The 64,294-nt window shown below is 38.8% G+C and overlaps 4 protein-coding genes across 5 annotated transcripts; 1 reads left to right on the top strand and 3 right to left on the bottom strand.

Moving 5' to 3' along the window:
• Positions 1–7,611: 7,611 nt before the first annotated feature.
• On the bottom strand, positions 7,612–8,368 carry LOC145076520 (autophagy-related protein 8C-like). Its single transcript, XM_079022364.1, has 4 exons — positions 8,284–8,368; positions 8,039–8,094; positions 7,907–7,956; positions 7,612–7,705 (listed from the first exon to the last, which is right to left on the bottom strand). Exons 1-4 carry the CDS (start codon positions 8,366–8,368, stop codon positions 7,612–7,614), a joined length of 285 nt encoding a protein of 94 aa, XP_078878490.1.
• Positions 8,369–10,157: 1,789 nt separating this feature from the next.
• Positions 10,158–12,595, bottom strand: PNT1 (mannosyltransferase family protein). 2 transcript variants are annotated; one of them, XM_079021628.1, is made up of 6 exons: positions 12,413–12,595; positions 12,107–12,317; positions 11,724–12,006; positions 11,435–11,617; positions 10,833–11,350; positions 10,158–10,748 (listed from the first exon to the last, which is right to left on the bottom strand). In XM_079021628.1, the coding sequence occupies exons 2-6, from the start codon at positions 12,107–12,109 to the stop codon at positions 10,458–10,460; spliced, it is 1,278 nt and encodes a 425-aa protein (XP_078877754.1). In that variant the 5' UTR covers positions 12,110–12,317; positions 12,413–12,595; the 3' UTR covers positions 10,158–10,457. The 2 variants fall into 2 exon arrangements, with proteins under 2 accessions (XP_078877754.1, XP_078877755.1); XM_079021629.1 differs by lacking the exon at positions 12,107–12,317.
• A 125-nt stretch (positions 12,596–12,720) lies between these two features.
• Positions 12,721–14,328, top strand: LOC145075353 (putative plastid-lipid-associated protein 4, chloroplastic). Its single transcript, XM_079021630.1, has 6 exons — positions 12,721–13,092; positions 13,265–13,378; positions 13,484–13,582; positions 13,659–13,733; positions 13,875–13,942; positions 14,090–14,328. The coding sequence occupies exons 1-6, from the start codon at positions 12,757–12,759 to the stop codon at positions 14,160–14,162; spliced, it is 765 nt and encodes a 254-aa protein (XP_078877756.1). The 5' UTR covers positions 12,721–12,756; the 3' UTR covers positions 14,163–14,328.
• Positions 14,329–14,535: 207 nt separating this feature from the next.
• Positions 14,536–16,671, bottom strand: LOC145075354 (putative plastid-lipid-associated protein 4, chloroplastic). The gene is made up of 6 exons (XM_079021631.1): positions 16,252–16,671; positions 15,567–15,680; positions 15,265–15,360; positions 15,082–15,156; positions 14,891–14,958; positions 14,536–14,813 (listed from the first exon to the last, which is right to left on the bottom strand). Exons 1-6 carry the CDS (start codon positions 16,543–16,545, stop codon positions 14,741–14,743), a joined length of 720 nt encoding a protein of 239 aa, XP_078877757.1. The 5' UTR covers positions 16,546–16,671; the 3' UTR covers positions 14,536–14,740.
• Positions 16,672–64,294: the final 47,623 nt, after the last annotated feature.

Genomic DNA, 64,294 nt, shown 5'->3' on the forward strand with positions numbered 1-64,294 from the left:
GGTTTCAGGTACTTCCGCCAGCAGAGGAAAGAGCTCGGGTTGATGGCATCGCACACACCACAGCTTCAGTTTTTATCCTGGGAGTTGATTTAGTTCTTGAATTTTTATATAACATGGATATGATACAGTTTCCCGTTCAGTGTTTTATTATTATTCGAGATATGGCATGTATGGTTTTACGATATGACACTCAGGTTATGGTTTTTGGTTATGTTGAAAAATGAAATTTTTGGGTCGTATTTTTGGGTCGTTTCAATATAATTGGTGTTTTGATTGTATTAAAAATGAAATTTTTACCTCTTAATTTTTGGGACGTTACAACATGTGTACAATCCCGCTGAACTCTTCTGACAAACAACCTACAAAACATTTTATCCATAACTGTAAACATAAAGCTTAGTGAGTTCCTCAGTATACCACATATTCCACCATATATATAATGCATACAAAGCAAGGTCCTTGACTCTAGCGCCGAATAACCAAATATCCTATCCACATACATATATCATACATGCCAATACATATCATGTGAATATTGTAGCCCCGCCATAGTCTTATAATCACTTTCATTGTTACAACCTCCATTGTAGTCTTTCTTGACATGGTTCCTACCATGGTCTTTCATACGGTTTCCATAGTTCCCGCCATGGGCTTTCCCTGCAATGCCAAGGGCCAAATCTTGGTCTTACATACAAGTTTCATGGGCCAAATTCTAGTATTTCATACAATACATAAAGTCATAAGTAGTCAATGATCAGATAGATAGTCCACCCGAAAGTAATAAATCAAACAAGAACCGTGCAATAAAGTTTTAGATGAAGAGTTCTCAGGTTATCTAACTTAACAATCTACAACCAATACTAACATTACCAACCACCACCACCTCCTCCACCACCCGCCACCACCATATCCATGTATAAATACCCAGTTCCGCTATACTTGTTCATATATGAATATACGTATTCATATATGAATATGACTTGTTCCGTCGACCCGGTACGCTAAAGCGCTTAAGCGATAGATTCGAAATGAGTGGCCCTGATTTATTCTCTCATTCTCAAATGAGAACAACTAAAGGTTAAGAACCCTAAGAACTATTGGTTTTAACTAATAGTTAAGGTTGTTTGTACTTTTTCTAGTGTTTGATTCTTTTTTTTTTTTTAAGTTTTTGTAAATGATAAAAACCAATAAGGACAAAACGGTCTTTTTGAGAAAACATATTCCATATGTTAGATCTGATATCATTTCCTCATTATTCTCCAAAAACAAAACAAGTATCCTTTCATCTCCTTTAACCATCTCTGATGAACATCACTACATCCACCATCGGCAATTAAACCTTCTCCTGTCGTCGGAATTTTAGATCTGGTGTAACACCCGATTCCTAGTACGTATTTAAATTCAAGAAATGTTGCAATTTACTTTGGGACTCGACGAGTTGGAGGCCCGACTTGTCGAGTAGACTCATCATTTATCGGGAGTTTAAGTGGCCTACTCGACGAGTCGGGAGACCGACTCGACGAGTAGGAGTTGTCTGGACAAAACCCTAATATTTAGGGTTTGCACCCTATTTAAACAACTTAACTTGTCCCAAACTAGCCTCCATCACTCTCCCAAATCAGAGAACCCCTGGATTGAAACCCTAAACCCCTATTGTGTGTTCTTAAGCATTTGGTGACCTTTTTGAGTGTATTTGAAATGGAAGAAGAAGAAGGAAGCTTGGGGATTCAAGGGGAAATTAGTAGATCCAGGAAGTGAGGTGCATTTCCAGCTTGTTTGAGGTAAAAAGCTCCTACCTTGACTTCTTACTTGTTAGATCTATTTTAGGACTTGAATCTTGTCATTTTTGGGGCATTTCCAAGTTACCTTCAGGTTTGGGTCATTATGTAGAGAAATAGTTTCAGATCTGGAACCTAGGAGGGTTCTCATGGCATAAAGGTGCCAACTTTACTGCCATGAGAGCCCCATGCACCTTGAAGACTTCATTTTAGGTCCTTTTGAGCTAAATGACTAATGCATGAACGTAAAGTTTGTAACTTTACGTGTATTATGGACCCTAGGAGGTCAGATCTATGTTCTGAATTTGTTAAGACCCATTATGATCGATTGTATAGTTTTGGACACAGAGGGACTTGGCAATTCGTTCTTGGGGCTCGGCGAGTCGGGGTGCATTTTCCACCAAATCCTTCTGTTTTTGGAACAGTTGTTAAGATCGAAGGTTTCCCCAGTTGTTTAGGTTCACTAGGAACTTGGAAATCATAGGACTCGGCGAGTGGATGAACAGACTCGGCGAGTTCAAGGCAATGTCCCAGCCACATGAAGACAGACTCAGCGAGTTCAAAGGGAACTCGGCGAGTCATAGACTGAACATCTTCTTATGGATGAAGATGAACTCGGCGATTTCAAGGGCAAACTCGGCGAGTCGATTGAAGATTGTCCGATGTGTTGTTGAAGGCGAACTCGTCGAGCTCTTGCTAGACTCGACGAGTAGGGACAAGATTATGGCATTTTGTGTATATGGGGACTCGACGAGTTGACAGGTTCACTCGGCGATTCAAGTCAACTACATTTTAACTTTGACCATGGATTTGACTTTGGCTTTGACTTGGACTGAGTGACCCTTGTAAGGGTTACGAGTATGAGTTGATAACTTAGAAGAGTTGTCGTGTAGGAATTGAGGAGGCGGGGAGAGTCGATTTCCACACCGAGATCAGTGCAGACACTACACGACTTCGAGGTGAGTTTCCTCCTAGTAGGGGTGTCGGCCCACAAGTGAGAGTGTTGGATAGATGATTGCCTTTGTGATAATTATCTATGTTTTTATGTGATATGCTTACTGTGATTGATAGGATTAACGTGCTTGATATGATTACTGTGCTTAATGTGTGTTAGCAGTAGTAGGGGTGAAATAGTCTTCGGCTACCGGTTGAAAGATACCGAAGGAGAGGTTAGCTCCCAGATACCAATTGAAAGATATCGAAGGGGAGGTTAGTTCCCAGTTACCAGTTGAAAGATACCAAGGGGGAGTCCAGCTCCCGGCTATGCCTAACGATTACCGGTTGAAAGATACCGAGGATTAGGCATTATTTGGTATGGGTATGATGGGGGAGCTCACTAAGCTTCATGCTTACGATTTTTAGTTTTGGTTTCAGGTACCTCTTCATCTAAGGGGAAGGAGACGGTGGTGTAGCAGCGCATCACACATTGCACATGATTCCGCATTTGAGAAGCCTGGGATTTGTACTATGATATTATATTATTCGTTGGAATGTTTTTGAAACTTATGATTTATGATTTTGTGGTAAAAGGAATTGTAATGCTGTTTTCAATAAATATTTAAGTAATATATTTTCAAACAAAATTTTTTGGGTCCCGAGTTTGGGGTGTTACATCTGGAACTACTGATGTGATGCCTTTTCCGCTATTTTGGTGAACCACCACCGTTTTTTCTTCTTCTACTGTCAAAAATCGAAATCAGACACCACTAAATGACCTTCCTTGTTTCAGATATGCTCCGACAAGCACTAACATAACCGCTGGATTCACTTAGATCTGTTTAGATGTGGTTTGGATCTATTTAAATATGGCTTAGATCTATTCAGATTTGGTTCAGATCTAGTCTACCACCAACCTACGACGACTTTCCACCAACTCCATCACCAACCTCTAATGCATCAGATCTATTACACGATCATCGATGTTACACCACCGCCTCAGCTTCAGTTTTCTCACCAATTGACCGGAAAATGTTAAATCTGGATCTAAATCACCGGAATATCTCAAATCTAAAGATAAATTGACAAAAAACGACCACTAGACACCGGAATAGCTCAGATCTGAAACCTTAGTGTAGCTACTGGCGTGAACCGACAAATCTACGAGCTCCGACAACTGACAAGGCCATATCTCAAAGCTTCGATGACCGCCGACGATTCACCACAACCCCCTCCATCTATTTCTTTCTCTCTGATTACTGGTGAAACACATAAGTTATGTCGATTTTATTGTTTTTCCTTCTATTAAACTGTGAATGTTCTATTAAAATGTAAATTTAATATTTTAATCTCTATTTTTGTTTATTTTTGTTAATCTTAGTTTTAAATGTTGTTACGTTGTGAATCTAAGTTTATTTTCTTACTTGTTGTAATATTTGTACAAAATTGTTATTCACATTTATGTTTTATGGTATTTATGTTGTAGATTGAATTTAGAATGTATGTTATTATGTTAATGTTTTGTCAAATAATGTTATTTTAAGTTTTATAAGTTGTGGATTTTGGTCTTTTAATGTTTTAGATATTGTTTGAATGAGTTAATTAATATGTTTTTAAGTTGTGAATACTATGAATGAGAGTCCAAAACTGTTATATTAAACTATGAATGAGAGTCTTGAAATGTTCCATTAAACTGTGAATTTATGTGGTGCACACAATGTGTTTGATGAAATGCTTCCACAAAATCATGTATGTTTTTTAGTTGTAAATATTGTGAATGAGAATCTTAAACTGATTTATTAAATTGTGAATTCAAGTCTTGAAATGTAAGTTTTAAGTTATACGGTCATGAATGTATAATTTTTTTGTATTAAACTTTGAATTTATTATATTAAGTTATGAATTTTGTGTATTAAACTACAAATTGATTGTATTAAGATGTGAATTGATTGTATTAATCTATGGATTAACTGTATTAATCTGTGAATTGACTATATTAATCTGTGAATTTAATATGATTTTTTTTCTAAAATATAAGATGAAAGTTGTATTATACACATATCTTATTTTATAATTTTGAATATGTAAAGATTAAACTGTGAATATTTGTGTAAATAAACTTTTAAATAAGTACTAACTTATCCATCTAAAGATATAAATGTAAGTTTGAAATCAATAATTGGTTATGAATGTATAGTTTGCATGTACTAAACAATGAATTTATTATATTAATATCTAAATTTTGCATATTAATTATGAATTGATTGTGCTAAGTTGTGAATTGACTCTATTAAACTGTGAATTTTTAGTTAATTTTGTGTTAAAATATGAAAGATTTATTTATTAATGTTTGTATTAATTTATATATATATATATATATATATATATATATATATATATATATATATATATATATATATATATATATGGCTAGGTTATAATATGGATGGTAAGTATTGTGTGGATGTAGGATTGAATATGAACCAAGAGTTTAAAATACATATTCTAATAGAATATGTATTATGATTGAATACAAATTCTGACAGAATACATATTCTAATTGAATGAACATTTTGAAGAATAACAATTTTTTGAACCATGAGTTGAAGAATAACAACATTCTTAAAGAATAATCATATATTATTAACATTATTAAAGAATCTAAGGTCCAAAAATAAACGAAAAAATAATTTTTACTGTCACATTCTATAAAAATACAATGTTATTTTTTGAATTTTTGCCACATTCTATTAGAATACAAGCTTCACAGTGAGTCCTTCTTGAAAAAATCTTCATTCTATAAGAGTACAGTGTCTGTAACGACCTCAAAAATCACGACTAAAAATTTCTTTAAAAACATTACTAAAATCATATTTATAAAAATTGTATCATAAGTCATAACATAATTTTTCGAGTATTAACTCAAAACATAATCTCATTATCAGAGTCAAACATTCCCAGGCTAACTGACTATGGTGTGTGCACTGCAATCTTCCCGAGCTCCTCTTGTGAAAACTGAGTACCTGAAACCAAAATTGAAAACCGTAAGCACGAAGCTTAGTGAGCTCCCCCAATCTACCACATACCATACAATAACATATAAAGCACATATTGGGCCTCGCCCACTGCATCGGACCGAGGTCCAGACTAACTGGGACCTTGTCCCCTGCATCGGACCAAAGTCCGGACTAACTGGGGCCTTGCCCCCTACATCGGACCAAAGTCCGGACGAACTGGGGCATTGCCCCCTGCATCGGACCGAAGTCCGGAAATTAACTGGGACCTTGTCCCCTGCATCGGACCGAATTCCGGACTAACTGGGACCTTGCCCCCTGCATCGGACCGAAGTCCGGAACTAAATGAACATAACATAACATAAACATATCAACTAGCATGAACACACATATACTGCATACTGCATCGGGCTGTAGCCCGGAACACATAACACATAAATCATGTCTGAGCCACGAAGGCATCAAACATACTAACTACTGCATCAGATCAAAATCCGGAAACTACTGCTAGCTAAACGGGCCGGCATTGTGGCCTTAGACCCGTTCCTACTGGAAGGAAACTCACCTGAACTGCTGAGCTCCGCCGATAATCCTCTGGCTGCTGATCGACAATCCCCTGAGCCGCTGCTCCTCCAGCTCTCCGAGCTACCAATATCAATATGACACTTAGTCTGATAGTCCTCTAAAAGTCAACTAAGTCAACTCTGGTCAAAGTCAAAATCCTGGTCAAAGCCAACCTTCCAGGTCAACCCTACTCGCCGAGTCCACCTAATGACTCGCCGAGTTCATGTGCTCAGGGTCTTTTTATTCGCGACTCGACTCGCCGAGTCAGTCCATGACTCGCCAAGTCCAACTATTTCCGAGTCCTGACCTGTCCAACTCGCTGAGTCTCCACCCGACTCACTGATTCGAGTCTCAACTCGAAGGGTTTGGGGTTTCGCGACCTGACTCGCCGAGTCCAAGAATAGACTCGCCGAGCCCAAGGCAATCTTCAACCAACTCGCCGAGTTCATGCCTAACTTTATCCGACTCGATGAGTTGTTCATCCCACTCGTCGAGTTCCTCCTCATCTTCATGCTACTCGTCGAGTCCACTCGAAGGATTCGCCGAGTCCATTCAGATCTACATACATGCAGAGGACTTTTGAGTCATGCATGGACTCCAAACTGTAGATCCACTCTTCTAAAGCCTATTCCTTACGTAAAGTGGCAAACTTTACGTGTAGCTAACGAGATCTAGGCTCAAAACACTATAAACTAGGGTTTGAGACAAAGGGGCTTAACAATCAACCCAAAGACTGATGCTTTAAGATTCGCTAGGCCAAGATACACTTAGATCTGAAGTAGTAACTTCAGATCTGGGCTTCTAACTCGAAGTGGTTCTTAAACTTGCCCTAAAAACCCCAAATCTCATGATAAAGGTTGATCTATATGCAAAAGAGGGAAGGTAGCGACTCATTACCTTCAAATGCTCTGGAAGACCTCACAAACTCTGGATCTACTGCCAATTCTTGAATCCCCAATGAGTGCCTTCTTCCTTCTTCCTTTAAATCACCCAAAATGGCAAGAAAGCTTGAATGAGCAACAATGGAGGCTTAGGGTTTATGGTTCTGGACTATAGGGGCCGCAAATGAGCCCTAGGGAAGAGAATAAGATGCTTAAATAGGGTACCAAGTCCCGAAATTAGGGTTTCCCAACCCAGACCAGACTCGCCGAGTCGGTCACTTACTTTACACCCGGATCCCGCTCCGACTCGCCGAGTTCCTTCCTAGACTCGCCGAGTCAACCCTCTTTAACTTAGGGTTTCTCCTTTCCTTTCTTGACCGTTCTGATTTCGGGTGTTACAATGTCGTTCATGAAAGAATATTCATTCTCATTCTTGTTTCATGTTGTTATATTCCATCCACCATTGGTCAAATCAGCTGGAACAACATACATAAATTGACCAATGGTCAAATCAGCTGGAACTAGATATCTGAAATAAAAACATTAACTTATTACCATTTTGTGGGTCCCATCACATTCATATCTTTTTATATAAATGACACCATAAAAACAAAATGTAAAAACTGTAGTGATCTAATCACATCGATGAAAGTAGTTTGTTATTTCTTTCATATAATCCTATATAAACTAACATAGATACAACAAATGGGAAATGTTAACATTTACATATTTCTTTTTGTCTATGTCAGGAATGTCAGATTTTTTAGCTTTCTCAACAATCACCTGAAACCAAAATTTTACTCAAGAGCTAAGAGACAAATAGAATAGCATAAAGTTTGATTGATAAAGGAACAAAATGTGTTACTGAAACTCTATCTGGATACTTCTCTCTTATGCGAGAGAATTCCGATTTCCTCTTCTCTACATAAACAAAAAGGAGAAATTATGGTTTAGCTATTGATCTTATTATCTAATTGCACATCTTGATGCAATAATCGTTTAGAAAACAGACATCGAAACACCCAATTAAACAAATATTATTATCTAATGATCAAGAATGAAACAGGAAAACCGCAAAAGAAAAGGAAATTGTGATTGAAGGCACAATACGCAATGGGTGTTCAAGCTTGAACGAGCATTTAGCCATATCTGCACTCTGATTGCTTTCTGCAGATTTCAAACAATTGAAAAACATTACAACAAAACCCACAACAACTGAATTGAACGCTTAAAACACGATTAAAGAAGAAAACAAGGTTATCGCAGAAAAAAATACATGAAACCTGACAGTGTTGCTTCTTTAAACCTAATGAAGAATGCAACGACAAGAAATTAAAATTGATAGGTTTACCTGTCAAAATTAAGAAACGAACAGAAAGAATGATTGGTATAATCCAACTTTGTAAGGCTTCTTTAAAGGAGAAATTGAGTACAAGGAATCCTGCACGGAAGGAGATGAAACAAATTTTAGGTTTTCCCAACTCTACATAGAATCTGTGCGTTGCTGATGAACAGATGAAGGGGTAGAAAGGGTCGACGACTAAAGAGTCGACGACGGACACTGTAGTGAGGATCGACGACGGACTCAAGGGCTTACAGCGAATGGCAACGGCATGAATATCGTCCGATGGGGGGCGAAGGTCAATGAAAACGAGAGGGATACGATTGTGTGGGTGTCGATTGAATAGGAAATCTGGTTTTAAATAAAGTAATTTGCATAAATTAAATGGTAGATGATTTAATTAATTATTTATTAAAATTAAATAATACTTGACCCATATTAATCCCTACATTCACACAATATTTGTTCATCCACATTTGAACCTTATATATATATATATATATATATATATATATATATATATATATATATATATGTATATATGTATGTATGTATGTATGTATGTATTATTTTTTATAACTACTTTGCATTAAACTCCAAATTAGTGAATTGATTAGTTAATTAAGCTGTGAATATGATATTTAAGTTATGAATTCATGATTTTACTTACAAATCTGATTTGGAAAGATGGATTGTTGCGACGGTAACATAAGTGGTTGGTGGCGGCATATGGTAGTTGGTGGTGACGGTGATAGAGTTTTAGTTTGACTTCTCTGAATATGTGAATTAGTGTATAATGGAATGTATTAAGTTATGAATTTTATGTATTAAACTAATAATTGACCGTATAAATTGTGTGTTTTATTTAAATTTTGTGTTAAAATATGATTAAATGCATGAATGAAAATAACAGAATGTGAAGTAGTGAATTAATATTTTATTAAACTATGAATGTGTCTTGTAAATGATATATTTTAAAGAGATTTAAAATTCAGAAGAGGAAAAAACGAATTTATCAAAGTATAATTCCATTTTTTTTATTAAATTTTATATATTTGGCTGTAAAATAAAAAATGTATGTGTTAAAAGTTATTACCGGAGAAATATAAGTTATAGTGTTTGTTCTATTAAGCTGTGAATACGACTAAAAAATTGTCACTGAATTTGTTACTCCGATGGCGGTCCGACGGTGGTCTGCTAGCAGTCTGGTGGTGGTTCTATGACAAGTGGCAACTAGTTGTAAGTTACAGAATGAAAAAGTTTGTTTAATATAATATTAATATTTGATTTGTCCAAAATGTCTTTTGATGAAAACATTTAAATATATTCTCTTTTTTAACTTATTTACATATTAAAAAAAAGACCCCTTCCATTTATTAGCTTTTTATGAAGTTGTCTAACATCGTTTTTGTTACAAAAACTTTATAAATTATATAAGTAACTAAATAATCCATATATAATACATCATTACAATGGACTTAATCGTTAGATTATTGAAACAAACATTTTATTAAATAAAAAAAAATTACATTCATAAGTCATAACACATTAATAAACTTTTACAAAGTATTCAAGTACTTAAATATATTTAAAGCATTCATTAATTTAAAATATAACCATATAATTAAATTAATATAAAAAATATATAAACTTAATCATCGAATAACATAAAATAAAGTAGCAATGTATATAAAGTATAAACATCAAACTTGTAGAACTAAAATTGACATGTGAAACTTTCCATTTTTAGTGTTAGGAAATGGAGTTGGATTGGAGTATTTCGACTGACATCCCCTAAATCTCAACAAACTCAATGTGTACTATTGAATGCTCATCAATAATACAGGTAAAACATGTTCTCTCTTGTCGTAATCATTAGCAAACCATGCAAGTAAAAATGACGATTTTACCCCTTCCATGATAAATCTTAGGTTTGCTTCACTCACTCGGCTTTCTGTAAGAGGTTAAAAACAGGAGAATACGTGTGTCGGAGGATGATAGTGATCATGACATAAGTGTTAGCAGCAAAGAACAATAAGCTTGCTGCCCAAAGCTGTAAAAAGACTTGTTTGCCCTTGAACTCAAGCATATAACCCCAAAACAGCCAATGAAGTTGAGCTCCAATCCAAAAGGATACACAGAAAACACCTTCCCATTTGAGCTTCATTTTTGTCCATGGCAGTATCAATGGCAACAGACAGAAGAACCACACAAAATACTGAGCTGTTATCACCTGTAAATAACAACAATATCACATATTTATATCATCATATCAAAAAAAAAAATTACTTTCATTTCTTTCTATTAATTTCTTTACCTTATTAAATGCAACAAAGGCAACAGTCTGAACAAAGAAACAGAAGGAAAAATCATGCGCAAAGCGGAACACCAGAAGAAGCTGCACCATCAACTGAGGCAAAAAGGAGACGAGTTTTTCCAAAACCGAAAATTGGCGTTCATAATTCAAATAAATATGATAAAAATAAATGGAAAAATTATGTCTAGGATCCGTTCGTGTTAAATGGTACAACAAGGCCTCATGTAGGAACTCCCATTCGTATAAATAAAAGAATATTCCCGTGAAAAGGAAGAATACGGATGCTGACGTCAGCGAAAACAAGATTCTTGATCTTGAAAAGGGATTGAAAGATTTGGTGGGGCCCAAAGTGAGATGTGTTTTGGGGTGTTTTGAATTCCAATTTGTGATAATGGGCTTTTTATTGGGCTTGAAATGGGAAGGATCAAGAATTATGACAATTGGAAGGGCGTAAATTATCGGGTAGATTCTCATGTGTACAACAACCCCATACCAAATTGCACCTTGAAAAAGATTACCTACAAAATAAAATATAGATTTTTCAAAGTAGAATATTGTAATAGGAAGAACTAAAATCAAGAATTTGATTATAGTGATTGTACCTTTCATAAGACAAATAATGACCCATAAGATAATGGCACAAACAATAGGCTCACAGTTGCCACGTGTTCCAATTGTGAAAGTGAAAGGGTTGAAAAGCCAAACAATTACAGAGTAAATGCATAAATTTTCAGGCACTCCACGAAGCTTTAGAATCTTACGTATAAAGCACCCCACAAGTAAATCTGCATTTTCAAGATGGGTATACTTTCATTTTATTTGTTTATAAAAGGATAGATTTTTCAAAGTAAAATGTTGTTGAAGTGAAAATAATCATTTTTTTTTATTTACCTGAAGCAGAAAAGAGAAACTTTCCCCATGATTGATGAATAAAGGAATTTGGTGTGAGAAGAAATGCGATCAAAGGAGAGTAACGATATGTGGATCTTTTGTAAGGGGATTTTCCAGAAACTATTAAAGCAGCAGCATCTGAGAAAACAAGGTAATCAACATCTGTATACCTAACTTCCATATGAGTATCTTGCCATTCTCCATAGACAATTAAGAAGACACGTAGAAAGGCTGAGAAAATTATAAGGGAACGAAAATTCAAAGCTTTCGTTGATCCTTCAAGCTGCAAGAAAAGATCATATAAGATTAGCATCCATTGATCGATATTGTATTTGAAAATTGCTAGGTTTAATGTCAAGATTACAAATGTTCCATTTGTTTACCATGTTTGGAACTTAGGGAAAACTAGTTTGAGTCTTATGTGATTACTGAAGAGCCTTGCATATACAATGACACTTCAATTTGTACTTGATTTCTTTCTAGTCCAACACCAATGTAGTATTGCACTGCTCACTTCTTCTATGAGGCATTATTTCAAACAGATGGTATGCATGTTGTCCAATTGTTTTATGTATCACAGAAATCACACAAGATCTATCGCAAGCCCACAAATATAAGATGAAAATCATAACCAATACATAACGAACAAGTTGAAGAAAAGGTCAGGAAGAATGATTTCATCAAATCACCTGGGTGTACAAATTAATGACGAATCTGACCCACTTCAAAGAGTCGTGCAAAGTTGTGACGTTGATTTCTTTATCATAGCATCTGGAGGACCATTAATCGTAATTAATCAAAGAAATCTGAAGAAGTTGGTAGCTATGGACTTCAGTCGAGCTGAATTTGTAGAATATGAAACCCCTGATCTTGTAATTCTGAGAAATCTAAGAATTTAAGAGCGGAAGAGCGCATAAAAGACGATAAATGTTACCCTTTGGCCCCTATACTTTGAAAATAATACAAAAATGGCGGAAACTGAAACCCAATAAAAAGGTTTACAAATTTGCCGCGACTTCAACCACATATCAAAATGGGTCACCAGATTTCACCTCCACTGCCATTAACAGCAAACTTCCCCCTTCTTCAACGTTCTTCTTGTTTCGTTGACAACCTCGTTTTCCTTTCATCACCCATCAAACACAGATCAATTTACTCATCACCCAGAAGATCGTCGTTATCCTACCACAAACCCTCATGCCATCCAATTGAGAAGAACGCGAGATTACAGAGAGCCAGGGTTTCTTTCTTTCAGTCGACGAAAAGTGATGGGTTTGAGAACAACCTTAAACAGGAGCTTCTTGAGACTATAGCCCCACTCGATCGTGGCGCCGATGCTACTCTTGAACAACAGGAGCGCGTTGATCAGGTTTGGATTTCGTAATCCTGTCGTAATTGAATGGTTGATTTAGTGTTATTTCTTTGCAAATGTTTTAACTGGAATTCGAATTCACTGTTTCACATATACCATAGCATAAACATTTTGAAGATCATACTTTAATAATTGTGGAAATTACTTTATCCTCCTTGATATTGCTCAGATTGCACGTAAACTTGAAGCAGTGAATAAGGTGAATGAGCCACTTAAATCTGAATTGGTAAATGGAAAATGGGAGCTTCTATACACAACATCTCAATCAATCTTGCAAACAAAGGTGACATTTTATTCAAACACAAGATTTCCATTTCACTGAAGGGTATTTTGGTCTTTTCATTAGAAGTCAAATACTTCTATTTTACCCATCATTTTTTTTTTGTAGAGACCTAAAATCTTAAGAGCAAATGGAAAGATTTACCAGGCAATCAATGTGGACACTCTCAGAGCACAAAATATGGAAACTTGGCCATTCTTTAACCAGGTGTTTATAAATAAATAAATAAATATTAATATCCTTTAATTACAACAACTAAAATCATCTAATACATTTTTTTCAGGCTACTGCTAATTTAGTTCCTCTTAATGCAAGAAGGGTTGCAGTCAAGTTTGATGCTTTTAAAGTGTTGGGATTGGTAGGTTTAAATAAGTTAAATGCAAGAAATAACAATTTACTTTCATTGATTTGTTTATTACAATATTATAATTGGGTAATTTTTCAAAGTACAATGCCTTGATAAGAAAAAAGAGTGAAAGTAAAATGTATTGATTTGTAGATACCTATAAGAGCTCGTGGAAGTGGTCGTGGTCAATTGGAAATAACATATTTGGATGAAGAATTAAGGTACAAAAAAAAAAGTTAAAAGTACAATGTTGTAAATTGTAACAGAAAGAAATGAAAATAGAATTTTGTAATACACAAATATATGAAAGTATGTTGTTGTTTCTTGCATTTAGCCTTTTCTTCAATGATTTGATATTGTTCTTGTAGAATATCAAGAGGCAATGAAGGAAATTTGTTCATATTGAGGATGGTGGATCGAACCTATAAAGTCCCTCTTTAAAAAAAAGTGTCAAATTTACCATAGTTTGAGCATGTTTGTAGAAGGTCAAATATGTAATTACACTTTGACCATGGATGGTCAAATGTTTAGTCAAGTAAGATGTTGATTCTTTTGTAAATTGTACACAACAATATATAAAAATAGAGGCCTATGGTGAATCTTGTAACTGTTAGTTTGTTATTATCGTATAAAAACAATATATTATTTATTCAATTTAATTAAATATAACGAGTTTAGAGATTTAAATAATGTTTTTGTTAAAGTCCAACATCAACTAGACATGATCACCTCCACCTTTATCTGATTTGGAGTCTCCTCTCTCTTCTCAACGGGTATTGTGGAAAGAAAATCAAAAACTCTACATATCTAACGATTTTATAAAAGTATTGTATATTGCATTATAACATACAATTTCTCAAATACATTTATATCATATCCCTTTATGGAAAAGTTATTAAAAATCGACATCAATATCCAATTATCCATGCTATGACGTCAAAGAGATTATTATTTAATTCGTATATATTTACGAAAAATCATCTCCAATTCTCCATGCTATGATTTCACATGCACTTGCATCATGTGGGGATTCGGTAAGAAGGATCAATCATCTTTAAAACAAACAAGTTTCCCTTATCGCCTCTTGACACCCTATAAAACATAGTAACAATATATGTTATCTCAAGTTTTGAAAGATTTGAAATTTATGTAAATATTGAAAATTTCACCTCAATTCTTCATCCAAATATGTTATCTCAAGTGAACCTCGGGCTGAATCGGGCGCTTTAACCGGTATCTATATGAAAGATTTTATCGGTTTATTTTTTATATAAATCTTGCATGGATTTTCATTTTAGACAAAATAAATAAATAAATAAATGAAATAAACATATTGATATAATTTATTAAAAAATCTTACCAATCCCACAATCTTGAAGTAATCAAATTTCACTGCCACCTTTTTGGAGTTCACTGGCGTTAGATCCGCTGTTACCTAGAGATAGATGAAAACAAGTTAACGTAATAAATTTGTTGCATGTTATTTTTTTAGTTTCAATATGAATGGAAGACACTAGATATTAAAAAAAGATTAGTAAAATACCTGGTTAAAGGTAGGAAACGATTCCATATTTTGAGCTCTGAGTGTGTCTACATTAATCGCTTGATAGTTTACACGTGACCTAAGGAACTTGGGTCTCTGTAAAAAAAAAAAAAAAAAAAAAAAAAGATACTTGGTGCGTAAGAAAAACAGTTGTTTTTTTGTAAATCAGGTACACAACAGTCGGCTAAATAAATAACTGACAAAAGATAAGTGTCCAATACCCATAAGGAGCCCAATCCATAACAAATAAACATGAATCTTTGTAAGTAAGAGAAAAGATGAAGAAAAGAATAAAGGTAAACCTTAGTTTGTAGAATGGATTGTGAAGTGGTGTATATGAGCTCCCATTTTCCATCTAGTAAGGGAGACTTGAGAGGCTCTTTTGTTGGATTTGCTGCTTCAAGTTTTTGAACTATCTAAATCAAACAATTTAGGTCCAAGCTAACAAAATACACAATAATAGATCATGAACTTTCATGAATTTTTTTTGGGTGAGATACAGAAAAATATAACCTACATTTCATTATTTTATGGATTTAGCTACTTTAAGTGTCTTTTTTAGTGATTAAACAATTATATTTTTTGACGTTAGGTTTTTTAAACTATAAAATATTGTATCTAGTTGTACTAGTTAACATTTTCTACATGTTAGGAGTCAATGCTTACTAGTAGACAGATGGAAATTTGACTCAAATTGTTACAATTTGGCATAAATGTTTGTATCTTTTCATAGTGTTTCTTTTGTGATGTTCCATAAAAGCTCAATGCAATTTTGGTATTGAAAAATAGTCCTTTCGAGTTTTGACTTTGACCCTGTATACCTTTGGGGCAATGAAGATCAAGAATCCAGACAGAGGATAATTCAATCCCAATTGTAAGACGAGAACCCAAATCATTCAAAGAGTTGATATTTACAAACAATTGTGTTCTATTATCAGATAAAAGAAAAAAAAAACTTTGCAATTTTGATTAGAATGGAAGGCTGACCTCCTCGATTGTCTGTTGGTCTTCAGCGGAAGCTTCAGCACCACGATCAAGGGGAGCAATGGCGTCAAGAAGCTCTTCTTTAATGGGTTTGGCGTCTTTGGGTTTGTTCAAGAAAGAGGTTAGAAAAGAAACATTGGTCCTCCATTTTGAGATGGGTGTAGCTGAAAAGAGGTGGTGGGTGGTGGTGAGTTTGGCCGGAAAAGTTATGGTGGAGACGGAGGAATGAGAGTGGAAGAGTTTAGGGAGTTGGTGTGTGGTGGTGTTGACGGCGGTTGAGGGAGTGGATAAGGCCATAGAAACGGGAAGAATTGGTGGTTGTCGACGGTGGTAGTCTTTTTTTGTTGATGTGGGTGAGATTTTGTCAGCCAAATGGTTCGACTTGATTGGGAGAGTGGTTGGTTGTATAAATCATGATTTACTTACCAAAATTCATATTCACGTGATATAAGAATTTATATTTTCCTATGTTTTCACAATGTTATATTTAATAATTATTACTTAATTAGGACTTTAAATGATAGTAATGAATTTAAGTTGATTTTTGACGAATATATCAATAAAAGTTAGGTACCGTTAGTAGATAAATATACAAGATCGGTATCACAGATTAACTCCAATTTAGGTTGTCGAATGAAAATGTATTATATGACCAAACTCATATGTAAAAAATAAGAATGAAAATGTACACAAAACTTACGTCGAAATGTAAAAAAAAAAAAAAAAAAAAAAAAAAAAAAAAGTTGAATTACTATCAACACGTACATAAAAATAAGCAAGATTATTTTGTTGTAAGTTAACAAATAGAAGTTTAGATAATCAAAAATCTATTATATGTATCCGAATCATACATAGGAAGGGTATATAAAAATAAACATGAAACATAAAAAATTATATTGAAACGTAAACAAATTAGAATTTATACTGACACATACAAAAAACAACTTTTTTAAAACAAATTGATAAACTAAGCAGTTATCGCGGTCCAAATTTCAATAGCGGTCACATGCCGCTATTTGAAATCGCGGTTATCGCAGTGGTATAGCGGTTTTTTAATATTGTGTATAATTTATATTATATATTTATATAAAATTTATATATTAGATTATTAATACTATATGGAATTAATATAAAAAAAATCATATAAAAACATAACATAATCTATATATAATATTCTAATATAATCATATGGAAACTAAAAAGTGTCAAAATGTCATTACACCTCAAGTCGTTCGTGGTTTCAAAGTACTGAAACAGACGATAAAGGGAAGTTGTCATTTGTTGATTTGTAGTTTGTAATTAACTATTATTAGTGGATCACATGTTACATTGTATTATTCCTTTATATTTCTAGTTAGCCCATTGTGTAAGCCTTGTATGTATTGGCCCAAGTGGCTTTGTATGGTTTTGTATTTATACGTGTGTTAATGTATAATTGTTGATATGGGAAAATCACGGCTTAGCATGGTATCAGAGCCTCCCTCCTACCACCCACCTTTTGTGTTAATGTATAATTGTTGATATGGGAAAATCACGGCTTAGCATCGTTCTGAACGAATGATTCGCACCATCAATAATATGATGCGAACTCTCATGTTTCACTCCCACCTACCACCCACCTTTTGGCCTGAAGCCCTTCATATGACCATCTCCATGTGTTTGGTCTGCCCACCTTCTCAATATATTACCATCCACTTCCATCTCAAACGATACCCCACATTATCGTCTCTTTCATCGCCACCCTACATATGACCATCTCCGTGTGTTTAGTTGTCTTTGCTTTCCTCACCTTCTTCCCAATAATAAGCTTCAGCCCCGCTCCACCCCATGCATCTTCCTCGATACCCAACACACCACCGTGGGTTCCGATGCTATGATATGTCCTCTCAAAAGATCATCATCTCTCGTCATGTTACATTCAATGAGTCGATTTTCCCCTATGGTTCGGTTACCCCCATCGAGCCTCCCTCTTATGATTTCTTATCTGAATCTGATATTTCTCCCACCCTTCGCCATATATTACATCCTAGCCCTCCTACTCCTGACCCTATAGATCATATCAGTCCTTCTCCTACCCCTCCCACTTCTGTTCGCGAGGAGTCTCCCTCCAGTCCCTCTCCACCTGAGGCCCATACAACGCCACCTCCTCCTCCTCATCCCATGCATACTCGTTCCAGAAGTGGTATTGTCAAACCTGTCACCCGCCTCAATCTTCACACTGCTTCCATTTCCTCTGTCCCAAGGTCACATCTCCAGGCTTTGAAAGATCCAAACTGGCATAAAGCCATGCACGAGGAATATAATGCTCTTATTACAAATGGTACTTGGGTCCATGTACCACGACAGCCAGGCGTCAATGTCGTTCGCTCTATGTGGCTTTTTAAACATAAATTTAATGCTGAAGGATCTCTATCTCGATATAAAGCTCGCCTAGTGGCAAATGGGCGTAGTCAGCAGCAGGGGATCGATTATGATGAAACGTTTAGCCCGGTTGTCAAACCGGCCACTATACGCACGGTACTCAGTTTGGCTATTTCACGGGACTGGCCCATTCATCAGCTAGATGTGAAAAATGCTTTTCTTCATGGTCATCTTCAGGAGACCGTTTACATGCATCAACCACCCAGTTTTCGTGATCCTCGATACCCGGACCATGTTTGTCATCTTCAGAGATCTCTATATGGTCTCAAGCAAGCCCCTCAGGCCTGGTACCAGAGGTTTGCTCAGCATGCTCTTCGCATGCGATTTCATCACAGCCTCACCGATTCGTCTCTTTTCATATATCATCATGGAGGTGGCACTGCCTACTTGTTACTCTATGTGGATGATATTGTATTGACGGCCTCTTCCACTTCTCTCCTCCAGTCTATCGTTACTCAACTTAGTAGAGAGTTCGCCATGACAGATCTTGGAGCCCTTAAGTACTTTCTCGGCATCTCTGCCACTCGCTCTCCTCAATGTCTCTTTCTATCTTATCGGAAATATGCTTATGAGATCCTTGGGCGAGCCAATATGCTTCAGTGTAATCCAGCTCATACTCCTGCAGAGACTATTCATAAGCTAGACAACACTGGTACTCCTATTACGGATCCATCATTATATCGTAGTCTTGTCAATGCCCTCCAGTATCTCATGTTTACTCGTCCAGACATTGCATTTGCAGTTCAACAAATATGTTTATTCGTGTATGATCCCCTGGAACCTCATATGAATGCACTCAAGCGTATTCTACGCTATGTTTGAGGAACTCTGGACCACGGCCTGCAGCTTCATGTGTCCTCGTCTTCTGATCTTCGTGCATATTCAGACGCCGACTAGGGAGGATGCCCTGTCTCTCGCCGTTCGACCTCCGGTTATTGTGTTTTTCTCGGTGATAATCTTATTTCCTGGTCTTCTAAACGACAAAGGGTCATTTCTCGCTCCAGCGCAGAGGCGGAGTATCACGGTGTTGCTAATGCTGTCGCCGAGACTTGTTGGGTTCGTAATTTACTTCGTGAGCTTCACAGTTCTCTTACCAAAGCCACTATTGTTTATTGTGACAATATTAGCTTGGTTTACATGACATCGAACCCTGTTCAACACCAACGCACAAAGCACATCGAGATTGATATTCATTTTGTTCGCGACCTGGTTGCCCGGGGTGATGTTCGTGTCTTTCACATTCCATCTTCCGCTCAGTATGAAGACATCTTCACCAAAGGCCTTCCTACTCAACTATTCAACGATTTTAAGACCAGTTTAAACATTCAGAATTCTCCTCCCGATTAAACTGCGCGGGGGGGGGGGGGGGGGGGGGGCTGTTAGTGGATCACATGTTACATTGTATTATTCATTTATATTTCTAGTTAGCCCATTATGTAAGCCTTATATGTATTGGCCCAAGTGGCTTTGAATGGTTTTGTATTTATACGTGTGTTAATGTATAATTGTTGATATGGGAAAATCACGACTTAGTAGTTATATTTATTATTTGGACTTATTAAGACAAAAAGTGTAGTGGACTAGTTAAAAAATAAAGATTTAATATTGAAATAACACACAATGGTTTTTTCTCTTTGTCAAAGTAGCTCAATATGTACGATATTGTAAAAGTGAATGTAGCGTCATTATAGCGCTGATGAGTTTCGCGGTAAATAGCAGTCAATAGCGTCGCCGCTATTTGTAAACGCTATTTCAAAATAACGGTTCAGTAACACCGCATAACACTATAGCGCGCTATTGATAGCATAGTTGACGAACGAAAGTTCTAAATTCATGTCAAAACATTGACTACATTAAATTTATACGGACACATATACAAAAATAAGAACGTAAAATTAGTTTTTTTTAAGTTGACAAACGAAAGTTATTAAGGAAAATCAGAATATATATATATATATATATATATATATATATATATATATATATATATATATATATATATATATATACTACACATGTAAACATGACAATTTAGAAAGTCAAGAGTCAATGTGACATTTTACAAAGTTTGAGGGTGGCAGCTGTAGAAAAAATCAGATTATCTATACTACGAATAATAAACACAATCTTTTAAAAAATATGGAAGTTTAGATAATCTATTGTAACGTCCGCGTTTCCAGGCTAGGCATTATCATTGATGTAATAGTCTAGGTTAACCCTTGTAACTCTTTTTGAAGTATTAATGATGAAATATTTGAGTATTATGTGAATTATGTGTTTATTTTCTTAATTATTATAATTTAATGAATTAAGAATAAAATAAGCGTCAAATTTAAAGTATGATATAAGCCCGATATCTTTGCATAAAGATGTAGTGGTTGAAACAATGATTACGAAGATATAAAGAATGCCAAAATCCGAGTTATAACGAAGAAGTTATGACCTGTCGAAGTTTCGCGACAGAACCGGCAACGCTGAATGACATAAAAAGTGAAATTTACGTTAGAGCGACATTTAGCCTTAGTGATCTAAACTAAAGTCATAGAGTTCGTTAAACCGAGAGTGTGCATAAAAAGAACGCCCAAATCTGACTTCGTATGAGGAAGTTATGATTTTTCGAAGTTTCGACTTAGCAGTATGCAGCCCGAATACTCGATTTGAGATCGAGCGGTTCTTAGCCGAAACAATCAAAACAAGAATTGAAGATCTCGTTAATTGTAGTGAAACGGTGAAAAGATAGGTGAAAACGGACGTCGGATTAAGAAGTTATGAATTTATAACGGAGTTTTCCTGTCCCGGCCTACTAAAAATAAATAATAAAAATAAAGTCAAAATTAGCCGACGTAGTCTAAACGAAAGCTGTAGATCGTAGTCTCACCTACGCGTGGATATAAAGAACGTTGAAAACGGAGTTCGTATGAAGAAGATATGAATTTTTGAAGTTTATTAAATATTTTCGATATTTAATTTAAATATATATGAACCGATATTATCCATGGGGGAAGTCAGCGACCCTATCCTCATTACGCCCAGCTTAATTTCATATTACGCCCAACGTAATTCGAAGTTCCAGCCCCTATAAAAGGATGTCGAGGGCAGCCGAGTTCTTTGCTCATTTCTTCCCTTTTTCTCGCGTTTTTGCATCGTTTTTCGTGCAAGAATTATCCTGAAGCCCCGGTATCATTTCCGAGCCCCAAAGCAAGTCCTGAAGCCTCGAAGATCCCGAGAAGTGCGATTCCCGAGCCGAAGCTCTGCCTGCGAGGAGTCCGGTTTTTGTGAAGATCTTCCAGATCTGCCGAAGAATACTACTTCTACAAGTCGTAGTGTTGTCCGATCATCTTCTGATCAAGTGGGTGTGTAGTTACTTTCTTCTAACGCATAATTATGAAGTATTTTATACGAAATAAGTGTTATGTGTATATTTTGTGTTATATGTGTGAATGTATATTCACTTTCTTTTATCTCATAGATATGATTTATTCTCTATGAAATACGTGTTATGTGTATGTGTCTCATCTGTTGTTTTGGAATATGTATTGAATGAGAATGCTATACAGGTTTTAAACTATGTATAAAAATATATATTTTTATCTACTAATATGTCGGGTAAAACATGGGTAGATAGTTGTGTGATAAACAGATGAGAGGCCTCGATGTTGTTTTTGATTCAGTCATCTAGCGGAGTTTAGATGACGACCACAGACTTTTCTAGACAGTCCTGTGGAACGCTAGCAGGTTCGCCACCTGTAGGTGTTAATGAACTCGGGTGTTCATTCGCTGTACTCCATCCCCCTCATCGTTGCCTTATTTGACTTATATTGCTGAGGAACCCCCGAAGCATGTGTTGTCGCCCCGATGAAATATTCTTAGACTAGGTCCCTTATGTTAGTTGTCTTAGGGATGTAAAGTGAGAATAACGGGAATGAGTAATTGGGTTATTGTTGGTTGATGGAATTAAATATAATTATTTATTGTGGGTTGAAACCCTATATGCTCACCAGGCTCCCAAGCCTGACCCACTCAGTTTTATTTGTATTACAGGAAGTGGCACAAGGGCATAAGATGGATGAATCGTCAAGTTGTTTTGTTTACAAGTCTGTATATGTATATATTTGTTGAACGAATTGTAATGTTATCGTTTATGCTTTATGGTCTGTATCGGAACATGACATCCCGAGTTTTGATTATATAATGAAAATACATTTCTTGATGAAATGATTTGGTAAATATTATTTTATCATACTTTGTTTTTGGGAACAAATTCCGCAACTCTTTTAAATCAAAAGGATTTACTCTGAAATTATTTTAAAAGCATAAATGAAAATCGGTCTTTTCTGGCCGTGATTTTGGGGATGTCACAGTTGGTATCAGAGCATTAATTTAAGCGAACTAGGAATTTGTAGGATTTCTAGACTTAAACTTAGAATGTTGAGTGAAGTTTTGAGACGTGTGTCTGTTATGTTTTAGACACGAGCACTAGTTTATTTTAGGAAAGTTACCTAAAATGCTTTTATGTGCTAAATGTTATATGTTGTCATATATGATATTATTTGTTCGGATCTATGGTCTGTTGCCGACCGGATCTGGAAACCTTATGTGTGTAGGATTCTAAGCGTACGTCTACGATATTAGAACTAGCATGTAAACGTTTCGGAGAGATAAGGATGATTTGAATATCTATCGTGATTGAGGATCTAATTTCACCTTATTCGGTGTGTAGATCAAAATGGTGAGAACAAGAAGTGGAGCTGGAAATGCTGATGAAAACAAGAATCAACCACCAGTGATTGAACAAATACATGTCGTAGCAGCAGCACCTGAGCCAATAACCATGGCTGGTGTGCAAATGATGATTCAAACAATGTTGGATCGTCAAATGGAGGAGACTAGGCGGTTGCTTCAACACAATCATGAAGAACTGTCAATTCGTGTGGAAGAGCCCGAATTAAATGAAGGCCACTCGGAAGGTGGAAACTTCAGTGGGTCTGTTGGTCAAGCCAACCCACCGATAGTTAGGCAAAACAACCATGATGGAAGGAATGATATAATGGGATGCAAGTACAAGGACTTTCTAACTTGCAAACCATCGACCTTCAATGGAAAGGAGGATCCGATTGGAGTTATGGATTGGATCTCAGAAATGGAGTTAGCCTTCATGACTTGTGGCTACAGAGGCAAGTTGCAGACTATCTATCCAGTGTGTCAGTTCCGAGGTGGAGCCGTTCGTTGGTGGAACACTCTAGGGAAGACTTTAAGCCCTAATGAGCCACTGCAATTGTCATGGGCAGAGTTCTTGGCGCAGTTCAAGCGCAAGTTCTACTCGGCTCAAAATCTGTTGGAATTAGAGAACAAGTTTCTGACATTGACGAAAGGCAGCATGTCAGTTGATGAATACACTAATAACTTTACAGACAAGATGGAGTTTGCTTTGCGCATCATTCCAGATGAGCTGACAAAGGTTGACCGGTACGCAAAAGGACTCCCATGGGAGTACGCAGTGCCAGTTCGTCAGGCACCTACTCTAGAGGCGGCTATTTGGGCTGTCAAGTCTGTTGAGAACATGATTAAAGGGAGAACCACCAACAAGGTTGAGGTTGGTGAGAAGAGAAAGTTTGAGGTAACATCTGGTTCCGGTAAGAAAAGCAAATTTTTGAAGTCTGATTCGAAAAAGTTTGGAGGAAAAGGAGGCGAAGCGAAATGGTGTGATAAGTGTAAGAAAAAACACTTTGGGAAATGTAGTGAGGATGTAACCTGCTACAAGTGTGGAAAGGTTGGGCATTTTGCCAATGAGTTTCCAAACAACAAAAGGATGTGTTTTGGCTGTAATGAAGAGGGGCACATTTTGAAAGACTGTCCGAAGAAGAAGGAGGCAGCTAGGCCCAACATTCCACCAAAGTCGAAGGCGAGAGCCTTCCAGATGACACTTGAGGCTGCGAAAGATGAAGCTGATGTCGCTTCAGGTACCTTTCTCGTAAACGAATTACCTGCTCAAATTTTGTTTGATTCTGGAGCCAACTACTCCTTTATTTCGCATGAGTTTGGTAGAAAACTAGCTTTGCCTGTTGATAGACTAGATAATGCTTAATTAGTCGAAGTTGCTAGTGGCAAGTTTGTACCTGTTAGCCATCGTATGAAAAACATCTTAATCGACCTTAATGGGAATAAGTTTCACAAGGAATTATTGCCTATCGAACTTAATGGTTTTGACATCGTTTTGGGAATGGATTTGCTTAGCGCCAATGACGCCGAGATATTGTGCAAGAAGAAGATAGTTAAAGTAAACCCGCCTGGGAAAGATTTGTTTATGGTGTATGGGGATAAACGCAGAGTGAATTCTGGAATCATTTCTCTAATGAAAGCCAGAAAGTGTTTGACCAATGGATGTACGTCATACTTAGCATTCGTGATCGATGCTAAGAAGGAAAAGAATGTGATGCAGAGTATTCCAGTGGTGTGTGATTATCCGGAAGTATTTCCCGAAGATCTTCCTGGATTACCACCTGATAGACAAGTGGAGTTCATAATAGACTTGTTACCAGGAACCACGCCAATAGCAAAAGCACCGTATCGATTAGCACCGACGGAGATGAAGGAGCTAATGATGCAACTTCAAGAGTTATTGGACAAAGGTTTTATTAGACCTATTTCATCACCATGGGGAGCTCCGGTGTTATTCGTGAAGAAGAAAGATGGAAGTATGAGAATGTGCATTGATTACAGAGAGCTGAATAAGGCAACAACAAAGAATAGATACCCGTTGCCAAGGATTGATGACCTGTTTGATCAATTGCAAGGTTCGAGCTATTTCTCGAAGATCGATCTAAGGTCAGGATATCATCAGCTAAAAGTAAGAGAGCAAGATATCGAGAAGACTGCATTCAGAACACGATATGGACACTATGAGTTCTTGGTTATGTCGTTTGGACTAACCAATGCTCCAGCAACATTCATGAATTTAATGAATAGGGTTTGTAATCCGTTCCTTGATAAATCTGTGATAGTGTTCATAGACGACATTCTGATTTACTCGAAAAGCCAAGAGGAGCATGGCAGACACTTGCAAGAAGTGTTAGAAGTTTTGAAGAAGGAGAAGTTGTATGCAAAGCTCTCCAAATGTGATTTTTGGATTCATGAAGTCCAATTCTTGGGTTACGTGGTCAACCAAGAAGGGATAATGGTTGATCCAGCAAAGATTGAAGCTGTGATGAAGTGGGAACAACCGAAAAGTCCCACGGAGATCCGAAGCTTTTTAGGATTAGCCGGATATTACCGAAGGTTTATCCAAGGCTTTTCTTCGATCGCTAGTCCATTAACAGCTTTGACCCACAAAGGAGCTACTTATGCTTGGAGTGATAAGCACAAAGAAGCATTCGAGAAGCTAAAGAAGAAGCTATGCGAGGCACCGATACTTTCTCTACCTGATGGAGTTGAAGACTTCGCTGTCTATAGCGATGCGTCTGGGGTTGGATTGGGTTGTGTTTTGACCCAAAGAGAAAAGGTGATAGCATATGCGTCTCGACAGCTGAAAGAGCATGAAAACAGCTACCCGACTCATGATTTGGAGTTGGCAGCGGTAGTTTTCGCTCTGAAAATATAGAGGCATTACCTCTATGGCACAAAGTGAAAACTTTTCACTGATCATAAGAGTCTCCAATATCTCTTTAATCAGAAAGAATTGAATATGAGGCAACGACGCTGGCTAGAGTTACTCAAGGACTACGACTGTGAGATACTTTACCATCCCGGTAAAGCTAATGTTGTTGCTGATGCTCTCAGTCGGAAAGTCAATCTTGAAAGGAAGAGGCCAAGAGCGTTGAGAATAGAAGTTGTCTCGACAATTGTGGAAAGTATAAAGAAAGATCAAGAGGAAGCTTCTGAGAAAAATGACCGAAAGGAGGAACGTTTGGGCAAAACGTTGTTGTTTGGTACAAACGGTCATGGACTGAAGGTATTCCAAGATCGTATTTGGGTACCTAAGTCAGGAGGAATTAGAGATCTTCTGATGGAAGAAGCTCACAAAACCATGTACTCGATTCATCCTGGTAACACTAAAATGTATAGGGACCTGAAACCCTACTATTGGTGGCCAACGATGAAGCTTGATGTTGCAAAGTATGTGGCCGAGTGTGTTACTTGTGTCAGAGTCAAGACACAACATCAGAAACCATATGGGAGTTTAGAACCTTTACCTGTGCCTATGGGCAAATGGGAACACATTGCAATGGATTTTGTCACTAAACTACCCAGAACGAAAAGTGGTCACCACATGATTTGGGTGGTCGTTGATCGATTCACTAAGAGTGCGCATTTCATAGCAGCCAATGAGAAATGGTCTATGGATAAGCTTGCGAATTCTTATGTGAAGGAAATTGTGAAGCTTCACGGTGTTCCGTTAACAATTGTATCGGATCGTGATAGCCGTTTCACCTCAAGATTTTGGAAAAGTCTACAAGAGGAAATGGGTACCAAGTTATGTTTAAGTACAGCTTACCATCCGCAGACTGATGGTCAGAGTGAAAGAACAATACAAACACTTGAAGATATGCTGAAAGCATGTACCCGAGAATTCCTAGTTAACTGGGATGAACACTTACCTTTAGTAGAATTTTCCTACAATAATAGTTTCCACTCGAGCATAAAGATGGCACCTTATCAAGCTTTGTACGGACAGAAGTGTCGTACGCCGTCTTGTTGGCTTGAGGCTGGAGAAAAGCAGTTTATGGGTCCCGAGATGGTCCATCAAACTGCTGAGAAGTTGAAAGTGATCAGGGAAAGAATGTTAGCATCTCAAGATCGTCAAAAGAGCTATGCTGACAAGAAGCGAAGACCGATGACTTTTGAGGTTGGAGATTCGGTTTTGCTTAAAGTCTCACCGTGGAAGGGACTTATATGATTTGGTAAAAGGGGAAAGTTGAGTCCAAGGTTTATTGGACCATTTAAAGTTCTTCAGAGGATTGGGAACCAAGCTTACAAGCTCGAATTACCCGAAGAACTGAATGGAATTCACAACACTTTTCATGTGTGTTATTTGAGGAAGTTCACGGGAGAAGTTCCTAATATAATTCCAATTTCTGAATTGAGAATTGATGAAAACAAGAGGTTAATTGAAGAACCAGAGGCAATTGTTGACCGAAAGACTAAGAAGCTTCGACGCAAGATGGTCAAATTAGTGCTTGTCCGTTGGAAACATTCGAATGGGCCAAATCTCACTTGGGAAACGGAGAGTGACATGTTGAGTCGCTATCCGCATTTGTTTGTTGATGTGTGATTCCGGGGACGAAATCATCCTAAGGGGGAGAGAATTGTAACGCCCGCATTTCCAGGCTAGGCATTATCATTGATGTAATAGTCTAGGTTAACCCTTGTAACTCTTTTTGAAGTATTAATGATGAAATATTTGAGTATTATGTGAATTATGTGAATTATGTGAATTATGTGAATTATGTGTTTATTTTCTTAATTATTATAATTTAATGAATTAAGAATAAAATAAGCGTCAAATTTAAAGTATGATATAAGCCCGATATCTTTGCATAAAGATGTAGTGGTTGAAACAATGATTACGAAGATATAAAGAATGCCAAAATCCAAGTTATAACGAAGAAGTTATGACCTGTCGAAGTTTCGCGACAGAACCGACAACGCTGAATGATGTAAAAAGTGAAATTTACGTTAGAGCGACATTTATCCTTAGTGATCTAAACGAAATTTGTAGAGTTCGTTAAACCGAGAGCGTGCATAAAAAGAACGCCCAAATCTGACTTCGTATGAGGAAGTTATGATTTTTCGAAGTTTCGACTTAGCAGTATGCAGCCCGAATACTCGATTTGAGATCGAGCGGTTCTTAGCCGAAACAATCTAAACAAGAATTGAAGATCTCATTAATTGTAGTGAAACTATGAAAAGATAGGCGAAAACGGACGTCGGATGAAGAAGTTATGAATTTATAACGGAGTTTTCCTGTCCCGACGTACTAAAAATAAATAATAAAAATAAAGTCAAAATTAGCCGACGGAGTCTAAATGAAAGTTGTAGATCGTAGTCTCACCTACGCGTGGATATAAAGAACGTTGAAAACGGAGTTCGTATGAAGAAGATATGAATTTTTGAAGTTTATTAAATATTTTCGATATTTAATTTAAATATATATTAACCGATATTATCCATGGGGGGAGTCAGCGACCCTATCCTCATTACGCCCAACGTAATTTCATATTACTCCCAGTGTAATTCGAAGTTCCAGCCCCTATAAAAGGATGTCGAGGGCAGCCGAGTTCTTTGCTCATTTCTTCCCTTTTTCTCGCGTTTTTGCATCGTTTTTCGTGCAAGAATTATCCCGAAGCCCCGGTATCATTCCCGAGCCCCGAAGCAAGTCCCGAAGCCCCGAAGATCCCGAGAAGTGCGATTCCCGAGCCGAAGCTCTGCCCGCGAGGAGTCCGGTTTTTGTGAAGATCTTCCAGATCTGCCGAAGAATACTACTTCTACAAGTCGTAGTGTTGTCCGATCATCTTCTGATCAAGTGAGTGTGTAGTTACTTTCTTCTAACGCATAATTATGAAGTATTTTATACGAAATAAGTGTTATGTGTATATTTTGTGTTATATGTGTGAATGTATATTCACTTTCTTTTATCTCATAGATATGATTTATTCTCTATGAAATACGTGTTATGTGTATGTGTCTCATTTGTTGTTTTGGAATATGTATTGAATGAGAATGCTATACAGGTTTTAAACTATGTATAAAAATATATATTTTTATCTACTAATATGTCGGGTAAAACATGGGTAGATAGTTGTGTGATAAACAGATGACAGGCCTCAATGTTGTTTTTGATTCAGTCATCTAGCGGAGTTTAGATGACGACCACAGACTTTTCTAGACAGTCCTGTGGAATGCTAGCAGGTTCGCCACATGTAGGTGTTAATGAACTCGGGTGTTCATTCATTGTACTCCATCCCCCTCATGGTTGCCTTATTTGACTTATATTGCTGAGGAACCCCCAAAGCATGTGTTGTCGCCCCGATGAAATATTCTTAGACTAGGTCCCTTATGTTAGTTGTCTTAGGGATGTAAAGTGAGAATAACGGGAATGGGTAATTGGGTTATTGTTGGTTGGTGGAATTAAATATAATTATTTATTGTGGGTTGATGTCACACCCCCCAAACCGGAACGGCGGAAATGTTCGGGGGCGGATGACTTCATGTGGTAACGTAACAAATGAATACATAGTAAAGAAAGCAATACAACCATCATATATATAATTGAAAGTTTACATTGTTAAAAGGTACATGTTCAAAACCAATTACAATATGATGCCAAAATATGAATTTAAACTGGCGCCGCAGCGTCCCTTCTTCAAAAGTTGTTTGTTACCTGTAATTACTGAATCCCTAGGACATCCAAGTAGTTTTGAAAGAGTAGATCAGCATTTAAGCTAGTGAGTTTCATAAGTACTAAATGACAATGTTTGTATGAAATGAAATGTTTTGTTCTTGTTTGTTTGTTCCTAGAAAATCCTATATTTTCTACTAGCATAAATGTAGCCTTCTTTCAAGACCAATGTTTGTTTCTAGAAAATGTATGTACGTATAAAATTTCCAATACGTCTGAAAAACCCCGTAAATCAATGTGTTTTTAATACTCCATGTGAGTTTTATAACTATGCTATTGACTATAAATGCCTATACACAACGTTCTTCAGGCGTTGGAATTTTCTGACGTTTGTCACCCCAAATGGTGGACTGTAGCTAACAGTCAGGGCGCGGGTTGTCAAGCCCGTATAGATCTATACACAAACACCATGATCCCCCTCCAAGGGATTCTGATATATAATACCGGACTTGAAATGTGTACTCGAACGTACGTGAAGTTGATGTCTCACAAAACTTAGTATAAAAAAAACAGATTTACGTGTGAAAGTGTTTGTATAAATGATCATCCCCTAAGACTGGGATAGCTATGAAAAACGACGTGAAATCTTTAGATATGCATTTGACAATATTTTACCCTTTGCTCAACAGGATACAAATGGAGTAGAGTTTCGTAAACTATATATGTATATTTTTTATGTAGAAGACAAGTTTGTAAACAAAACATATATATGTATATTTTCAATGTAGAAGACAAGTTTGTAAACAAAACATATATATGTATATGGTTATATATATGTATCAATTTTAAAAGATGATTTGGTATGTTTCGTAATTGTTGTTCATATTCTTACGTTTTTATTAGAAACTTTGCATGAAATAATCCTTAAGTTTGATACTAAAGACCTTTTTGTACTTATCACTTTTGTAAAAATGGTAATTAAACATATTTAAATGATTGTGTTTTAACTTCCTCAATGTATAAACATTGCTCAAAAATGTTAGAAGGTGTTAATAAATCTGTAAACCACTTTTGACAGTTTTACCCTTTACTTTCCCTGTTTTTAGAAAACTCATAGAAAAATCATCGTAAGTCAAAAACTGAATCCGTCACCTCTGAGAGTTTACTTTGCTCCTAGTTTTTATTATGATTTTTAGTGGTCTCAAACTAGTGTGAAAATGAACATCTTCCAGGGGTATTTGGTGGTAAAAATATCAAGCAAAAGGAAGGTGTAGATGGGTGAAATGGTGGCTGAAACACAAAAGGGACGGTAGCCCTTTAGTTCATGGTTTTGATGGCTTTGGAAGGAAGTTCTTGTGCTTGAAAATGAGATGAAGGTTGAGAGTAATTCCCTGGAGTATTGGCTGGTCAAATGAGGGTAAAATGAAGAGGAAATTTTGTGGATATGAAGGAGGAAAGAGTGGAAGAGGATAAGGGGACAAAACCTAGACTAGCTTGTGATGGGATGTGAGTTTAAGTGATGTGATCTTGTCTAGCCACTTGCTTGGGTGATTGCTTAGAGATAGAGTTAGTTAACTAACTAACTACTAGTTATTTAGTTAGTTAGGAGTTCTAGTTAAGGAGAGGGAAGGTCTTAATCTCGAAAATTAGAAGAGGGATTAATAAGCATTCTTAGTAAAATGTCTTAAGTGATTAAGCACTTATTAGTTAAGTTGGCACATATCTCCACCAATTCTCTTATCTTAATTGATTTAGAAATCATATTCCTTACATGAAATCACTTAAATCATGACCCATAACTAGTCATTCACTAGATAATAATATATATGTACAAATACATACATGTATACTTAGTATAAAATAACAATGTAGTTTTTGTGTATTTGAACTGTAATGTTTATGTTTTATTTTTTTTATTCAAAAACACTTAAATACATTCTAATTATACCTTATAATAATTCATTTTATATTTTTATTTATTTAAATATAAAATTTATTGACCAATGTATAATTTTGTGACATTTAACCGGTTAACCATATCGTTAAACACGTTTTGTCACTTTGGTTCGTATATTTGTCAAATTTAGATCCTCCACATCTATTAAGCAAACGTTTTACATAGAACCTAACTTACTTATCAACTAGATACATGTTGATACAAAAATTAAGTTTGTTGCGTTTAAATGATGTTATATGCTAATTTCACAAACCGGTGATGGTTCGTAGTCATACATCATAACAAAATTTATCAATAGTTACTTGTTTTATATTTCACAATAACTTATTTAAATAAAAGAGGTTAAATTCCTTCAACCATTCTTGATAAAATACTCATATTGCTTAATAATCAAAACATAGCATCGTACGATCTTTCCTATTTTTACCAATTGTTACATTCTCCCCCCGTTAAAAGAATTTAGCCCCGAAATTCAAATTGTAGACGGGATATCACTAAACAATTGGGGGTGTTTTTTTTTATCCTCGCATTCCCTAGTGAATTTCGGTCCTCGCTTGGCGTTCCAACGAGCCTTCACTATGGGCATGCAACTTTGTTTCGTCCTTTTGACCTCCTGATCCATGATTTCCACCGGTTCTACGATGAAGTTTAGACTCCCGTTGATTTCAATTTCATCAAGTGGAATAACAAGAGTCTCATCAGACAAGCTCTTCTTCTGATCCTGGGATGCCTTCAATCGTTCACGGGTTTGAACAATCTTCTCTGTAGTTTCTCGTATGATCTGGGGGCTGGTGAGAGTGTTGTTAGGAACTTGCCCGTTAGATATTTGCGTGTCACCTACCTCATCTCATCATTAATCCCTTTTTAGGTCTAAAAACATCTTAGTGGCTCCGGTATGGATCGAGAACCTCGACTTATGGGCCTCCTCCAACAAGATGGTACGCGCTCCGCCTACAAACGGTACCCAAATCCGGCCCTGAAAAGTCATAAGTCCCCGACTATCGGTAACGAACTCTGATACCTGACAAATAACCCGCTCTCTCTTACGGTTCTCCGGTCTAATGGCCTCAGCCTGGGCCCCTCGAATGGTGTCCAACACCGGAGTCATCACTTTCAACCTCATACAAACGTCTCGTATCGGGGCGCTCTTCGCCCTACGGCTCAAAGCGTCGGCTACCACATTAGCCTTGCCCGGGTGGTACAGGATCTCACAATCATAATCCTTCACCACATCCAACCATCTCCTCTGGCGCATATTCAGGTTGAGTTGATCCATCAAGTACTTTAGACTCTTGTGGTCCGTGTATATGGTACACCGAACCACATACAAATAGTGACGCCGGATCTTGAGGGCGAACACTACAGCCCCCAGCTCCAGGTCGTGGGTGGGATACCTCGACTCATGAGGCTTCAGTGCCTCGATGCATATGCTATCACATGCCCCTTATGCATAAGCACTGCTCCCAACCCGGATATCGATGCATCACAGTACACCACAAAATCCTCCATCCCTTCCGGGAGTACGAGCACCGGGGCTTCGCACAACTTCTGGCGAAGTGTATCAAATGAGGTTTGTTGCTCCAGTCCCCAGGAAAAAGCGACACCCTTCCAGGTCATCTTGGTAAGTGGCACGGCGATCTTGGAGAAATCCTTAATAAATCTCCGATAATAGCCGGCCAATCCCAGAAAGCTCCTGATCTCAGTGGGCGATCTCGGCACCTCCCACCTCATGACTGCCTCAATCTTGGCCGGGTCGACCAATATCCTATTTTGGTTGAAGAGATGTCCCAAGAACTGAACCTCTCGTAACCAGAAATCACACTTGGAGAATTTGGCATAAAGCCTCTCCGACCTCAATACCCCGAGAATCTCTCTCAGATGCTCCTCGTGCTGCTCTCTAGATTTCGAATATACCAAAATATCATCAATGAATACGATCAACGACCGATCCAACATCGGCATGTACACCCTGTTCATGAGATCCATGAACGCAGTTGGTGCATTGGTGAGCCCAAAAGGCATCACAACGAACTCGTAATGCCCATAACGAGTTCTGAACACTGTCTTTTGGATATCTTCATCCCGAACCCTCATCTGATGATAACCCGGCCTCAAGTCTATCTTGGAGAACCAAGACGCCCCCTGCAACTGATCGAACAGATCATCGATCCTCGGCAGCGGATAACGGTTCTTGACCGTCAGCTTGTTCAACTTCCGATAATCAATGCACATCCGGTGTGAACCATCCTTTTTCTTGATAAAAAGAATCAGTGCTCCCCAAGGCGAGCTACTCGGTTTAATAAACCCCTTTCTTAGCAGCTCCTGAAGCTGTGAAGATAACTCCTGCATCTCTGGCGGTGCGAGGCGATAAGGCGTCTTGGCAATAGGTGCTACTCCTGGAACCAAATCGATACGGAACTCCACTTGCTTCTTGGGAGGCACACCCGACAATTCCTCGGGAAAAACATCCGGGAACTCGCACACTATCAGAACCTCATCAATCGAAATTGGCCTCCCAGCGGCCATCCGCGTGTCCAATACATAGGCTACGAATCCACTGCAGCCCTGCTGCAAACTCTGTCTTGCCCTGGCAGCCGAGCAAAATGTTGACCCGCATCGGGTTCCCTCGCCATACACCGTAAGCACTCCCCCACTGGGCTCTCGTATCGTCACCAACTGATGCTCGCAGTCTATAACAGCTCCAAATCGGATCAACCAATCCATGCCCACTATAACACACACGTCCCCCATCGCAATCGGGACCAAATCTATCAGGAAATCCACACCGAAGATCTCAATGATACATCCTCGAATCACATCCGTAGCATACACTGCTCGCTCATCAGCTATGGAAACTTGCAGAGGTTGACTCAACGCCTCTCGATGGATACTAATGTGCTGACTAAATGCCAAGGAAACAAATGACCAACTCACACCCGAGTCAAATAACACCAAAGCAGGTACATAACTCACAAGAAAAGTACCTACACATATCATCATATAAGCACAATATCTCAAAAGAAATGATAAATACATAATACATACCAGCCACGACATCGGGCGCTGCACGGACCTCCTCCGCAATCAACTGGAAAGCTCTCCCATGAGCCTTCGGAGCCTCGGCCTTCATCGGTCGAACCTCGGTAACCCTAGCAGCAGGTGCAGATCCCTGTGTTGACCCCTGATGCAACTATGGACACTCGGCCTTCCGATGGCCCGTCTGGTTGCAATGAAAGCAAACCATAAATCCTTTAGGGCAATCCTTGGTGATATGCCCCTACTTGCCACATTTGTAGCAAGCACCCGATCGACAGGCCCCTCATGACCCTTGCCGCACTTCCCGCAAGTGCGGCCCTTCTGGCCTTCGGTCCTTGAATCAGCGGACTTGGTCCGCTTGGCTGCCAGCTGAGACTGAGTCGGCCGCTGATCCATCCTCTGAGACTCGGCCTCCTCCTTGGCCTGAGTCTCCAACTCAATCTCCCTCTTCCGGACATTTTCCTGGAGCTCAGAAAATATCCGGTACGTCGAGTTCGACACGAACTCCCGAATGTCCCTCCTCAGAATGCTCAAATACCGACTCATCCGTGCCTGCTCAGAAGACACCTGCTCAGGGCAGAACATCGCCCTCTCATGAAACTTCTGGGTAACCACAGTAACTGAATCATTACCCTGCTTGAGGGTTAAAAACTCTTGAACCAACTATTCCCTCTCTACCGGGGGAACATACTCGTATCTGAACATGGCTGTGAACTTCTCCCAGGTCACCGCTGAAATCTCTGCAAGAGTGAAGCTCGCCGTCACAAACTTCCACCAATTCTTCGCTCCCAAGCGAAGCTGGTTCAAAGCGAACCGTACCCTCAGATGCTCCGGGCATGAACACGTATAAAAGCATCCTTCAATATCAGCAATCCATCTCATCGCAGCGATCAGATCCTGCGTCCCATCAAACTCGGGTGGCTTCGTGTTGCTGAACTCCCGAAACAACAACGAGTCACCTCCCGGAGACCTGGCCGCAGCCACAGCTGCTGTAGCTGCAGCGGCTGCAGCCTCAGTCACCGTGGCGTACCGCTCATCGAAAGTCTCAATCAGTTTGGTCTTGATAGACCCAAACATCTCCGGAATCTCGGCCCTGATCGCCGCAGCCACCTCATCATGGATCATCTGACGAAGCTCCTCGTCACTCACACCGCTCGCCTCAGGTCTGTGGCGTGTCCCGACCATGACGTCTCTGAAATATAACATAATAATATCAAAGACTCATTCGAGCATGCTCACACTCGATAACTCGACCCTACTTGTTCCTTAGTACCCAAAGGATTCTTACTTAGAGTGCGCACTGCTCCGGTGTCTTCGGTAGTACGGGCCCTTATACTACCGCCTACACCGCACCAATATTCACCCTAAGTCCTCCTCCTTGGATCCCAGATCACAAGTACTCTATATCTTACTGGCATAGGCTACCCTTCAGTAGACCTCTTTATCAGCCCTTCACTGCTACCTACTCGCTCTCAAGCATCACATAGCAGCACAATCCTTCCTAGGCTAAGGCATCACAAAATCAGGCCACTCTAGTCCTAATATGAATACCTAGCCAGATCTAGCATGCATAATATGATATATCATATCACATAACGTAAGGGTATTTTAGGGGTTCACCGTCCGGGCGCTGGCTGACCGTACACACTGCTCCGCTCTGGTTGTCTCAAAATCTCTTGCTTTTTAGAAAAAAATTAGTTTTTATCGTTTGAAATTTTTCCCAAATCCTCAGTTTGAGTTCAGTTACGCCCGAAGGTGCATCCGAATCCCTCAAACCAAGGCTCTGATACCAACTTGTAACAACGTAAATTTTCAAAACAATTTTTCATTTCTTTAAAACATAATTTCATTCAAGACAAACCATAGAATCCAATGTAACATGGTCATAATACAAAACATCTCAATCCCAAGATCAAACATATCCAAATCCGCCTGTGTGTTTGTACGAGTCATGTCGGCGCCTTCCCACGGTCCTCACTAGTACCTAAAACACATTACACATAAACACTGTAAGCAAGAAGCTTAGTGAGTTCCCCAATATACCACTTACACACATACGCCTTTCCAGGCCATACTCCACACGACCTTCCGGTCTATGTGTCTCAGGGGACTTCCGTCCCAACCCGGTAAACCTTCCGGTCCTACCCATGTCAACCTTCCGGTCCATAACTCCCTGACCCTCCGGTCCACATCATAATGCCTTCTGGACCATATCATAATGCCTTCCGGCCCATATCAAGCATAGCATACATATCACATACATAGCGCATACAAAACAGGCAACTCATAGCATACAATGCATATATCTCATAGCATACCAGACCTTCCGGTCACACATAGGTACCCTTCCAGGTACAGTATAGTGAGAAGACTCACCTCGGGTATCTCGGATGATCTCACACACGAATCTGTTGGTCTAGCCCCCGCCAAATCACATGCAAAATATCCTCAATAAATAATGGCTCTCAAAGGCTAGATTAAACCCCCTCCTATGTGATGGGTTTTGAGCATTCTAACACTTCCTAAGTGTACATGCAACCCTAATAACCTTGGATCTATGTTTGTCTAATTATCATGCAAAGTTGAATTCCAAGGTTATATTCCTATCTAGCATACATGGGGAACAATTTCTAACTTGAATGAAAGATAGAATAACTTACCTTGTTGTTGCTTATGTTCCTTGAAACCTTGTGAGCCTAGCACCCCAAGTGTGATGCCTCAAATGCTTCACACAACACCAAATGCTCTTGGAAAGACTTTTGAGAGAATACATACTTCTTGAAATCGGCCTAGCCCTCTAGTTTCTTATGTGTAACCGATTTTGGTGGAGAATGGGATCCTTATATAGTGTTGACACATCTAGGGTTACACCATGTAAACCCTAATGTGTCATGACTCTTCATTTCCATGACCCATGGGTTTGTAACTCCCATGGAGCATCCTATGGGTGGAACCCAACTTGATAATCCATGGAGCCTCTTAGCCCACTATACAAGATATGAAGGATTTACATAATCAACCCATATATTTAATTAGTTATCTTTTGATCACTTAATTAATTCTTGATCAAACTAATCAAATAATATTATTAATATATTAGAACTTATAATATATTAATAATCTCCAAGTGTTATTCCTCTCATTTAGTCTATCCAATTGCATGGTGCCATGCAACCCAAATGGACCATGTCGGGTCGGGTCAAGTACTGACCATAAATAGTTATGGACTTAGACACCTTATCCAACAGTCTCCCACTTGGATAAGTCTAATAACTATAACTCCAGTACTTCAGGAACCGACCGGAAATCGTAGCTCTTTCAAGGTCTCTCGGAATTGAGAAGATGTTGATACGCCATTTAAGATAAGTGATCATATAATCCTCTGTTCTAGATATCAGCCAGACAAATACATGGAACATTGTCTTACTTATTGTCCAGCAGTTTGTTTCCCGATTTCCGATTTGTTTGACAAAGAACTTAATTGAACACATCAACTTAGTTCTGACCGGGCCTGGTACATAGGTCAAAACAAAATCATCGAGGGGCCCAGATATCAGCTTCTAATCCAAGAAGGAACAAATAAACTTCGACTCATATGTTTGTTCTACCACTCATTGAATTATACACAAAAGCACGTTTTATAACATCGAGTTACCAATGCATTTTCGTACAATCAATGCATAACCAACTTGTAAGTAACAAATCATATCTCTAGGTTTGAAGACTTATATGATATTACCGTCTCACGGTCACTCGAGATAGAATTCCATGAAGTGATTCCAGTGAGCGTGGGTTGTGTCCAATGCTCAGAACTTATGAGAACTCATGATTGTTGTAGCCTTGTCCAACACCTTAGACCTCTGCAACCAATCATGACAGTCTTGATTCATACCTACTTCCGACATATGACCGACTGTGGAGGTTTGAATAATATGCTATACCAAACAAAATTATTCTGGAAGTCAAACATGCAAAAGAAGTATAGTAAACGATCGACAAGAGATAGCAACACTTTACTCATAAATAAAACACCTTTTATTCATCATCTAATGTCAATTACACTTTACAAATTTCGAGGTTATCTAACTACTAAATCTAATATCATCCTTCAGCCCTATGCTCTGAGCATGCTAAAGATGATTAACCCGAGTCAGTCCCTTCGTGAGGGGATCTGCTGGGTTCTCATCCGATGATACCCTCTTTGCCACGAGGAGTCCTTCTTCTATCCGATGTCTGATAAAATGGTATTTTCTGTCGATGTGTCTGGATCTCCCGTGATCCCTTGGTTCCTTGGCTAAGGCAACAACACTTTCACTATCACAGAAAATTTCCATTGGCTCTTTAATAGCTGGTACAACTCCAAGGTCTCCAATGAAGTTCTTCAGCCATATCGCCTCCCTGATTCACAAGTTGAATCAGCCACTGTCTCTTGCTTGGAACTCTTCCAAGAAATTGCTCCTCTATTTAGGGTAAAGACCCAGCCCGACTGAGAGCGAAAATTATCCCTATCAGTCTGGAAGCTAGCATCACTATACCCTACAACTCTCAAGTCATCACTCCCACCGAGGGTAAGGACCCAGTCCTTAGTCCTCCGTAGGTACTTGAGGATATTCTTTACCGCAGTCCAGTGTGCCTTGTCAGGGTTTCCCTGATACTTGCTAACCATGCTCAGTGCAAAGGCTACATCAGGTCGAGTACACGTCATTGCATACATGATTGATCCTACAGCCGAAGCATAAGGTATTTGACTCATTTTTGCAATCTCAGCCTCAGTGCTAGGGCTTTGTGTCTTACTCAATCTGGCGTTACTCTGGATGGGTAACTCTCCTTTCTTGGAGTCCTGCATGCTGAATCTATTCAGCACCTTATCCAAGTAGGTACTCTGACTAAGTCCAATTAGTCTTTTACTCCGATCTCTCAAGATCCTTATCCCTAGAATATAGGCAGCTTCTCCTAGGTCCTTCATAGAGAAACACTTCCCAAGCCAGGACTTAACTTCCTGCAGAGTTGGGGTGTCATTTCCTATGAGTAGTATGTCATCCACATACAATACCAAAAAGCTAACTATACTCCCACTAGCCTTGACATACACACAAGACTCATCTTCACTCCTAGAAAAGCCAAATTCGTTGACCTTTTCATCAAAGCAAAGATTCCATCTACGAGGTGCTTGCTTCAATCCATAAATGGATTTCTCAAGCTTACACACTCTATTAGGGTACTCGTTGCTGACAAAACCCTCTGGCTGACTCATGTAAACATCTTCAGCCAACTTTCCATTAAGGAAAGCGGTTTTGACATCCATTTGCCATATTTCACAGTCATGAAATGCAGCTATGGCCAACAGAACCCGAATAGACTTAATCTTGGCTACTGGAGAAAAGGTCTCATCATAGTCCACTCCAGGAATTTGAGAGAAGACCTTTGCAACCAGTCTAGCCTTATAAGTGTGTACTTTACCATCCATGTCGGTCTTCTTCTTGAAGACCCATTTGCACCCTACTGTCTTACGACCTGGTACATTCTCAACCAAGTTCCAAACTTGATTGTCATACATGGACTGTATTTCGTTGTCCATTGCCTCTTTCCACTTGGCTGACTCAGGGCCTGCCATGGCTTCCGCGTAACTGTTAGGTTCATCCAGACCTATCAGTGTCTCATCACTGATAAGTGTATCTCCTTCTGCAATAATATGGAATCCATAGTAATGCTCAGGAGCATTCCTAACCCTTGTGGAACGCCTCAGAGGTACAGACTTGTCAATTGGCTCAACAGGAGTTTCCTCCTCAAGTTGAGTGCTAGGGTTTGAAGTTCCTTCACCGCTTGACTCTTGAATTTCTTCAAGATCAACTTGCCTCCCACTGTTTCCTTGGCTTATGAACTCTCTCTCTCTCTAAAGAAAGCCCTCCTAGCTACAAAGACCACATTTTCACTAGGTCTGTAGAAGAGGTAACCAAAGGATTGTTGTGGGTAGCCGATGAAAATACACCTCTCGCTTCGGGGTTCGAGCTTATCATGAGTCTCGCGTCTCACGAAAGCCTCGCAACCCCAAATCTTGATGTGGTCTAGTTTGGGTACTTTACCAGTCCACATCTCGTGAGGAGTTTTGGCAACTTTCTTTGTAGGGACTAGATTAAGGATATGGGCGGCAGTCTCTAAGGCATACCCCCAAAATGAGATTGGTAGCGAAGCTCGACTCATCATGGAATGAACCATATCCAACAAGGTTCGATTATGCCTCTCAGCCACACCATTCAACTGTGGTGTCCTGGGAGGTGTCAATTGTGAGACTATCCCACATTCCCTTAGATAGTCAAGGAACTCTGAACTAAGATACTCACCACCACGATCGGATCGAAGCATCTTAATGTTCCTGCCCAATTGATTCTCGACTTCCTGTTTAAATTCCTTAAACCTTTCGAAAGTCTCTGACTTATGCTTGATCAAGTAGACATATCCATATCTACTGTAATCATCAGTAAAAGTCAAATAATAATGATTAGCATCCCTTGTGGCATGTTTGAATGGTCCACACACATCCGTGTGTACAAGGTCCAACAAACCTTCACCCCTCTTACAAGAACCTGTGAAGGGTGACTTTGTCATTTTTCCAAGTAAGCATGATTCGCAACTATCATCTAACTTTAGGTCAAATGACTCCAAGACTCCATCCTTTTGGAGTTGGCCTATGCGTTTCTTGCTTATATCTCCAAGACGACAATGCCATAATGATGCGTTATCCAAGTTATTATTATTAACAGAATCAATACACAATACATTATTTCCTAAGTTATCAACCACAGATACTGTTTCATACACGCCATCACAAGGTAATGCTTTAAAATAAAGAACATTATTAAAGAAAGCATTAATCGAACCAACTTCATTATCAAACAAAAAGGTGAAACCTTGTTTATACAATGCATGAAAGGAAATAATATTTCTTGCCATTTCTGGCGAATAACAACACTTATTCAAATCTAAACTAAACCCACTACTTAGCGATAAAGTATAAACTCCAATCTTGGTGACAGGTAAAGCTTTCCTATTCCCCATGATTAAGTTTATTCTTCCTTACTCCACATTCTCACTTCTTCTTAGTCCCTGCAAGTCACAACAAATATGAATACCACAACCGGTATCAAGGACCCAAGATTTAGAATGAGGTGAGTTAGTAGAAATGATAGTGTAAATACCTGCATGGTTGGGTTTAACTTTCCCATCCTTCACATCTTGCTGGTATTTTGGGCAGTTCCGCTTCCAATGTGATTTTTCATGGCAATAGAAGCATTCAGCCTCTTTTGGGTCAGAAGAAGGAATGACGAAACCTTTCTTGGTTCCACTTGAAGAAGAGCCATCAAGGGTCCGAGCCTTGGTACCCTTAGAAGAGCTCTTTCTCTTCTTCCCTCGACTTTTCCTGATTGCCAAAACCGGAGTAGAGTTTGGAGTAGGAGTGTTAACAACCGACTTCCCCTTAAGACCTGTTTCTGCGGTCTTGAGAAGTCCCTGAAGTTTGCTGAGTGTGACCTCTTCCTTATTCATGTGATATGTCATACGGAATTGATCATAGCACGATGGTAAGGAGTGCAAAATGATATCTATTGCAAGCTCCTCAGGGAAGTTCACATTAAGCTTCAGCAATCGATCCACATACCTTTGCATTTTCTGCATGTGGCTCGTGACGGATTCCCCGTCCTTCATCATGGTTGTTATCATGGAGCAGATGATTTCATACCTCTCTTGTCGTGCACTTTGATGGTATCTTTCCATCAGATCTTGGTGCATTTCATAAGGGTAGAAATCCTCATAAGACTTTTGGAGTTCCGCTGTCATCGTGGCCATCATGATGCATGCCACTTTCGTAGCATCCCTTTCATGTGCCTGAAAGTTAGCGATCTCCTGAGGAGTTGCAGTGGTCTCATCAATCTCCTTAAGCTCCTTGTCAAGGACATATTCTTTGTCCTCGTAGCGGGTAATCATCCTGATGTTTTTGATCCATTCATTGAAGTTGGATCCATCAAAAGTGACTTTCCCGCACAAGTTCATAAGGGTAAAGGAGCCATTAGGATTAGAGCCAGAAGCAGCATTGTTTGAAGACATTTGAAGGAAAAGGACAAGATTAATTTAGATATTAAGAGAGTCCTTAATAAAAACCCCAAATGTAATATTAAGGCTAGGACCCAATCACAATATATTATAACTTAGAAGAGGTATGCCGTAATCCAAGCTATAACATATTTGAAAGGTATGTGAATGACGATTCACCAATTTCCACCACGAAAACCGAAATATTAAATATTAGGTTTTTGATTGGTTCTTAGAAATTCCTAGATTCTTTGAGATTCAATGAACTTTTCAAAGGCATGTTTCAATCTCGAGTGTGCCCTCCAAGTTTTGTGACTGGGATACCGAGGATCACAAAACGAGGTGTGAAGTAACCATGCAAATCACTTGGTACCCTTAAAGTTTATCACTCAATCGATGTGCCGGTAAACCACACACGCTCCACCGATACTATAATAAACTTTAAGTCACCCTTTACCTACCTTGTTAAGTCCAAGTTAGTGTGCCGGTTAACCACACACGCTCCACCAACGACTTAAACAAAGTGTAAAGTGTAATTTCATGGATTAACACCTTATTCACATTTTTCCTAAAGTAACTAAGATTGGTAATTTAATAAAACATTTAGTTACTTTATAATATTCATCATACTTTTAATGAGAATTTATAAGTCCTTGTCTTACCTGTTCGGCTAACGACCCTCCACCGGTCAAGAAAGCGGTGGGTGAGAGTGGACACCCATTAAGTTTCCATTTTATAGGCAACAACCTTATACCCACCTTATAGACCGGCTTCGTGAATGAGGCGTACTAGCGGTAAGACGACTTTGTTTTTATACATATATATATAATTATTAAATCATAATAATATAAGTATAAGGGTTGAATTTTAACTTTTAAAATTCTAAGGGTTGGAACTAAAGTTTTTAACATGACTTTACTTGTTCCAAAACTTGAGGGCAAGTTTTGTAAACGTTCAAAACTTTTCATTTCTTGTAACTTATGAGTTTATTAGAGTAATAAAATGAAGACTCTTCATTTTTCTAACTCTTGTGTTCTTTTAATGGTTTTAACTCAAGTGACTTTTGGTTTTCTATAACTTGAGGACAAGTTATGGACTCCATTAAAACACATTATGATCAAGAATTAAACTACCACATAGGTTACAAATAATTCCTATGATCATCTAAACATCATAAGATCAAGAACATGAATATGAACACTTTCATGTATCAAAATTACACTTAAAACATTGTAATTTTGATAACTAGTTGTTGTAAATGGATTAGCAAGGACATTACACCATCTAAAACAAGTTTTCAAGTACCAAAACATTTTAGGGTAATGTTTCTAGTCCATTTCCAGCAACTAAAGTCGAAAATCTGCACTTTGTGGCTCCTACTCGCCGAGTGCATGAACCTACTCGGCGAGTAGGTTGAAGATACAAGTGAACTCGGCGAGTCTCCCCATGGACTCGGCGAGTTCATCAGGCAGACAACAAGTTTTTCGACTTTTTTCAACTTTTAAGCACAAATAACAAACAAACAAGCCTAGGCTCTGATACCACTGATGGGTTTTGAGCATTCTAACACTTCCTAAGTGTACATGCAACCCTAATAACCTTGGATCTATGTTTGTCTAATTATCATGCAAAGTTGAATTCCAAGGTTATATTCCTATCTAGCATACATGGGGAACAATTTCTAACTTGAATGAAAGATAGAATAACTTACCTTGTTGTTGCTTATGTTCCTTGAAACCTTGTGAGCCTAGCACCCCAAGTGTGATGCCTCAAATGCTTCACACAACACCAAATGCTCTTGGAAAGACTTTTGAGAGAATACATACTTCTTGAAATCGGCCTAGCCCTCTAGTTTCTTATGTGTAACCGATTTTGGTGGAGAATGGGATCCTTATATAGTGTTGACACATCTAGGGTTACACCATGTAAACCCTAATGTGTCATGACTCTTCATTTCCATGACCCATGGGTTTGTAACTCCCATGGAGCATCCTATGGGTGGAACCCAACTTGATAATCCATGGAGCCTCTTAGCCCACTATACAAGATATGAAGGATTTACATAATCAACCCATATATTTAATTAGTTATCTTTTGATCACTTAATTAATTCTTGATCAAACTAATCAAATAATATTATTAATATATTAGAACTTATAATATATTAATAATCTCCAAGTGTTATTCCTCTCATTTAGTCTATCCAATTGCATGGTGCCATGCAACCCAAATGGACCATGTCGGGTCGGGTCAAGTACTGACCATAAATAGTTATGGACTTAGACACCTTATCCAACAGTCTCCCACTTGGATAAGTCTAATAACTATAACTCCAGTACTTCAGGAACCGACCGGAAATCGTAGCTCTTTCAAGGTCTCTCGGAATTGAGAAGATGTTGATACGCCATTTAAGATAAGTGATCATATAATCCTCTGTTCTAGATATCAGCCAGACAAATACATGGAACATTGTCTTACTTATTGTCCAGCAGTTTGTTTCCCGATTTCCGATTTGTTTGACAAAGAACTTAATTGAACACATCAACTTAGTTCTGACCGGGCCTGGTACATAGGTCAAAACAAAATCATCGAGGGGCCCAGATATCAGCTTCTAATCCAAGAAGGAACAAATAAACTTCGACTCATATGTTTGTTCTACCACTCATTGAATTATACACAAAAGCACGTTTTATAACATCGAGTTACCAATGCATTTTCGTACAATCAATGCATAACCAACTTGTAAGTAACAAATCATATCTCTAGGTTTGAAGACTTATATGATATTACCGTCTCACGATCACTCGAGATAGAATTCCATGAAGTGATTCCAGTGAGCGTGGGTTGTGTCCAATGCTCAGAACTTATGAGAACTCATGATTGTTGTAGCCTTGTCCAACACCTTAGACCTCTGCAACCAATCATGACAGTCTTGATTCATACCTACTTCCGACATATGACCGACTGTGGAGGTTTGAATAATATGTTATACCAAACAAAATTATTCTGGAAGTCAAACATGCAAAAGAAGTATAGTAAACGATCGACAAGAGATAGCAACACTTTACTCATAAATAAAACACCTTTTATTCATCATCTAATGTCAATTACACTTTACAAATTCCGAGGTTATCTAACTACTAAATCTAATATCATCCTTCAGCCCTATGCTCTGAGCATGCTAAAGATGCTTAACCCGAGTCAGTCCCTTCGTGAGGGGATCTGCTGGGTTCTCATCCGATGATACCCTCTTTGCCACGAGGAGTCCTTCTTCTATCCGATGTCTGATAAAATGGTATTTTCTGTCGATGTGTCTGGATCTCCCGTGATCCCTTGGTTCCTTGGCTAAGGCAACAACACTTTCACTATCACAGAAAATTTCCATTGGCTCTTTAATAGCTGGTACAACTCCAAGGTCTCCAATGAAGTTCTTCAGCCATATCGCCTCCCTGATTCACAAGTTGAATCAGCCACTGTCTCTTGCTTGGAACTCTTCCAAGAAATTGCTCCTCTATTTAGGGTAAAGACCCAGCCCGACTGAGAGCGAAAATTATCCCTATCAGTCTGGAAGCTAGCATCACTATACCCTACAACTCTCAAGTCATCACTCCCACCGAGGGTAAGGACCCAGTCCTTAGTCCTCCGTAGGTACTTGAGGATATTCTTTACCGCAGTCCAGTGTGCCTTGTCAGGGTTTCCCTGATACTTGCTAACCATGCTCAGTGCAAAGGCTACATCAGGTCGAGTACACGTCATTGCATACATGATTGATCCTACAGCCGAAGCATAAGGTATTTGACTCATTTTTGCAATCTCAGCCTCAGTGCTAGGGCTTTGTGTCTTACTCAATCTGGCGTTACTCTGGATGGGTAACTCTCCTTTCTTGGAGTCCTGCATGCTGAATCTATTCAGCACCTTATCCAAGTAGGTACTCTGACTAAGTCCAATTAGTCTTTTACTCCGATCTCTCAAGATCCTTATCCCTAGAATATAGGCAGCTTCTCCTAGGTCCTTCATAGAGAAACACTTCCCAAGCCAGGACTTAACTTCCTGCAGAGTTGGGGTGTCATTTCCTATGAGTAGTATGTCATCCACATACAATACCAAAAAGCTAACTATACTCCCACTAGCCTTGACATACACACAAGACTCATCTTCACTCCTAGAAAAGCCAAATTCGTTGACCTTTTCATCAAAGCAAAGATTCCATCTACGAGGTGCTTGCTTCAATCCATAAATGGATTTCTCAAGCTTACACACTCTATTAGGGTACTCGTTGCTGACAAAACCCTCTGGCTGACTCATGTAAACATCTTCAGCCAACTTTCCATTAAGGAAAGCGGTTTTGACATCCATTTGCCATATTTCATAGTCATGAAATGCAGCTATGGCCAACAGAACCCGAATAGACTTAATCTTGGCTACTGGAGAAAAGGTCTCATCATAGTCCACTCCAGGAATTTGAGAGAAGACCTTTGCAACCAGTCTAGCCTTATAAGTGTGTACTTTACCATCCATGTCGGTCTTCTTCTTGAAGACCCATTTGCACCCTACTGTCTTACGACCTGGTACATTCTCAACCAAGTTCCAAACTTGATTGTCATACATGGACTGTATTTCGTTGTCCATTGCCTCTTTCCACTTGGCTGACTCAGGGCCTGCCATGGCTTCCGCGTAACTGTTAGGTTCATCCAGACCTATCAGTGTCTCATCACTGATAAGTGTATCTCCTTCTGCAATAATATGGAATCCATAGTAATGCTCAGGAGCATTCCTAACCCTTGTGGAACGCCTCAGAGGTACAGACTTGTCAATTGGCTCAACAGGAGTTTCCTCCTCAAGTTGAGTGCTAGGGTTTGAAGTTCCTTCACCGCTTGACTCTTGAATTTCTTCAAGATCAACTTGCCTCCCACTGTTTCCTTGGCTTATGAACTCTCTCTCTCTCTAAAGAAAGCCCTCCTAGCTACAAAGACCACATTTTCACTAGGTCTGTAGAAGAGGTAACCAAAGGATTGTTGTGGGTAGCCGATGAAAATACACCTCTCGCTTCGGGGTTCGAGCTTATCATGAGTCTCGCGTCTCACGAAAGCCTCGCAACCCCAAATCTTGATGTGGTCTAGTTTGGGTACTTTACCAGTCCACATCTCGTGAGGAGTTTTGGCAACTTTCTTTGTAGGGACTAGATTAAGGATATGGGCGGCAGTCTCTAAGGCATACCCCCAAAATGAGATTGGTAGCGAAGCTCGACTCATCATGGAATGAACCATATCCAACAAGGTTCGATTATGCCTCTCAGCCACACCATTCAACTGTGGTGTCCTGGGAGGTGTCAATTGTGAGACTATCCCACATTCCCTTAGATAGTCAAGGAACTCTGAACTAAGATACTCACCACCACGATCGGATCGAAGCATCTTAATGTTCCTGCCCAATTGATTCTCGACTTCCTGTTTAAATTCCTTAAACCTTTCGAAAGTCTCTGACTTATGCTTGATCAAGTAGACATATCCATATCTACTGTAATCATCAGTAAAAGTCAAATAATAATGATTAGCATCCCTTGTGGCATGTTTGAATGGTCCACACACATCCGTGTGTACAAGGTCCAACAAACCTTCACCCCTCTTACAAGAACCTGTGAAGGGTGACTTTGTCATTTTTCCAAGTAAGCATGATTCGCAACTATCATCTAACTTTAGGTCAAATGACTCCAAGACTCCATCCTTTTGGAGTTGGCCTATGCGTTTCTTGCTTATATCTCCAAGACGACAATGCCATAATGATGCGTTATCCAAGTTATTATTATTAACAGAATCAATACACAATACATTATTTCCTAAGTTATCAACCACAGATACTGTTTCATACACGCCATCACAAGGTAATGCTTTAAAATAAAGAACATTATTAAAGAAAGCATTAATCGAACCAACTTCATTATCAAACAAAAAGGTGAAACCTTGTTTATACAATGCATGAAAGGAAATAATATTTCTTGCCATTTCTGGCGAATAACAACACTTATTCAAATCTAAACTAAACCCACTACTTAGCGATAAAGTATAAACTCCAATCTTGGTGACAGGTAAAGCTTTCCTATTCCCCATGATTAAGTTTATTCTTCCTTACTCCACATTCTCACTTCTTCTTAGTCCCTGCAAGTCACAACAAATATGAATACCACAACCGGTATCAAGGACCCAAGATTTAGAATGAGGTGAGTTAGTAGAAATGATAGTGTAAATACCTGCATGGTTGGGTTTAACTTTCCCATCCTTCACATCTTGCTGGTATTTTGGGCAGTTCCGCTTCCAATGTGATTTTTCATGGCAATAGAAGCATTCAGCCTCTTTTGGGTCAGAAGAAGGAATGACGAAACCTTTCTTGGTTCCACTTGAAGAAGAGCCATCAAGGGTCCGAGCCTTGGTACCCTTAGAAGAGCTCTTTCTCTTCTTCCCTCGACTTTTCCTGATTGCCAAAACCGGAGTAGAGTTTGGAGTAGGAGTGTTAACAACCGACTTCCCCTTAAGACCTGTTTCTGCGGTCTTGAGAAGTCCCTGAAGTTTGCTGAGTGTGACCTCTTCCTTATTCATGTGATATGTCATACGGAATTGATCATAGCACGATGGTAAGGAGTGCAAAATGATATCTATTGCAAGCTCCTCAGGGAAGTTCACATTAAGCTTCAGCAATCGATCCACATACCTTTGCATTTTCTGCATGTGGCTCGTGACGGATTCCCCGTCCTTCATCATGGTTGTTATCATGGAGCAGATGATTTCATACCTCTCTTGTCGTGCACTTTGATGGTATCTTTCCATCAGATCTTGGTGCATTTCATAAGGGTAGAAATCCTCATAAGACTTTTGGAGTTCCGCTGTCATCGTGGCCATCATGATGCATGCCACTTTCGTAGCATCCCTTTCATGTGCCTGAAAGTTAGCGATCTCCTGAGGAGTTGCAGTGGTCTCATCAATCTCCTTAAGCTCCTTGTCAAGGACATATTCTTTGTCCTCGTAGCGGGTAATCATCCTGATGTTTTTGATCCATTCATTGAAGTTGGATCCATCAAAAGTGACTTTCCCGCACAAGTTCATAAGGGTAAAGGAGCCATTAGGATTAGAGCCAGAAGCAGCATTGTTTGAAGACATTTGAAGGAAAAGGACAAGATTAATTTAGATATTAAGAGAGTCCTTAATAAAAACCCCAAATGTAATATTAAGGCTAGGACCCAATCACAATATATTATAACTTAGAAGAGGTATGCCGTAATCCAAGCTATAACATATTTGAAAGGTATGTGAATGACGATTCACCAATTTCCACCACGAAAACCGAAATATTAAATATTAGGTTTTTGATTGGTTCTTAGAAATTCCTAGATTCTTTGAGATTCAATGAACTTTTCAAAGGCATGTTTCAATCTCGAGTGTGCCCTCCAAGTTTTGTGACTGGGATACCGAGGATCACAAAACGAGGTGTGAAGTAACCATGCAAATCACTTGGTACCCTTAAAGTTTATCACTCAATCGATGTGCCGGTAAACCACACACGCTCCACCGATACTATAATAAACTTTAAGTCACCCTTTACCTACCTTGTTAAGTCCAAGTTAGTGTGCCGGTTAACCACACACGCTCCACCAACGACTTAAACAAAGTGTAAAGTGTAATTTCATGGATTAACACCTTATTCACATTTTTCCTAAAGTAACTAAGATTGGTAATTTAATAAAACATTTAGTTACTTTATAATATTCATCATACTTTTAATGAGAATTTATAAGTCCTTGTCTTACCTGTTCGGCTAACGACCCTCCACCGGTCAAGAAAGCGGTGGGTGAGAGTGGACACCCATTAAGTTTCCATTTTATAGGCAACAACCTTATACCCACCTTATAGACCGGCTTCGTGAATGAGGCGTACTAGCGGTAAGACGACTTTGTTTTTATACATATATATATAATTATTAAATCATAATAATATAAGTATAAGGGTTGAATTTTAACTTTTAAAATTCTAAGGGTTGGAACTAAAGTTTTTAACATGACTTTACTTGTTCCAAAACTTGAGGGCAAGTTTTGTAAACGTTCAAAACTTTTCATTTCTTGTAACTTATGAGTTTATTAGAGTAATAAAATGAAGACTCTTCATTTTTCTAACTCTTGTGTTCTTTTAATGGTTTTAACTCAAGTGACTTTTGGTTTTCTATAACTTGAGGACAAGTTATGGACTCCATTAAAACACATTATGATCAAGAATTAAACTACCACATAGGTTACAAATAATTCCTATGATCATCTAAACATCATAAGATCAAGAACATGAATATGAACACTTTCATGTATCAAAATTACACTTAAAACATTGTAATTTTGATAACTAGTTGTTGTAAATGGATTAGCAAGGACATTACACCATCTAAAACAAGTTTTCAAGTACCAAAACATTTTAGGGTAATGTTTCTAGTCCATTTCCAGCAACTAAAGTCGAAAATCTGCACTTTGTGGCTCCTACTCGCCGAGTGCATGAACCTACTCGGCGAGTAGGTTGAAGATACAAGTGAACTCGGCGAGTCTCCCCATGGACTCGGCGAGTTCATCAGGCAGACAACAAGTTTTTCGACTTTTTTCAACTTTTAAGCACAAATAACAAACAAACAAGCCTAGGCTCTGATACCACTGATGGGTTTTGAGCATTCTAACACTTCCTAAGTGTACATGCAACCCTAATAACCTTGGATCTATGTTTGTCTAATTATCATGCAAAGTTGAATTCCAAGGTTATATTCCTATCTAGCATACATGGGGAACAATTTCTAACTTGAATGAAAGATAGAATAACTTACCTTGTTGTTGCTTATGTTCCTTGAAACCTTGTGAGCCTAGCACCCCAAGTGTGATGCCTCAAATGCTTCACACAACACCAAATGCTCTTGGAAAGACTTTTGAGAGAATACATACTTCTTGAAATCGGCCTAGCCCTCTAGTTTCTTATGTGTAACCGATTTTGGTGGAGAATGGGATCCTTATATAGTGTTGACACATCTAGGGTTACACCATGTAAACCCTAATGTGTCATGACTCTTCATTTCCATGACCCATGGGTTTGTAACTCCCATGGAGCATCCTATGGGTGGAACCCAACTTGATAATCCATGGAGCCTCTTAGCCCACTATACAAGATATGAAGGATTTACATAATCAACCCATATATTTAATTAGTTATCTTTTGATCACTTAATTAATTCTTGATCAAACTAATCAAATAATATTATTAATATATTAGAACTTATAATATATTAATAATCTCCAAGTGTTATTCCTCTCATTTAGTCTATCCAATTGCATGGTGCCATGCAACCCAAATGGACCATGTCGGGTCGGGTCAAGTACTGACCATAAATAGTTATGGACTTAGACACCTTATCCAACAGTCTCCCACTTGGATAAGTCTAATAACTATAACTCCAGTACTTCAGGAACCGACCGGAAATCGTAGCTCTTTCAAGGTCTCTCGGAACTGAGAAGATGTTGATACGCCATTTAAGATAAGTGATCATATAATCCTCTGTTCTAGATATCAGCCAGACAAATACATGGAACATTGTCTTACTTATTGTCCAGCAGTTTGTTTCCCGATTTCCGATTTGTTTGACAAAGAACTTAATTGAACACATCAACTTAGTTCTGACCGGGCCTGGTACATAGGTCAAAACAAAATCATCGAGGGGCCCAGATATCAGCTTCTAATCCAAGAAGGAACAAATAAACTTCGACTCATATGTTTGTTCTACCACTCATTGAATTATACACAAAAGCACGTTTTATAACATCGAGTTACCAATGCATTTTCGTACAATCAATGCATAACCAACTTGTAAGTAACAAATCATATCTCTAGGTTTGAAGACTTATATGATATTACCGTCTCACGATCACTCGAGATAGAATTCCATGAAGTGATTCCAGTGAGCGTGGGTTGTGTCCAATGCTCAGAACTTATGAGAACTCATGATTGTTGTAGCCTTGTCCAACACCTTAGACCTCTGCAACCAATCATGACAGTCTTGATTCATACCTACTTCCGACATATGACCGACTGTGGAGGTTTGAATAATATGTTATACCAAACAAAATTATTCTGGAAGTCAAACATGCAAAAGAAGTATAGTAAACGATCGACAAGAGATAGCAACACTTTACTCATAAATAAAACACCTTTTATTCATCATCTAATGTCAATTACACTTTACAAATTCCGAGGTTATCTAACTACTAAATCTAATATCATCCTTCAGCCCTATGCTCTGAGCATGCTAAAGATGCTTAACCCGAGTCAGTCCCTTCGTGAGGGGATCTGCTGGGTTCTCATCCGATGATACCCTCTTTGCCACGAGGAGTCCTTCTTCTATCCGATGTCTGATAAAATGGTATTTTCTGTCGATGTGTCTGGATCTCCCGTGATCCCTTGGTTCCTTGGCTAAGGCAACAACACTTTCACTATCACAGAAAATTTCCATTGGCTCTTTAATAGCTGGTACAACTCCAAGGTCTCCAATGAAGTTCTTCAGCCATATCGCCTCCCTGATTCACAAGTTGAATCAGCCACTGTCTCTTGCTTGGAACTCTTCCAAGAAATTGCTCCTCTATTTAGGGTAAAGACCCAGCCCGACTGAGAGCGAAAATTATCCCTATCAGTCTGGAAGCTAGCATCACTATACCCTACAACTCTCAAGTCATCACTCCCACCGAGGGTAAGGACCCAGTCCTTAGTCCTCCGTAGGTACTTGAGGATATTCTTTACCGCAGTCCAGTGTGCCTTGTCAGGGTTTCCCTGATACTTGCTAACCATGCTCAGTGCAAAGGCTACATCAGGTCGAGTACACGTCATTGCATACATGATTGATCCTACAGCCGAAGCATAAGGTATTTGACTCATTTTTGCAATCTCAGCCTCAGTGCTAGGGCTTTGTGTCTTACTCAATCTGGCGTTACTCTGGATGGGTAACTCTCCTTTCTTGGAGTCCTGCATGCTGAATCTATTCAGCACCTTATCCAAGTAGGTACTCTGACTAAGTCCAATTAGTCTTTTACTCCGATCTCTCAAGATCCTTATCCCTAGAATATAGGCAGCTTCTCCTAGGTCCTTCATAGAGAAACACTTCCCAAGCCAGGACTTAACTTCCTGCAGAGTTGGGGTGTCATTTCCTATGAGTAGTATGTCATCCACATACAATACCAAAAAGCTAACTATACTCCCACTAGCCTTGACATACACACAAGACTCATCTTCACTCCTAGAAAAGCCAAATTCGTTGACCTTTTCATCAAAGCAAAGATTCCATCTACGAGGTGCTTGCTTCAATCCATAAATGGATTTCTCAAGCTTACACACTCTATTAGGGTACTCGTTGCTGACAAAACCCTCTGGTTGACTCATGTAAACATCTTCAGCCAACTTTCCATTAAGGAAAGCGGTTTTGACATCCATTTGCCATATTTCATAGTCATGAAATGCAGCTATGGCCAACAGAACCCGAATAGACTTAATCTTGGCTACTGGAGAAAAGGTCTCATCATAGTCCACTCCAGGAATTTGAGAGAAGACCTTTGCAACCAGTCTAGCCTTATAAGTGTGTACTTTACCATCCATGTCGGTCTTCTTCTTGAAGACCCATTTGCACCCTACTGTCTTACGACCTGGTACATTCTCAACCAAGTTCCAAACTTGATTGTCATACATGGACTGTATTTCGTTGTCCATTGCCTCTTTCCACTTGGCTGACTCAGGGCCTGCCATGGCTTCCGCGTAACTGTTAGGTTCATCCAGACCTATCAGTGTCTCATCACTGATAAGTGTATCTCCTTCTGCAGTAATATGGAATCCATAGTAATGCTCAGGAGCATTCCTAACCCTTGTGGAACGCCTCAGAGGTACAGACTTGTCAATTGGCTCAACAGGGGTTTCCTCCTCAAGTTGAGTGCTAGGGTTTGAAGTTCCTTCACCGCTTGACTCTTGAATTTCTTCAAGATCAACTTGCCTCCCACTGTTTCCTTGGCTTATGAACTCTCTCTCTCTCTAAAGAAAGCCCTCCTAGCTACAAAGACCACATTTTCACTAGGTCTGTAGAAGAGGTAACCAAAGGATTGTTGTGGGTAGCCGATGAAAATACACCTCTCGCTTCGGGGTTCGAGCTTATCATGAGTCTCGCGTCTCACGAAAGCCTCGCAACCCCAAATCTTGATGTGGTCTAGTTTGGGTACTTTACCAGTCCACATCTCGTGAGGAGTTTTGGCAACTTTCTTTGTAGGGACTAGATTAAGGATATGGGCGGCAGTCTCTAAGGCATACCCCCAAAATGAGATTGGTAGCGAAGCTCGACTCATCATGGAATGAACCATATCCAACAAGGTTCGATTATGCCTCTCAGCCACACCATTCAACTGTGGTGTCCTGGGAGGTGTCAATTGTGAGACTATCCCACATTCCCTTAGATAGTCAAGGAACTCTGAACTAAGATACTCACCACCACGATCGGATCGAAGCATCTTAATGTTCCTGCCCAATTGATTCTCGACTTCCTGTTTAAATTCCTTAAACCTTTCGAAAGTCTCTGACTTATGCTTGATCAAGTAGACATATCCATATCTACTGTAATCATCAGTAAAAGTCAAATAATAATGATTAGCATCCCTTGTGGCATGTTTGAATGGTCCACACACATCCGTGTGTACAAGGTCCAACAAACCTTCACCCCTCTTACAAGAACCTGTGAAGGGTGACTTTGTCATTTTTCCAAGTAAGCATGATTCGCAACTATCATCTAACTTTAGGTCAAATGACTCCAAGACTCCATCCTTTTGGAGTTGGCCTATGCGTTTCTTGCTTATATCTCCAAGACGACAATGCCATAATGATGCGTTATCCAAGTTATTATTATTAACAGAATCAATACACAATACATTATTTCCTAAGTTATCAACCACAGATACTGTTTCATACACGCCATCACAAGGTAATGCTTTAAAATAAAGAACATTATTAAAGAAAGCATTAATCGAACCAACTTCATTATCAAACAAAAAGGTGAAACCTTGTTTATACAATGCATGAAAGGAAATAATATTTCTTGCCATTTCTGGCGAATAACAACACTTATTCAAATCTAAACTAAACCCACTACTTAGCGATAAAGTATAAACTCCAATCTTGGTGACAGGTAAAGCTTTCCTATTCCCCATGATTAAGTTTATTCTTCCTTACTCCACATTCTCACTTCTTCTTAGTCCCTGCAAGTCACAACAAATATGAATACCACAACCGGTATCAAGGACCCAAGATTTAGAATGAGGTGAGTTAGTAGAAATGATAGTGTAAATACCTGCATGGTTGGGTTTAACTTTCCCATCCTTCACATCTTGCTGGTATTTTGGGCAGTTCCGCTTCCAATGTGATTTTTCATGGCAATAGAAGCATTCAGCCTCTTTTGGGTCAGAAGAAGGAATGACGAAACCTTTCTTGGTTCCACTTGAAGAAGAGCCATCAAGGGTCCGAGCCTTGGTACCCTTAGAAGAGCTCTTTCTCTTCTTCCCTCGACTTTTCCTGATTGCCAAAACCGGAGTAGAGTTTGGAGTAGGAGTGTTAACAACCGACTTCCCCTTAAGACCTGTTTCTGCGGTCTTGAGAAGTCCCTGAAGTTTGCTGAGTGTGACCTCTTCCTTATTCATGTGATATGTCATGCGGAATTGATCATAGCACGATGGTAAGGAGTGCAAAATGATATCTATTGCAAGCTCCTCAGGGAAGTTCACATTAAGCTTCAGCAATCGATCCACATACCTTTGCATTTTCTGCATGTGGCTCGTGACGGATTCCCCATCCTTCATCATGGTTGTTATCATGGAGCAGATGATTTCATACCTCTCTTGTCGTGCACTTTGATGGTATCTTTCCATCAGATCTTGGTGCATTTCATAAGGGTAGAAATCCTCATAAGACTTTTGGAGTTCCGCTGTCATCGTGGCCATCATGATGCATGCCACTTTCGTAGCATCCCTTTCATGTGCCTGAAAGTTAGCGATCTCCTGAGGAGTTGCAGTGGTCTCATCAATCTCCTTAAGCTCCTTGTCAAGGACATATTCTTTGTCCTCGTAGCGGGTAATCATCCTGATGTTTTTGATCCATTCATTGAAGTTGGATCCATCAAAAGTGACTTTCCCGCACAAGTTCATAAGGGTAAAGGAGCCATTAGGATTAGAGCCAGAAGCAGCATTGTTTGAAGACATTTGAAGGAAAAGGACAAGATTAATTTAGATATTAAGAGAGTCCTTAATAAAAACCCCAAATGTAATATTAAGGCTAGGACCCAATCACAATATATTATAACTTAGAAGAGGTATGCCGTAATCCAAGCTATAACATATTTGAAAGGTATGTGAATGACGATTCACCAATTTCCACCACGAAAACCGAAATATTAAATATTAGGTTTTTGATTGGTTCTTAGAAATTCCTAGATTCTTTGAGATTCAATGAACTTTTCAAAGGCATGTTTCAATCTCGAGTGTGCCCTCCAAGTTTTGTGACTGGGATACCGAGGATCACAAAACGAGGTGTGAAGTAACCATGCAAATCACTTGGTACCCTTAAAGTTTATCACTCAATCGATGTGCCGGTAAACCACACACGCTCCACCGATACTATAATAAACTTTAAGTCACCCTTTACCTACCTTGTTAAGTCCAAGTTAGTGTGCCGGTTAACCACACACGCTCCACCAACGACTTAAACAAAGTGTAAAGTGTAATTTCATGGATTAACACCTTATTCACATTTTTCCTAAAGTAACTAAGATTGGTAATTTAATAAAACATTTAGTTACTTTATAATATTCATCATACTTTTAATGAGAATTTATAAGTCCTTGTCTTACCTGTTCGGCTAACGACCCTCCACCGGTCAAGAAAGCGGTGGGTGAGAGTGGACACCCATTAAGTTTCCATTTTATAGGCAACAACCTTATACCCACCTTATAGACCGGCTTCGTGAATGAGGCGTACTAGCGGTAAGACGACTTTGTTTTTATACATATATATATAATTATTAAATCATAATAATATAAGTATAAGGGTTGAATTTTAACTTTTAAAATTCTAAGGGTTGGAACTAAAGTTTTTAACATGACTTTACTTGTTCCAAAACTTGAGGGCAAGTTTTGTAAACGTTCAAAACTTTTCATTTCTTGTAACTTATGAGTTTATTAGAGTAATAAAATGAAGACTCTTCATTTTTCTAACTCTTGTGTTCTTTTAATGGTTTTAACTCAAGTGACTTTTGGTTTTCTATAACTTGAGGACAAGTTATGGACTCCATTAAAACACATTATGATCAAGAATTAAACTACCACATAGGTTACAAATAATTCCTATGATCATCTAAACATCATAAGATCAAGAACATGAATATGAACACTTTCATGTATCAAAATTACACTTAAAACATTGTAATTTTGATAACTAGTTGTTGTAAATGGATTAGCAAGGACATTACACCATCTAAAACAAGTTTTCAAGTACCAAAACATTTTAGGGTAATGTTTCTAGTCCATTTCCAGCAACTAAAGTCGAAAATCTGCACTTTGTGGCTCCTACTCGCCGAGTGCATGAACCTACTCGGCGACTAGGTTGAAGATACAAGTGAACTCGGCGAGTCTCCCCATGGACTCGGCGAGTTCATCAGGCAGACAACAAGTTTTTCGACTTTTTTCAACTTTTAAGCACAAATAACAAACAAACAAGCCTAGGCTCTGATACCACTGATGGGTTTTGAGCATTCTAACACTTCCTAAGTGTACATGCAACCCTAATAACCTTGGATCTATGTTTGTCTAATTATCATGCAAAGTTGAATTCCAAGGTTATATTCCTATCTAGCATACATGGGGAACAATTTCTAACTTGAATGAAAGATAGAATAACTTACCTTGTTGTTGCTTATGTTCCTTGAAACCTTGTGAGCCTAGCACCCCAAGTGTGATGCCTCAAATGCTTCACACAACACCAAATGCTCTTGGAAAGACTTTTGAGAGAATACACACTTCTTGAAATCGGCCTAGCCCTCTAGTTTCTTATGTGTAACCGATTTTGGTGGAGAATGGGATCCTTATATAGTGTTGACACATCTAGGGTTACACCATGTAAACCCTAATGTGTCATGACTTTTCATTTCCATGACCCATGGGTTTGTAACTCCCATGGAGCATCCTATGGGTGGAACCCAACTTGATAATCCATGGAGCCTCTTAGCCCACTATACAAGATATGAATGATTTACATAATCAATCCATATATTTAATTAGTTATCTTTTGATCACTTAATTAATTCTTGATCAAACTAATCAAATAATATTATTAATATATTAGAACTTATAATATATTAATAATCTCCAAGTGTTATTCCTCTCATTTAGTCTATCCAATTGCATGGTGCCATGCAACCCAAATGGACCATGCCGGGTCGGGTCAAGTACTGACTAGAAATAGTTATGGACTTAGACACCTTATCCAACACTATGATCCTTCAGAAGGGTAAAAGATCATTTTACCCCTCCTTGACTCAAAAGTCCAACTGTTGACCGAAATCCTAAAGGTCAACGAAAGTCAACAATCACAGCTGACCCTACTCGCTGAGTGGACTAAGGTGACTCGGCGAGTACACGCATGTCCTCTTCGCCCCTGGTTCTCCCTTGACTCACTGAGTCAACCCTAAATTCCACGAGTCGACACAGATCGCGAGTCGCGGGGCAACCCGACTCAACTCGTCGAGTCCTCCCATGGACTCGATGAGTACATGCCATGTACTCACTCAAACGACCTTCTAAGGTCAGATCTGTTCCTCTAAACCATAGATCTGGCTTTTCCAAGCACTATAATCACGTAAAGTCTCAATCTTGATGCACATGCAACAACCATATGACCATATATGATGATTTAGCCCCAAATACCCTAACCCAAGGTCATGACCTCCATTGTTCTTCATAAAGCTTGAAGAATAAGGCTCTCTGGACCTCTACGGATCCAGATCCAAAGTCTCATCACCAGATGGGACTATTTGGACCTCCAATCGACTTAGACAAGGGCACAAGAAACCCTAAAACCATCTATCTTTCCCAAAACAGAAGAAGGGTCAAAGTAATACCTCAAATGAAATGGTCTTAGCTTCAAATCCTCATAATAGCAACCTCCTTTGCTTTCCTTTGGCTAGAACCTCCTTCTTCTTGCTAAACAACACCTCAAAGGTCAAGAATGGCTTCTTCTCTCTCTCAAAACGCTCTAGCACTCTAGGGTTTCTCTCACTGGACTGGTGGCCACAAATGACGGCCATAAGGGCCTTTAAATAGGGCGCAAATCCGAGAAATTAGGGTTTCATTAAACATCGTGGACTCGCCGAGTCCCTCATTAATCAGACCATTCCAATCGCGATCCTACTCGGCGAGTCGGGGCTCCTACTCGCCGAGTTTCTCTCCAAAAATTCAATATAAGAGAATAAAATAATATACTTGGGAATCCGGATGTTACAATGTGGCACACTAAACCTAATACTTCAGGTAATAGGGACTAAAATCGCAGGTTGCTCACCACTTTGTGCCCTTATAAAGCCATGAAATTAATTTAGGGATTTAAAGGGCCAACCCTAAAAAGTTCGTAGGGCATTTGTGTCATTTTCCCTATTAAATAAATATCAAGAAACTATTTTAGACATAAAAGCGAAACTAGTAAAAACAAACCAAGTTGTAAACAAATGGCTCTTTAAAGAATTTAAATGTGTGAATATATAGCAACCATTTAGACATCATTACAAAAAAAATAGTGAAAACCGAAAGGACTGACAAATCTGATGGTGAAGAAAGAAAGTATCAACTGTTGTGGAGTAGAAAGTAGAGCCCGACGATTGAAGAGAAGTCGACATTTGAAGAAAGCACAAATTTAGAACAATTTAAGTGAATTATTTAGGTCAAAGTGTCAATTAAAAAGGTAAATTTTATGTTTGATTTATGTGTATAAAAATCACAAAAAATATTACATGTCTTATTTACTTTTTTGGCTTTTTATAATGTGAGAGAGAGGGAGAGAGAGAGAGAGAGATAGAGATAGAGAGAGAGAGAGAGAATTGTGGTCGGTCGTAGTTCCAACCATGACCATGCCACCCTTGGGGTGGTGTTCTCGTTGATGACGCCGATCGCCCCCGAATAACACCCATACTCCATGCATTCTTTATTTTATACACATAAATATATTTTTACTCATAATCTTTATGTCCATTTCTTTATGAATATATGAACGTTTTTTATAAAATTATAAGTAAATATATATTACTTTTTAATGGGAATAATATTAACGAAAGCTGTAGTAGACTCAAATACTAACGTATTCACATAAATATCGTTAAAATCTGAGATCGTATGAAGAAATTATAACGTTCAAAACAAAAGAGCTAAGCCAAACTAGAAGACCTAAACAACCAAGCAGTCGTGTAGCACCTGGTTCCTGATATGTATTTCATTCTAGTATCTTGCATGTTGGCCTTGGACTCGGTGAGTTGAGGTCTAACTCGTCGAGTCGGAGCATATTGGACACAGAAGTTTAATGACCTACTCGACGAGTCCGCGTCCAGACTCGGCGAGTAGGCGTTGTCCGAACAAAACCCTAGATAAGGGTTTGCACCCTATTTAAACCACTTATTTAGCCTCCCTTTCGTCCCCCAATGCTTCCAGAACTCCCCATAAGCAAACACTAGCCGTTTTTGAGAAGAACTAAAGCATTTTGGTGGATCTTGCTAGTTGTGACCATAAGGAGGAAGGGAAAGGATTGAGGAAAAAAGTGAAGACCAGGGGAAACCGAGTTTGTGCATCTTCCACAGTTCATTGGAGGTATAAAGCTGTAACCTTGCTCTTTCATTTGATAGATCCCTTTTTGGGGAGATTTAGGGCTTTTATAAGCCATTTTTGGTAACCAACCATGATTGCAAGCATGGTTGGGGGTTGAGGCTTCAAAATCAAGTCATTAAAGGAGTTACAAGGCAGTTAGGGGTTGCTTTTGCACCCATCTAAGGTCCCATACATCATAAGAGCTTATTTTATGTCCTTTTGAGCTCAAAGTCCCATGCATGCATGTAAAGTTTGTAACTTTACGTGCTAGAATGATTGAAGGAGCTTAGAACTACCTTTTGGTCAAGAGTTGTACGCTGGAAATCGAGAAATAAGACTTTGTCATGCCTGACTAGACGAGTTGTTCTTGGGACTCGGCGAGTCCGAGGCGAAACTCCCCTTTTCTGTTAAGGTTTGAAGGAACCTAGTTGAGCGCGAGAAGGGTTTTTGGAGGGTCCAAGGGAGTGACCCAACATGTTGGACTTAGCCTTAGATATGGAGTTCATTGGACTCAACGAGTGCAAGAACGGACTCGGCGAGTCCAAGGCAGTCTCCTTACAGTTGAAGATGAACTCAACGAGTTGTTCATACAACTCGGCGAGTCAAGGACATGACTTGTTTATCAGAGGAAGGTGAACTCGACAAGTTGATCATCCGACTCGGCGAGTCGGATGAACATTCATTCGATGTTCATAAAGAAGGGGGAACTCGTCGAGTCGTTGTTGAACTCGACGAGTAGAGTCGTGGATAAGGACGGGTAATGAGTTAGGGACTCGACGAGTCGGGTCAACTGGAAGTTGACTTTGACTTGGACTTGGTTAGGGGTAAAATAGTCATTTTACCCTAAGAGTAGATATCAGATTCTAACTGAGTGTTTTGTGGGATTATAGCCGTAGGGTTACCGGAGAAACAATCAGTCAGTTGCCGAGCAATTTTTCAGCAATCAACCTTTCGAGGTGAGTTACCTTCCAGTAGCGGTGGGTCTACGGCCACAATGTCGACCCACTAATAGGAGTTGTATATGAGATGATGGTCTTTGTGATATTCATATAGGCTTGCTACTACCTGTTATGTGCTAGCATATTACGATATTATGTGACAATAGTAGGGGATGAAATAGTCCCCTGCATCGGTCGATAGGACCGCAGGGGTAGTTTAGTACCCAGCCATGCTAGCCAGATTATGATATATGTGATATGATATTATGTGGTAGTAGTAGGGGTGAAATAGTCCCCGGTTACCGGTCGACAGGACCGAAGGGGAGGCCAGCACCTATATATGCTAGGCAGTATCTGGTCGACAGGATCGAAGGGGAGGCCAGCACCCAGATATGCTAGGCAGTATCTGGTCGACAGGACCGAAGGGGAGGCCATCACCCAGATATGCTAGGCATTATCCGGTCGAAAGGGCCGAAGGGGTATGTCGGGCACCCATATATGCTTGACAGTATATGCATGATATGTGATTTTATGGTATGTGGTACGATGGGGGAGCTCACTAAACTTTGTGCTTACAGTTTTCAGTTTTGTTTCAGGTACCTCTTCAGCGAAGGGGAAAGAGCCGGCACAGTAGTTGCACATCATACACACATCCCAGAATCCGCACTATGAGTTTCCTTGGGATTGTACTCTGACATTATCACTATTTTATGATTTGGATTTTCAAACATTATACATAGTTTTATGAGATGTTATGATTTGTCAATGTTTTTCCTACGAATATTTTAATTAAAGTAATTTATAAAAATGAAGTTTTTGGACGTGAAAATTGGGTTGTTACAAGTCGAGGTCACAATGGTATAAACATCAGCACCCTCAAACACCTCATTAATGATTTTTGCACGTAGGATGATGAGACAAAAACCTAAAAAAAAATAGTCATAAATACTAAATGTGTACAAAAACAATAATGACTTATTTTGCAACAAAAAAATATTAAAGACTAAATATGCAAAAAAATATTATGGACTAAATGTGCAAAAAATATTAAGAACTAAATGTGTACAAAGTGAGAAATATATTACCCTTTTAAGTCATTTTTCACAGTTTACCTAAGCCACAGTTTACCTAAGTAGTTGGTCATAAGGATTGGATGTATACAGATTAACAAGTTGAAGATGTAAATATAAATGAAAAAAACTCAATGAATAAATGTATATAAATCGAAAAATATATTACCCTTTTAAGTCATTTATCTCTTTTACGAACCTCCATAATGTGTTGTGTGGGCCATTGGAGAGTAATTTCCTAATACTAAACAATTTTGCAAATTGATCTTATGATATG

This window comes from Lactuca serriola, chromosome 9, assembly GCF_051521515.1.
Source record: "Lactuca serriola cultivar US96UC23 chromosome 9, Lser_US96UC23_V15, whole genome shotgun sequence".
Classification (NCBI taxonomy): domain Eukaryota; kingdom Viridiplantae; phylum Streptophyta; class Magnoliopsida; order Asterales; family Asteraceae; genus Lactuca; species Lactuca serriola.

Bases quoted from the DNA above. Each gene is read 5' to 3' on its own strand.
- LOC145076520 (XM_079022364.1), bottom strand. From the start codon at position 8,368: ATGTTTTTCAATTGTTTGAAATCTGCAGAAAGCAATCAGAGTGCAGAT. The intron at 8,095-8,283 runs GTATTGTGCCTT...TTGTTTATGTAG, and splicing joins CAAGCTTGAACACCCATTGC to AGAAGAGGAAATCGGAATTC. The intron at 7,706-7,906 runs GAAATATGTAAA...ATGTTTTTATTT, and splicing joins ATTCCTGACATAGACAAAAA to CAGATATCTAGTTCCAGCTG.
- PNT1 (XM_079021628.1), bottom strand. The intron at 11,618-11,723 runs GTAAATAAAAAA...TTGAAAATGCAG, and splicing joins GTTTCTCTTTTCTGCTTCAG to ATTTACTTGTGGGGTGCTTT. The intron at 10,749-10,832 runs GTAAAGAAATTA...TGTTATTTACAG, and splicing joins CCTTTGTTGCATTTAATAAG to GTGATAACAGCTCAGTATTT.
- LOC145075353 (XM_079021630.1), top strand. From the start codon at position 12,757: ATGGGTCACCAGATTTCACCTCCACTGCCATTAACAGCAAACTTCCCC. The intron at 13,093-13,264 runs GTTTGGATTTCG...GATATTGCTCAG, and splicing joins AACAGGAGCGCGTTGATCAG to ATTGCACGTAAACTTGAAGC. The intron at 13,379-13,483 runs GTGACATTTTAT...TTTTTTTTGTAG, and splicing joins AATCAATCTTGCAAACAAAG to AGACCTAAAATCTTAAGAGC.
- LOC145075354 (XM_079021631.1), bottom strand. From the start codon at position 16,545: ATGGCCTTATCCACTCCCTCAACCGCCGTCAACACCACCACACACCAA. The intron at 15,681-16,251 runs GTCAGCCTTCCA...TGTTTGATTTAG, and splicing joins ACCAACAGACAATCGAGGAG to ATAGTTCAAAAACTTGAAGC. The intron at 14,814-14,890 runs GTGAAATTTTCA...TATGTTTTATAG, and splicing joins TATTTGGATGAAGAATTGAG to GGTGTCAAGAGGCGATAAGG.